The 69,575-nt window shown below is 49.5% G+C and overlaps 4 protein-coding genes and 5 pseudogenes across 4 annotated transcripts; 5 read left to right on the top strand and 4 right to left on the bottom strand.

Annotated features, from left to right (window-relative positions):
- The window catches only part of LOC128978613 (feather keratin Cos1-2-like), a 706-nt pseudogene extending 539 nt beyond the window's left edge, over nt 1–167 (top strand).
- Nucleotides 168–12,680: 12,513 nt separating this feature from the next.
- Nucleotides 12,681–13,418, top strand: LOC128978533 (feather keratin Cos1-2-like; annotated as a pseudogene).
- Nucleotides 13,419–23,525: 10,107 nt separating this feature from the next.
- Nucleotides 23,526–24,264, top strand: LOC128978534 (feather keratin Cos1-2-like; annotated as a pseudogene).
- An 11,233-nt stretch (nt 24,265–35,497) lies between these two features.
- Nucleotides 35,498–35,941, bottom strand: LOC128978505 (feather keratin Cos1-1/Cos1-3/Cos2-1-like). The gene is made up of 2 exons (XM_054396450.1): nt 35,921–35,941; nt 35,498–35,818 (listed from the first exon to the last, which is right to left on the bottom strand). Exons 1-2 carry the CDS (start codon nt 35,939–35,941, stop codon nt 35,498–35,500), a joined length of 342 nt encoding a protein of 113 aa, XP_054252425.1.
- Nucleotides 35,942–38,498: 2,557 nt separating this feature from the next.
- Nucleotides 38,499–40,182, top strand: LOC128978504 (feather keratin Cos1-1/Cos1-3/Cos2-1-like). Its single transcript, XM_054396449.1, has 3 exons — nt 38,499–38,584; nt 39,442–39,586; nt 39,862–40,182. Exons 1-3 carry the CDS (start codon nt 38,499–38,501, stop codon nt 40,180–40,182), a joined length of 552 nt encoding a protein of 183 aa, XP_054252424.1.
- A 6,616-nt stretch (nt 40,183–46,798) lies between these two features.
- Nucleotides 46,799–47,514, bottom strand: LOC128978590 (feather keratin Cos1-1/Cos1-3/Cos2-1-like; annotated as a pseudogene).
- Nucleotides 47,515–51,601: 4,087 nt separating this feature from the next.
- LOC128978591 (feather keratin Cos1-1/Cos1-3/Cos2-1-like) lies at nt 51,602–52,334 on the top strand (annotated as a pseudogene).
- A 5,619-nt stretch (nt 52,335–57,953) lies between these two features.
- LOC128978577 (feather keratin Cos1-1/Cos1-3/Cos2-1-like) lies at nt 57,954–58,667 on the bottom strand. Its single transcript, XM_054396518.1, has 2 exons — nt 58,632–58,667; nt 57,954–58,274 (listed from the first exon to the last, which is right to left on the bottom strand). The coding sequence occupies exon 2, from the start codon at nt 58,251–58,253 to the stop codon at nt 57,954–57,956; it is 300 nt and encodes a 99-aa protein (XP_054252493.1). The 5' UTR covers nt 58,254–58,274; nt 58,632–58,667.
- An 8,306-nt stretch (nt 58,668–66,973) lies between these two features.
- Nucleotides 66,974–67,273, bottom strand: LOC128978503 (feather keratin Cos1-2-like). Its single transcript, XM_054396448.1, has one exon. It carries the CDS (start codon nt 67,271–67,273, stop codon nt 66,974–66,976), a length of 300 nt encoding a protein of 99 aa, XP_054252423.1.
- Between the last annotated feature and the right edge of the window lie 2,302 nt (nt 67,274–69,575).

Here is a 69,575-nt window from a genome sequence, read left to right as displayed (position 1 = left end):
CTGGACCCATCCTCAGCTCCTTCCCACAGAACACTGCTGTGGGCTCCTCCACCTCTGCTGCTGTTGGCAGCATCCTCAGCTGTGATGGAGTGCCCATCAACTCCAGGGGCTTTGACCTCTCCTGCATCACCAACCACTACTCTTGCAGACCCTGCCGCCCCTGCTAGAGCTGCTGGCAAAATCCTTGCACAAGAATGTCCAAGATCCTAAAACATGGCACTGAAGAGAAGATAGAGCTTCAGGCCACTGTTGTCTTCTTCCACTTTCCCTCCCTTTAACTGTCACTGTCACCCAATGCCAGTCTAGTGGGACTCTCCCCATGCCAGCATCTGACTGTTGGTCTTGCTCTCTCTGCAGGGCAGGAAACTCTGCAACAGCTCCACCCCGTATTAGTTGGTGAAGCTCTTGGTGCTCTCTGTAAGACACTTCCTTTTCTTCTCTAGACTCATTAAAGTTGTGCTGCATTGAAGTCTGGGCTTCTGAGTTCTCCTTCTGTCTCTGGCAAGTCCTCCAGTCTGCTCTGGTGAAAAGGTGGAGGAAGGGGAGCCTGGGACTCCCTGAAGGAATTTTGTCACTTGGCAACATGGTCAATTAATTTCCTGCTTTCAGGAATGAACAGTCAGTGAGGCCGAGGGATGCTCAGCTGAGTGGATGTCTCAACCTATCTTAGCTCCCTTGGCAAAGACCTTGAAGTTCTCCCCCAGAGTTCTCTCTGCCTGATCACAAAGGATGAAATCTCCACCTCCATCACCAGGATATTACCCTTCACATTTTCTCTACCAAATACCTCATGCCCAGTAGAGAGGATTTTTTGTGAGAAGGTTTGGGTTGGAAATTAGGAAGCATTTCTTCCCAGAAAGTGTTCTCAGACTTCGGAAGAGGCTGCCTAGGGAGACGGTAGAGTCACTGTCCCTGGAGGTATTTAAATAACACCTGCATGTGGTGCTGATGGGCATGGTTCTGAGGTAGCAATTCAACAATTCTATGATTCTGTTCCCCACCTGTACAGTCCAGGATTTCACCCAACAGGAAAAGACTGTTCAATGTCCTTGAGAGAGAATCTCTCAAGGGAGCTACAAACCTTGGAGCACCCTGGGATTTTACCTATGTGACCACAGAGAGGACAGAAGGAAATAGGATGGAAAACCCACTCCAGTCCTAGCTGCATGGGTACCTGGTCTGTGAGGGAAACAATCACAACCAGGGATTCCTTCCACAAGAAAACCATTCCAGTATCCGGTGGGGACTACCCCAAACAGAGCAGAGAGGTTGATCTTACTTCTGATCCTCTTGAAGGAACCTTGAAGTCCTTTTCTCAAGAAGTGGGTGCTTCTGACCAGAATTAGAAGTGTCCTGCCTCCAGCCAGGTGGAGGAAAGGGACAATCATGTTTACTGCTCTGTTAATCCAATGGTCAGGCACGTCAGACAGCCAGGAGCAGAAGGTTCAAGTAGACCTTGGTGCACAGAGTCACCCTGATGCCATCCAGCTATAGAAGGCTTGAACACATCTCTGTATCTGGGTGACAGGGGGATCCCAGCAGCTGAGCATGTTGGAAGCTGAAGAGAGTTCAACCAGGAATGAGAGTGGCACAAACTCCACATTGTGCATGGCCCAGAGGCCCTGTGCATCCCTGGCACAGACTACCTCAGAAGAGGGTATTTCAAGGTCCCAGAAGGGCACCAGTGCATCTTTGCTGTAGCTGCCTTGAAGATGGAGGGAAATAAACAGTTGTCCCTCTTGCCTGATCCCTTGCAAGAGCCTTCTGAGGCGGGGTTGATGAGGGATAAAGTTCAGCAGGTGCCAGTTGCCGCCACAGTGTTGCCCCGGCAGCAATATTGCACCAGCCAAGCCCCTGATTCCCACCCATACACTGATTGGTCAGTTGGAGAGCCAAGGGCTGATCTGCAAAACTGGTCCAGCTTTCAACAGCCTCTCTGGGAAAAGTAAATGTTTGATGGAGACAGGTTCCTCAATCTGACTGCCAACCCACCACCATCATGCCTACGTAACCATCTTGCAAACTGCCATATCTGCATGATTTTGGAAGACCTCCTGGTGTGGTGACTCCACCACGTTCCTGGAAACCTCTTCCAACGCTTGACCACTATTTCTGTAAAGACCTTTTCTCCTAATCTCCAAATTAAACCTCCCCTTGGCACAACTTGAAGTAATTTCCTCTTGTTCTATCACTTGTCACTCAGGACAAGAGACAAATCACCACCTGGCTCCAGTCTCCTTTCAGGGAGCGGTAGAGCAATGAGGTGTTGACTCAGACTCTTCTTCTCCAGCCTAAACAGCTCCAAGTCCCACAGCTGATCTTCACCACACCATTTTCCCAGATATTTCACCAGCTTCCTTGCCCTTCTCTGAACACACTCCTGTCCCCCAGTGTGCTTCTTGGAGTCAGGGGCCTAAATATGAAATTTGAGATGCAGCCTCATCCTTGCCAAGCTGCAGGGGCATAATCACAACCTACTTCTCCTGGTCACGTTATTAATAGTCCAGGCCATTATGCTGGTGGTTTTTTTCTTGGACAGCTGTCAAGGAGCACCCCCAGGTCACAGAATCACAGAACTGTCAGGGTTGGAAGGGACCTCAAGGCTCAGACAGTTCCAACCCCCCTGCCATGGGCATGGACACCTTCCACTAGATCAGGTTGTCCAGAGCCACATCCAGCCTGGCCTTAAAAACCTCCAGGGATGAGGCTTCCACCACCTCCTTGGGCAACTTGTGCCAGTGTCTCTCCACCCTCATGGGGAAGAACTTCTTCCTAACATCTAAGCTACATTTCTGCTCCTCCAGCTTGGATCCATTCCCCCCAGTCCTATCACAACCTTAAACCTTAAAAAGTCCCTCCCCAGCTTTCCTGTAACCCCCTTCAGATACTGGAAGGCCACAAGAAGGTCTCCTCATAGCCTCTCTCCAGACTGAACAACCCCAACTCTCTCAGTCTGTCCTCGTAGCAGAGGAGCTCCAGCCCTCTGCTCATCCTGTGGCCCTTCTCTGGACACCTTCCAGCACCTCCAGATCCTTCCTGTAATAGAGGCTCCAGAACTGGACACAGAGCTCCAAGTTGGGTCTAATGAGACCAATGTAGAGGGGGAGAATCACCTCTCTCAACCTGCTGGCCACACTTCTCTGGATGCAGCCCAGGTTCTGGTTGGCTTTCTGGGCTGCAAGTGTACACTAGTGGCTCCTGTTGAGCTTCTCATCCCCCAGCACCCCCAAGGCCTTTTCTTCAGGGCTGCTCTCAAGCCAGTCTCTGCCCAGCCTATATCAGTGCTTGGGATTGCCCAGACCCAGCTGCAGGACCTTGAGCTTGGCTCCTCACTGCACCCTCCTTTCAGGAAATTGTGGAGAGCAATGAGTTGTTGACTCAGCCTCCTCTTGTCTAGGCTAGACAACTCCAAGTCCCACAGGTGAACCACACCAGACTTGTTGTCCAGCCATTTCACCAGCCCCCTTACCCTTCTCTGGACATTTTCCAGCCTCTCAATGGCCTTCATTGAGTGAGAGGCCCAAAACTGAAACCAGTTGTGGCTTCACTGCTGCCTAGTACAGGAGCATGATCACTGCCCTACTTCTGATGGCCACAACATTGCTGTTAGCCCTCTTGGACTCTTGGACACATACTGGCTCATGTTCAGCTGTTGTCAACCAGCACCCCGAGACTCCTTTTTGCCAGACATTTTCCAGTCACCTTGCCCCCAGCCTGGAGCATTCAAGGTTTCTTATGACCCAAGTGCAAGATCCAGCACCTGAATCTCATAAATCTGACCACAGCCTGGCCAGATGCCTCAGCAGAGCCTTCCTCCAAGGAAGCTCCAAAACTGAGTCCTGAGGTACAACACTATTTACTGGTCACCCACAGGATTTAACCAAACTCTCTGTGCCCAGCCATCCAGACAGGTTTTTTTGCAGCAAAGAGTTCATCTTTCTAAGCCATGAGCTGCCAGTTTCTCCGAGAGGATGCTGTGGCAGACAGTGGCAAAGGCTTTACTAAAGTCTGGGCAGACACATCTACAGCCACTAGGCAGGTCACCTGGTCAAAGAAGGAGATCAGCTTGGTCAATCAGGAACTCCCTTCATGAATTCATGCTAGCTAGGCTTGATCTCCTGGTTGTCCTGCACATGCCACAATCAGAGTCCACAGGCTACCTTCATTCAGTTTTGAGTGGGTATCACAGGAACAGGATCCAATAGAAAACCTCAGCCTTACATACAGATACAATAGGGGACCCTGACAAATGGTGCAGAGGGTACCTGGCCTACTGCCAATGGCCAGGTTTGAGGCTATCTACTCTCACAAGCAAGCCCCACACACACACTGGGAGTGAAAATGAGAGAAACACACAAAAAGCTCAGTGGCTGAGACAAGGAGAATTTAACGGAATGTTGCAAGTTCCAATCCTTTGTAGTATTTCACAGAAAAGCAGAAGCAGCAGCAGAAGCCAGAGAAAAAATGACACCTGGTGAATAGCCCTCAAAGACATTGAATGAGTCTGAAAAGGGGAATGAGGTCACTCCAAGTGGAGGTGCCCAGCACAGGGAGCAGCAGGAGCAGGCAAAGACGTGTTTCCCTTCTCCTGTGGCAGAGTCCCCACAGGGCATCTGTTCCCTGCCTGGCAAAGGGAGACAGCCTGGAGCATCCTTCCAGCCTGGTTCCTAGGGGCACAGAGCAGCTTTAAAAGGAGCAAATTATGACCAAGGAAGAGAGAAAAAGCGTGAGTGGAAGACAGGAAAGGTGAACGTTGGCCATGTTTTCAGAGAACCCAGAATATCACTATTCAGGCTTCCTTTTCAGGACAAGCCTGAGGTGACCAGCTGCTCCTAAAGCAATGGCCCAAAGTGTGATCCTCAGGACAGCATGATATTCTGAGTGCCTGGGGGTCCTTCTCTGAGGCCATTGCCAGCAGCTCTAGCAGGGGCGGCAGGGTCTGCAGCAGTAGCGGTTGGTGATGCAGGAGAGGTCAAAGCCCCTGGAGCCCCCAACAGCAGCAGAGGTGGAGGAGCCAACAACAGTGGTCTGTGGGAAGGAGCTGAGGATGGGTCCAGGCAGGGTCACAACCACAGCAGATGGCTGGATAGCAAGAGTAGACTCCTGGCACCTTACACAATAGGGCTCATTGCAGCTGTTGGCCAGTGGGGTTGGGCTGCAGGGCTAGTAGGGCATGCAGGGCTTGCAGCAGGACAAGTTTTGAGGCTGGAGGTGTACCTGGGAGAGAAGACAGTAGAATCAGAGCACAAGCATAGTTCAGGTGCAACCTCATTACACTTTCACAAAGGACCCAAGGCCATCAATGTCTGAGAAGATGAAGGGTCTGCCAGAAGCAACACCATCTTCATTGCTTCATCCAGCCAGAGCCTTACAAAGAGCAGCCTGATCCAAGAAACCTCTCTCCTAGAGCATAAACCGGAAGCCACTGCAGCATGCTCCTTCCTCTCCCTAAGCAGAAATCATCCCTGCTTCCCTCTCTCATGAAAAGCTCTCTGAGCCTCAAATGAAAAAACATCAGGTGAGACATCCATTGAGGGGAGATCTCATTATGGAAGAGGAGCAGAAGGGGCTTCCGAGTCACCTGGTTCCCAAGGGCTAGAAGGCAAAAGAAGTGGATGAGAGAGCAGAGAGCTGCCTTTCATAGCTGCCCTACACTACTTCAGGACCAGAGCCATCTTGGCAGAGGTGGTGATTTCTGGTCAAGCTCATCTTGAATGCAAAGCATCATAGCTAAGGACATGGCTGTGCTTTCATTTCCTGCACTGATGCCTTTTCATTTCCAGGTTTGTGTCACAACCACACCCCAGTGAAGGCATCTTCTGAGAACTGGGAGGAAAGGCCCCAGGTTTTCCAGGTCAGGAATGCAGCAGTATGGACAGAATAGTCATGACAGTTTCCTCTGAAGTCAGCTCTCCTCTTTGAAGTTACAGGAAATGGCAAGACAATCTCCTGAAATTAACCCAATTTCGAAAGCACTCCCTCTGCAGAAAAAAGCCACCCAGTTTGTGGTGAGACTCAATGGCCCAGGTGTTAATTGTGATTGTGATCAGCACCTGACAACCTCATGCCCTAACCTCAGAGTCAGCAGCTTGCAGAGAGCCCTGCTTGTTCCAGCAGCAGCCATAGAGCAGGTGTCTCCTGCTTGAGGTTGTGCTGTTGGCGTTGTTTCTAAATCTGAGTCCTTCCCCCAGGGTGCCAATCAATTCACCGAGTGGAGAGATTTGTCTTTATTTCTGTTCTGCAGGGTCAGGTACCAGGTCTCTAACCACAGGCAGCTCAGCTTCCCAGAGACATTTTGGGCTTTTTACCAAAAGCACTAACAAAGAAGCTGCCCCAAAGGAAACAACTGGTCACCTGCGCTTGCACAGAAGTTTCTTTGTACATCTGCCCAGATAGTTACACTAAGGTGGCCATCTACTGACACGTAAATTCTCCTCTCACAGGTGAGTTCTTCAGTACTATAATTAACAGATTTAATATAATTATATACATTATTTTTAACAGATAATTTATGTAATTGTATAACTATGCATACTTGGTTCATCAGAAGCTGTTTTGAAAAATCACCTGTGTGAGCTGAGGGTTCCCAACCCTGGCCCATAATGGCAGAGCAGCTCCTGCAGAGATCTGCTGAGGGGATGAGGGTGCCCTGGGCAGAAGAGGAACCATGCTTGCAGTGCAAGGCAGTGCTTACCCAGTGGGTGCCTGAGGAAGGCAGCCAGGATGAGATAGCTGAGGCGCATGCTGAGACCGATCCTGCTGTGTGTGTGAGAGAGACTCCAAAGCCCACATGTCCCAGGCAGAGCCCCAGGAGAGCAGAGCTGCTGGAAATGACTCTGCCAGGGGGCACAGGACTGCACTGGGGAGGAGACAATGCTGCTTCTCAGCACACCTGCAGTGCCCCTGCTCTGCTCCTGCCTCCTCCAGTATCAAGTCTTGTTTCTGCAGCCACAACTTTACATCCAGATGTCACGGTGGATTTTTCACAGACTCCAATGTGGTAACTGAAGACACTTTATTAATGGATCTGAGGGCCTTACATATCCCCAAAATCGTTGCTGTAACATATGGGCAAAGATACAAGAACCAAAGCTGTGCCAATTAAATCGCTTTAACAAACACACATTCTTTCACTTATCTGCAAGGTCAGGGCAGCCACAGACAGCTGCCTCCTTTAGACAGATACCAGAAAGCATTCATCCCACAGTTTTGAACTTAAAAGCACAACACTTCTTTGTTACATGCCTGATCTCTTAAAGGGCACTTAGATCCTGATAGTTCCAATCCCCACATCCAGAGCCCTGTTGGCTCTGGATTTCCCATGGTGGGATGGGTCTCCTCCTGATAGCCCAGTGGAGTCTTCCATCCCCAGTCAGAAATGCCTGCTCTTCTCCACACCTCTGATGCTCCATTGCAGCCACCCTGAGCATCTGACCATCTGCCTGTGTCCCTTCTTGTAACAGGAAAACCTGCAAGCTGAGAGGAGACCTAGCCTCCAACCATAACTTGAGTCTAAAAGAGCTTTATTCAACTTCTGCAAGTTATTCAAGTTGCCATGATCATCTTGCCATCATCAACAGCAGCAGCTGCATTTCCCCTTTCTCAGAGCACTGCACACCCTCAGAGAGAAAAGGAGATGTGGATAGTTCCAAGATGCACTCAACCTCACCAGACCAGGCTGTCCCCTCCCCAGAATCATTGGGAAGTGCATCAGGGTAGAGCTGGCTGCAGCTTGTCCTCCCATTCCTGCCAAAGTTAGACAGGAAGGGACCAGTACACTCTCCCATCCCAGGCTCCACAACAGAAGAAAAGCAAATGCAGAAAGATGAAGACCTTTGCCTCCCCTGGCTACCACACAGAGTCCAGCCCCAGGCTTATTCCAGTCAATAGTGGGCAAACAGCTCCTGGAGATCTGATACTCTGAGGCCCTGTTCAGAGCAGGTCTCATTAGATCAGGCTGGACAGCTCAGTGCCCAAGTCCTGGGCAGCACCTCAAAAATTAAACTCAAGCTCTCTAAGCCCTGAACAGAATTGTCCAGATTCCAAAGTGCCTCCACCACCTCCTGTCCTTCCACTGTGCCCTTTGAGAACATCCTGCTTCAGCCAGTTGAATCTGCAGGGCACTGTTCAATACCATGCTGACATAATGCCAGCTTTGTAACAAAAGTGCTGGCTGGGGCAAAGCATCATGGGGCTTGGAGCTCAGACTGTAATTTGTGGCACTTCCTGCTTCCAGGGCTTTCTTCCAGTTTCTGGTTTGGGTTGTGGGTCTCTTCCACTTTGCTGGCTGCAGGATTGGATGTTGCCCTTTTTATCTTGCTGGCTCATTTGCTGATTGTCTTTGCTGGCTTGCTCCTTTGCTTGTTCATATGGACTTGTATGTTTTGTTATTTCATTAACCTCTCCTTATCCAGACCCAGAGGGTTTTTGTGTTTCCTTTGCTCCCAATCTGTGTGTGGGAGCCTTGCTTGTGTGAGCAGGCTGCTTTGAGCAGGCTGCTTTAACCAGGACACTGAAGAACCTGCCTCCATCTTTCCCACATCCTCACAGCACGTGGACACCCATGAGGTCTCCCTTCAACTTTCTTGTCCCAAGGCTCTCAGCATGTCCTGCCTTCACTCCTCTGTGAAGTGCTGCTGCTCAGAGCCCAGAGCACTGATGCAGAATCTGTCATAAGACAGGGAAGAAGAAAAGGAAGAATGGCTTGGATAAGGATCATAAATGATTCAATACATATCAGTGCTTGGCATTTCCCAGACCCAGATGCAGGACCTTGCACTTTGCCTTGTTGAACATCATGATGTTGTCATGGGCCTAGGTCTGCATCCTGTCCAGGGACCTCTGGATGGAACCCTTCACTCCAGCTGTCAGCTGCACCACACAGATTGGTGTTGTTAGCAAACTTGCTGAGGGCACCTCAATGCCACTGTCCATGGCATCAACAAGATGTTGAACAAGCCTGGTCCCAGTACTGATCCCTGATGGACTCCATTTGTCACTGGCCTCCACTTGGACATGGAGCCATTGACAGCCCCTTTTTGGGTGTAGCCATCAAGCCGGTTCTTTATCCACCCAATGGTCCATCCATCAAACCCAGACTTGACCAGCTTGGAGGCCAGGAGGCCACTGTCGTCAGGGACAGTGTCAAAGACTTTGCTCAGGTCCAGGTAAATTAATTCAGTTGCTCTCCCCTTGTTTATTGATTTTGTGGCCTTGTCACAGAAGGCCACCAGGTTTGTCAGGCAGGATCTGTCGTTGCTGCAGTCCTGCTGATTGGACCAAATCACCTCTTCTTTATTCTTCTGCCTCCGCAGTGCCTCCAGGAGGATCTGCTCCATGATCTTACCAGGCACAGAGGTGAGACTGTCTGGTCTATAGGTCCCTGGGTCATCCTTCTTGCCCTTTTTGGACATGGAGGATATGTTTCCTCTTTTCTAATTATTGGGGGCTTTCCTGGCCCTCCATAAATTTTGGAATATAATAGAGAGAGTTCCCTCAGTAGCTGTGGGTGTATCCCATTGGGTCCCATGGACATGCACACTCTCAAGTTCTTCAGGAGGTCACAAACCTGATCTTCACTCACACTTCCTTCTTCCATCCCCTGCATTATTTTCTATGACTCTGGGAGTGTCGCTGGAGCCCTTGCCAGTGAAGACTGAGGTAAAGAAGTCATTGAGAACCTCAGCCTTCTCCATGGCACTTGTCACCAGTTCTGTCCTTTCCATTCTGAGGCAGTCCACACCTGCCTTAGTCTTCCTTTTGCCATTGTGTCAGTGTGAGCTGAAATTCCCCCCCCACCGACAATAACCAGGCTAGCTCAGACTGGAAGCAAATGAAAAGCTGTATTTACAAGCAGAGTCTAAAATCTACAATGAAATGCAATGAATGTGTACAAATATACAAAATTCACGACATTCACAAATATATACAATCAACAGAAAAGCACAACCGATCTCCCTTTGCTTCCCCCCAAGGGGACCCTCCCAAAGGGGCCTCTCTCTCTCCCAGGAGCTTCCCCCCAGACCCCCCTGGACAGAGAAGCAGAGTTAGTTAAGCAGAAAGTTGTTAACTTAGCTGCCAAGGTCAGTACGTGTTATCTTCAGCCAGAAGAGAAGAAGAAACAGCAGCCAGACAGCCCAGCAACTGCCCCCACTGCCGAACGCAGAATGTGCAGAATGCCTACTTTGTTTTGGGTAATAGTTCTTAAACATTTCTATCTATCCAATGGAAGTGTTTAGAACAATTGTTATTTTGCTTTCTTACACCCAATAGTGACTTATTTACATTCTTTCACTTTCTCTGTTCTGAACTTTGCAAGGAAAAATTAAAAAGACAGTTTCAAACCATCACAGTCCACCCCTTCTAAACAATTCCATTGGCTGCTACTATCATTTATCTAATCTAAAATAATATCTACAACACTAGGTGAATAAAGATCATAGTCCATTCCGGCTATCTCAGATGTAGATGATTCAAAAGAGTCAAATCACAGGAAAAACAGCAAACAGCTTGTTTCCTCGCAGATGGAGCGAAGGAAGGAACAGGGACTCTCAGGTGACTCAGGGCTCTCAGGGTTCATGCACCGTAGATCTCATGAACTCTCCTCTTGGGCGCGATGCTGTGTCTGCACAACATTCTGAATTTAACCTCTCTCAGCCAAAGTTAGATTTCTTTGTGGAATGCACTGAAATTCACCATTTTCTTGCATCACCCAATAGGTGTGACCAGGACCTTCAGCAGAAACCACCCCTCGGACAGGTTTGGCCTCTCCTGAAGGAGAAAATACCCAAACGGTTTTGCCTAACAGATTCTTTTCTCTGATAATGGGAAATCTATCACCTTCCTCCTTTCGCAACAAATCTGATTGGACAGGTCCAGCTCGATTCACTGAACCTCTACTATTCACTAATCAGGTTGCTTGTGCTAAATGTTTCTCCCAGTTTTTCAAAGATCCACCCCCCATGGCTTTGAGAGTGGTTTTCAGCAAACCGTTGTAGCGTTCGATCTTCCCTGCAGCTGGTGCATTAGGACCTGTTACAATAGTATGTTTCTTCCACTGCTTCCCAGTTAAGCTTATGTCAACCTCTATCTTAAACAACTCTTGAGATCCACCAGTGACTCCCTGAATAGTTATAGATTCTCCCCCTTGATAATTTGATGGTATTATGGTGCACTGAGCTCCTGTGTCAACCAAGGCCCTGTACTTCTGAAATTTTGAAGTGCCAGGCCACTGGATGTACACATCCCAATAGATTCTGTTATCTCCATTATCCCTTACCTCCCCCTGGCGGAAGGCAGGGCACCCCTAATGGTGGGGATTACCTCCACATGTACAGCTGGCACAACGTCCAGCACCAGAATTAGGATCACTGTTGGAGCTATCAGAGTTGTTCTGGGAAACTGAGGAAGCGACAGCTACCCTCCTGGTATTGCTACCTCGGGATCTGCCCCTCTGCAGCTCCCGTAACCTCTTGAAAAGGTCAGAAGTTGGTTGATCATCCCATCTGTTCATGTTCTCACTTAGGGTTGTCAGTTGATGAAAAACTCAACATGAGCCAGCAATGTGCACTGGCAGCCCAAAACGCCAACCATGACCTGGGATGCATCAAAAGATCTGTGGCCAGAGATTCAAGGGAGGTGATTCTGCCCCTCTATTCTGCTTTGGTGAGATCTCACCTGGAATACTGCATCCAGGTCTAGAGACACCAGCACAAGGATATAGATCTGTTGCAGAAGGTCCAGAAAAAGCCATGGAGATGACCAGCAGGGTTGAGAACCTCTCCTATAAGAACAAGCTGAAAGAGTTTGGTCTGTTCAGCCTGGAGAAGAGAAGGGTCTAGGGAAACCTTAGATCAGCCTTCCAGCACCTGAAGAGGGCTACAGGAGAACTGAGGAGGGACTTTCTAGAAGGGCCTGTGATGACAGGATAAGGGAGAATGGCTTGAAACTAGAGCAGGGCATTAGGAAGAAGCTCTTTACTGTGTGAGTGGTGAGACGCTGAAGCAGGTTGCCCAGAGAAGTTATGGACCCCTCATCCACAGTGTTTAGGACCAGGCTGGGTGAAGCTTTGAGAAACACATTCTAGTAGGAGGTGTCCCTGTCCATTGCAGCGGGGATCGGAACTAGATGATCTTTAACCTCCCTTCTAACCCAAGCCATTCTATGGCTGGGCATATTCCATGGTTCTGTGAGGACTCTCAGAGACTGCACAAGGAGGGGAGGAGCTGAGACCAGCAAAATTGTTCTGAGAGCACTGTTTGTGCTGCAGTTGGGTCAAAGCCTCCCAGCAGAAGCCCACCTGTGTGGAACCATGAGTGACCATCAGAGAGAGATGGTGGAACAAGAGTTAAAAGGTGTAGCATCCTCAGACATGCCAGTCCTTAGGCAAGTTGAAGGAAAAGCATGAGAGAAGTGCCCATCTCCTGAAAGATGGTCCACAAACAAGCCATCAGAATGACCCAGGTGCACATCACCTGCATGCATGGAATGCCACAAGCACCTGAGATGAGTCTCCTGACTGCACTGAAATGGGTCTGCCCTGGAAACCTTTGTGCTGCTCATCTCCACACTTCAAGCCTTCCAATGGGAAAGGGCATGTCAGAAGGCAGGAAATGAAGGTGCATCAAAGCAGGAAACCAGGACACAGCCTGTGCCATCAGCTGGGATGGTTTGCATTTATCATGAGCTGCTCAGAGAATTCTTCCTTCCACAAAGCTGCCTCTGGGCCTGAGGCACTGCAGCACTGTTATAAAAGGCAGCTCAGATCTCTGCTCTCTCACCCACTTCTCTTGCATCCTTCTCATTGGGAATAGGTGAGTTTGCAGCCTCTGCTCCTCCTTCAACATCAGGACTCAACGTATATCTTCTGATGATAAGGGCTGTCCTAGCCCAGGACTGGGAATGACTTCACCTCTAAGAAGGAAGAGGAAAGAAGGTCTTCAGCAGAGAGAGGCTGGGACTTAGTTGAGGTGTCTCATAGGTTTGGAGTTGGAAGGAAAAAAGGAGGACACTTGAGTCCACTGTGGTTGGGTTCATGTCTGCTCCTCATGTGTACCTATTTTCTCCTTCCTTATTCTCCTCTCTCCCAGGTACACCTCCAGCCCCAAGCCATGTCCTGTTGCAAGCCCTGCCAGCCCTGCTGCCAGCCCTGTGGCCCAACCCCACTGGCCAACAGCTGCAATGAGCCCTGCTGTGTCAGGTGCCAGGACTCCACCGTTGCCATCCAGCCACCTGCTGTGGTGGTGACCCTGCCTGGACCCATCCTCAGCTCCTTCCCACAGAACACTGCTGTGGGCTCCTCCACCTCTGCTGCTGTTGGCAGCATCCTCAGCTGTGATGGAGTGCCCATCAACTCCGGGGGCTTTGACCTCTCCTGCATCACCAACCGCTACTCTTGCAGACCCTGCCGCCCCTGCTAGAGCTGCTGACAAAATCCTTGCAGAAGAATGTCCAAGATCTCAAAACATGGCACTGAAGAGAAGATAGAGCTTCAGGCCATTGTTGCCTTCATCCAATCTCCTATCTCCTTTTACTGTCGCTGTCACCCAGTGTTAGCCTAATGTGGACCTCTTAATGCCAGCAGCCTGACTGTTGGCCTCTCTTCCTCTGCAGGCCAGGCAAACGGACATTCTGCAACAGCTCCACCCCACTTTAGTGGGTAAAGTCTGTGGTGCTCCCTATGACCCACCTCCTTTTCTTCTCTAAACTCATTAAAGTTGTGCTGCATCTGAGCCTGTGCCTCAGCATCCTTCTTCCTTCCTCTGGCACCCTTTCCACTCTGCTCAGGACAAAAGGTGGAGGAAAGGGAGGCTGGGACTCAGTGAAGGGATATTGTCATCTTGGCATCATGGTCAATTAATTTTCTGGTTTCAGGAATGAACTGATGGTCAATGAGGCCAAGGGATGCTCAGTCAAGTGAAGGTCTCACTCTCACGCAGCTCCCTTGGGCAAACACTTTGGCAGCTTTCTCACAGCATTCTCTCCTCTGCCCAACCACACTTGAAGAAATCCCCACCTGTGGTCTATGTTACAGCTGACAGGCATCTTGAGTATTTGAAGGAGGTGATGAAGAAAGCAATGTATCCACGTGGATTGAGCAAAGAGTTCAATAGAACAGCCCAGAGATCCAAGGAACACCAGAAATTACAACAGCACTAAAGAAGAAACACCAAAAGGGAGTGATTTAAAGCTAAGACCAGCTCTGTCCACAGTGCCAGAGCCAAAATCCCCCTGTCCTGCCTGACCTCCCCTTCTACAGTGGCCATGATGTCACTATGGCATGCCACTGGCTGGTTCAGATGGCTCTTCGGACTCTGGCTCCTTCCTGCTTCCTCTCCTGGCTAACCCCAGGATGTTTCCCACCTCTTGTTCTGTACATTTCAATGTCATGTCATGTGCATCTATTTAGAAGTTAACATCATAGAATTTAATTCTCTGGCTGTTTTTGTTCTCACACAAAATTAAACCTCAGTGCGGTACTTGGTGAACTTCATCATCCTGCACCACCTACCACATGCATCTAGTCCTTGCAGATTCCTTGCCAGAAGCAGGCCTAGCCCAGACCATCTGTATTAGTTTAGGGTTAAATTAACAAGGCGGGAGTTATAAAAATATAGTTATTTTTATTTTCCCAAAAACCCTGCTCCAAAATCATGTGCTAAACTGATAAAAAATATTTACAGTTTCTATTTGGTCACCAATTCTTCCAGGATGCTTATGGCAATTTTTAATACAATTTGGAGAGTTCAGAGACTGGAACAGGCTAAGCCACAAATAGCTTCACCCCACTTACAAATCAAAAGGCTGACCAATAGCCCTTAGGGAGCAGGCCACGTTTACTCACAAAAATCAGAGTAGGAATTTGGAGAGGGTCCCTAGCTCGCTCTATCTGTTGACAGGCTCCAGAAACTGTCCATTTGTGACCCAATTCGAGGCTCAGGCTTTCCAAGATCGGTCCCAGGGAGAAGCGAAATGGCAGACAGGTCCCAGGCAGGCAGACTCACGGCTTTGTTGGCAGGCTCCTGAGCAGGATCGGTCCCAGGCTGGAGGTGGCAGGCAGATCCCAGGCAGGCAGGGTCAGGGCTTTGCTGGCAGGCTCCCGAGTAGGATCTGTCCAAGACTGGCGGTGGCAGGCAGGTCCCAGGCAGGCAGACTCACGGCTTTGCTGGCAGGCTCCCGAGCAGGATGGGTCCAAGGCTGGCGGTGGCAGGCAGGTCCCAGGGAGGCAGGGTCACGGCTTTGCTGGCAGGCTCCCGAGCAGGATGGGTCCAAGGCTGGCGGTGGCAGGCAGGTCCCAGGCAGGCAGGGTCACGGCTTTGCTGGCAGGCTCCCGAGCAGGATGGGTCCCAGGTTGGCGGTGGCAGGCAGGTCCCATGGCTGGTGGGACGGTCCGGGGAGAAGTGAGAGAGAGCGGCGAGAAATGAGCCCAAAATGGCAGAGCCGAAATGAGCGGGCCCCAAAACACGGGTGAGAAATGGAGAGTGGCAGAAAATGAGAGCCCCGACTGCTTTCTGCTCACCCTTTTCTATATTACCAGGCCAAGATGTGAACTATCCCCCTTATCACATTTCCAAATCCCAGAGGCCTTCTCCTCACACCGGTAAATACCTGTGGGGCAGGGGCAGGGGCTGGGACAATAGGTGGTTATTACTGTCATCAGGGCAGGGGAAGACCATTTCACAGCTTTGTCTCCCCTACTCAGACCTCTGCTGATAGATAATGAGGGATTTGGAGCACCCTGCAACACCATCTGCCCTAATAATTCTTCACATCTGCTACAGGACCTTATTTCCTTCTACAGCACATGGGAGTTTTGATACAGCAAGGACAGTTTGATTGGCAGATCCTCTGGTGTTAGCTTGTGCTAAATGTTCCTCCCAGTTTCTAAAGGCCCCAACCCCATTGCTCTAAGTGTAGTTTTTAACAGTCCATTGTAGCACCTGGGTTTCCTGCAGGCTGATGCACTATGGAGGATGTGACACACCCACTCAATGTCATGGCAACGGATTGCTTTGAAAATGAGTTCCATTGTCTGACTTAATTCTTTCAGGGGGGCTGTGTCATCATAAGACTTGCTTTTCCAATCTCAGTGTTATGGGGTGTGTCATGGGGCAGAGGAGATGTTTCCAGCCATCCAGTGGTTTCTTCCACCATTGTGAGCATAGGACGCTTGCCTTGGTGGGTTTCTGGGAGCGTGATGTGGTCAGGCTGCCATGCCTCTCCACACTTGCATCCTTCATATCCTAGAGGCTTAAATTGCTTGGCTAGCTTGATGGTACCACTTTCACATTCATGGATAACCTGTCTAATAGCGCTCATGCTGATGTCTACCCCTTTATCACAAGCCCATCTCTATGTTACATCTCTTCCCTGATGGCCTGAGATGTCTTGGGCCCACTGAGCCATGAAGAATTCACTCTTATGCTGTCAATCAAAATCTACCTGAGCCACTTTGATATCAGTAACCTATCCATCTGATGGTTATTTTGATGCTCTTCAGGGGCCCAGCTCTTGGGTACATGGACATCCACATCACATACTTTCACAACCAGGTTCTCTATCCAAGAAGCAATATCTTGCCATGACACCCCAGTCCAGTTGTGTTTACACCTACTTTGTCAGTTACTCTGCTTCCTTTGCTGTAACAACCCCCACAGGGCATTTGCCACCATCCAGGATGTGGGAACCCAAAGGGAGTAGCTAAGGCAGTGTTTAGATGTTCTTCATATTTATGTGGGAGCCTTGGGTGTGATAAGTGATGTTGTACCTCACAGGGCACGGGAGAAAGGATGGGAGTAAAGATAACAAAATACTGTGAATGATAACGAAATGGAGCAGATGAGAAAAGCAATTGGGGAAAAAACCCCACCTGTTAAAATAAAGATAAAACAGTGAGCTTAAGGGGGATAGGCTGGGGGGAAATGAATTAAACCATCTACAAACTTCTCAATAAATAGTCACTGGTTTTGGAGATCAGGGCCATTTTTGGTCCAGCTGAAGCCATGGCCACCTCCTCACATCCTGCTCTGTCTTTCAGCTCACCATGGTGGCACTGGCTGGATCAGGACCACTATATTTTTTGCAATTCTCACGAACAAATCCTCACCAGGAGTCAGCTTAGATTAGTATTGGACATTTTCCTCCATCAGCAGTGTCTAAAGCCAGATGTATAGCTTTCACCTCCACCAACTGACTCTGCCACCTTCCTCTTCAGCAGTTTTGGCAGCTTCTGGTAGCTGTTCACTCTTCACCTGACATGTATTGATGATTTACTGTTTTAAGCTTCGCTGAACACAAGTTAAGAGCCTCACAAAGTCTCAGAAAGAGGATGAGGTGGCAGGTTGTAATAAATAAAAATGAAATTATTTGTTAATCATATGTGAAGACCCTGACTGTTCTTTGCTTACCCTTTCCTAGACAATCTGTTCAAGCCAAAATGTGAAATAGCCCCCTTATCACCTTTCCAAATACCAGAGGGCTTCTCCCCACACTGGTAAATACCTGTGGGGCCAGGCGATTATTGCTGTCATCAGGGCAGGGGAAGAACGTTTCACACCTTGTGTCCTCTATTCAGACGTCTGCTGATGAGACAATGCCCAGGCCAGGGCAGAGCTGTGGGGGAGCTGTAGACCTGACCCACAGCAGGAGAAACTGAAGGCCCTGGGAGGTTGATATGGGCTGTGAATACAGGTAGGGAGCCTCCAGATTGGGCAGATTGGATTTGTAAAGTCTGTTAGTGCTCTGACAAAGAGTTCCTCATCCTATCTGCTAAATCCGGCAGCCAGTGTTAAAGGAGCAGGAAATCTGGGGCAATGAGTGTTTAACTGTGGGGTTCAGACATCAGGTCTCTGAATTTGGGTTGTTCGGCACTTCAACTAGTTCCTGTATCAGACAGACAAAAAGCTCAAGTTCAAATCACAGCAATAATGAAAGCAGCTGAGCTGGGATGTCTAAAAAGCCACTGAAATATGAAAAACAAGATTTAAGGAGTAGATACTAAATATGTAGCTGTTACATAATGTCTATCATATACATTGCTTCCCTCCTCATGGCAAGGAGAAGAGTTCCACTTCACCATTACCTTTGTCCTGGCCTGAACAAATCTGCTGTGCCGTAGCTAGTGGAGAGTTTGAAATTCCTTGACTTTAAAATGTAATGAACCACCTACTCTATCACAACAATAATTGTTTTCCACATATTTCTTACCCATAAAATACGTACCTAATCTGAACTCTTTGTAATAAATAGAAATGGAATTATCTGTTAATCATATGATGTCAAGTGTAAATGATGTTAGATTAATAATTATCTTTTATAAAAGCTTAATAGTGGAATGTAGGTTGCTTTGCTTATTTGCCAAGACCTTGTAACTAAACTACAACAGACAGCCTCGTGTATCATAGGCAGCTTTGTGTATCTGTCAATGTCCTGTATTCTAACATTCCTAAGCCGGATCCACAACTCCTTGCCAGATATCTACACATATGCAGAATGATAAACTGGCTCTGAGTATGCAGAACAAGAGATAAGGAACTGGAACAATGCAAAGAGACTGAGATGATGCTGAACTCCTACCCTATAAAAGGAGTCTATACGATACTGTCAGTGCGAGCCGCCGTTGAGGAACAGGAGATTCCCCCGGCTGCCCAGCGCTGTTTTTGCTCACTTACCAAATAAAACTTTAAATTTAACTACATAAAATTGGAGTGGTCATTTTTGTCAATTACAAGGTTGTTTGACACTGAGATAGGAGTGTACTAAATTAATTAGTCCTGCAACAACAGGTAGCCCTGGAACACCATGCTGAGGAGATATACCCTTGAAAATTAGTGTTGCTTTGAAAAGTCAGCCCAAACTGGTGCCTTGAGCTTGGAAAGGCTCATTACAATGTCATAATAATGGGGAAATCCACACCTAGTTAGCAAAGCCCCTACCCAAATAGACCACTTACCCTCAGAGCATGTGCAGTGAGTTCAGCAGGAATTGCATCTTTAACGTGAAGGGAGAAAGAATGAAAGACCAATGGCTGGTTTCGGGGTGCTGACAGGAGTATAGCCAATACATTTATCTATAAATATCTGCTGAGAACTTCAACCTCTGTGAGAGCTCTGGGGAGCTACCATCTTGTGGTTTTCAGTGCAGAACTTGCAATAGAACAAACATCTCAACTCTTTTTGTCAATTGGCTTTTACACACTGAGTGAAGAACCCAGAGCTGGGGCAACACTTTTAATAGGGAACTCCACAGAGCAGCCTCCCACCTCAGATGATTTCTGACAATGTGACAGGACCCATCAGCAGATGGGGGACATTGCTTCTCATTTCCTGCACGTTTTTCATACAGTAGAGCCTCTTCAGCATGTCATGTCATGTCTCTGTGAAGCTGCAGTTATCTGCTATCACACAGCACCCTTAGGGACCAGAGCTGGATTGTGCCTATAGAGTTCCTGGGCCTGAGGAAAGCTGCTGTGTGCATGAGGAAGACAAGGTAGCAGAGAGCTGTGTCGTATGTTTGGGTACTGGGCAGCATTCTGGGGCTGCCTCCACCCAAGGGTTGTTGGTTTCACAGTGACAGAGGACTCTGGTGAGTGGCCTGCTGGGGCTGACAATGACATGAACTTGGAAACACCATGGCCCTACGCATGCAGTTAACAGGAGCCTTGCCAGATGCTGTTCTGAAAGGGTGATAGGGCTGCAGAACGAACCCGCCAAGGCCATGACTGATGGCCATTGGCGGCAGAGTGACTAGGGATGTCTTTCCCAGCTTCACAAGGCAGGGTCTGAAAAAGGACCTGCTGCAGTGTCCCACCCTTCACTCTGGCAGTGAGGAAGGGTTCCCCTGTGCCCCCACCAGTTTCCTTGCCTAAGCGATGGCTTGTCCCTCATCAGTCAGCATGACGACTGAAAGACCACCTCAAGGACACAGGCAGTGTTGCAGAAAATTTTAATGAGTCTGAAGACAGAAAAGAGATCACTCCAATTGGAGGTGCCCAGCAAAGAGAGGTGCAGAGGCTGTTAAGAATCTGTTTCCTTTTCCTGTGGTAGAGTTCCCACAGCACATCTATTGACCTCCCTAGCAAAGGGAGACAGGTTGGAGGGTCCCAACAAGCTGATCCTGGGGGTTCTTACAGCCACTTTCAATGGAGCAAACACAAAAAAAAAAGGAAAGAGGGAACAAGGCTGAGTGGAAGACAGGAAAGGTAAACATAAGCCTTGTCTTAAAAGAGCTCAAAATATCACCTCTCAGGCTGCCCTTGCAGAACAAGACACAGGTGATGAGCTGCTATTAAAACAATGTCCCAAAATATTATCTTCTGCCATTCATCACGTGCTGAGGGCACAGAGGTCCTTGTCTGGTGGAGCTGTTAGCACCAGCAGCTCTAGCAGGGGTGGCAGGGTCTGCAGCAGTAGCGGTTAGTGATGCAGAAGAGGTCAAAGCCCCCGGAGTTGATGGGCACTCCATCACAGCTGAGGATGCTGCCAACAGCAGCAGAGGTGGAGGAGCCCACCACAGTGTTCTGTGGGAAGGAGCTGAGGATGGGTCCAGGCAGGGTCACTATCACAGCAGGTGGCTGGATGGCAACAGTGGAGTCTTGGCACCTGACACAGCAAGGCTCATTGCAACTGTTGGCCAGTGGGGTTGGGCCACAGGGCTGGAAGCAGGGCTCACAGGGTTTGCAGCAGGACATGGCTTGGGATGGAAGATGGACCTGGTAGAGAGGACAGGGAGGAAGCAGAGAAGGTGGATGTGTGAAGAGAAGCCTGATGATACTATCATAAAAAAGTCAAGATCAAGTCTGAGTGGGGAGCAGGAAGCTGTGCAACAGCCACAAGGTCTTCATCACTCTGTAAAGAGCAGCCTGGTCCAGGGAGGCTTTCTCTGATTTCGGAAACCAAAGCTTCCTCAGACACTTCCCTGCCTCCCCCTTAGCAGACCTTCTCCCTACTTCCTGCTCTCCAGAAAAGAAGTTCCACAACCCAGGACTGAAAAGAGCTAATATCATCTGAGAGCTCCATCGAGGGGAGATCTCATTTTGGAAGAGGAACAGAAAGGGGCTTCAGACTCACCTGGTTCCCAGGGAGAAGGAGGCAGGACAAGTGGATGAGAGAGCAGGACCTGGGCTGCATTTCATACCTGTCCTTCATTGCTACAGGACCAGAGCCACCTTGGCAGAGGTAACAATTTTTGGGCAAGTTCATCTTGAATGCAAAGCATCACAGATAAGGACATGGCTGTGCTTTCATTTCCTGCAATGCTGCCTTTTCATTTCCAGGTTTGTGCCAGGCCCATGCCCCAGTTAATGCATCTTCTGAGCATTGGGAGGAAAAGACCCAGGATTTCCAGGTCAGGAATGCCTCAGTGTGGGCAGAAGAGTCATGACAGATTCCTCTGAAGTGAGCTGCCCTCTCTGAAAGTACAGGAAATGGGAAGACAAGATACTGATATTAACCCAATTTTGAAAGCACTTCCTCTGCTGAAATAAAGCCTGGTGAGACTCAAAGGACTAGCAGTTATTAATCCTGATTGTGATGAACCCCTGAGAGCCTCATGCCCCAATCTCAGCACCAGCAGCTTGTGGGGAGCCCTGCTTGTACCAGTTCCTGCCATAGCTACAGGCCACTGAAGCATTGCTGCTTGTATGGGAGGTGGAACTAATCTCAGAACACCATTTGGCTCCTTAGAAGATGATCAGGCCATGATAGAGTGTTCAGGTCTCCTATGGTTATTACTTGCCTTACTGAGAGCACCAGAGTAGACATGTACAGATCTCCAGATCTAGTGGCTTCTGGTTGAGAACGCACTGTGATACATCCCACTGTGACTGCAAGCCTTGTGCTATCTCTAGGTTTGGTGTACTTCCTCTCCCTTTCCTCATCACTGAGGTGTAAAGGCAGGAAAAGTATCCCCAGATGCAGCAAAGAATACCTCTCACATGGTAATCTTTCACAGATTCATAGAATGGTTTGGGTTGAAAGGGATCTTGAAGATCACCTAATTACAACGCCCATGTGATGGGCAGGGACACCCTCCACTAGACTACGTTGCTCAAGGCTTCATCCAGCCTGGCCTAGAACACCTCCAGGGAAGTGGTATCCATGACCTCCCTGAGCAATCTGTTCCACGACCCTCACTCTAAAGAATCTCTTCCCACTCTCCAGTCTTAACCTCCCCTCTTCCAACTCAAAGCCATTTCCCCTCATTCTGGCACTCCAGCTGTGATGGTTTGAAACTGTCTTTTTAATTTTTTTCCTTGCAAAGTTCAAAACAGAGAAAGTGAAAGAGTATAAATAAGTCACTATTGGGTGTAAGAAAGCAAAATAACAATTGTTCTAAACACTTCCATTGGATAGATAGAAATGTTTAAGAACTATTACCCAAAACAAAGTAGGCACTCTGCACATTCTGCGTTGGGCAGTGGGGGCAGTTGCTGGGCTGTCTGGCTGCTGTTTTCTTCTTCTTCTCTTCTGGCCAAAGATAACACGTACTGACCTTGGCAGCTAAGTTAACAACTTTCTGCTCTAACTAACTCTGCTTTCTGTCCAAGGGGGGTCTGAGGGGGAAGCTCCTGGGAGAGGGAGGCCCCTTTGGGAGGGTCCCCTTGGGGGGAAGCAAAGGGAGATCGGTTGTGCTTTTTCTGTTGATTGTATATATTTGTAAATGTTGTGAATTTTGTATATTTGTACATATTCATTGCATTTCATTGTAGATTTTAGACTCTGCTTGTAAATACAGCCTTCATTTGCTTCCAGACTGGGCTAGCCTGGTTATTGTTCGTGGTGGGGGGGGGAATTTCAGCTCACACCTACACACCAGCCCTTGTCAAAAGTCCCTCCCCAGCTCTCTTGTAGCCCCCTCAGGTACTGGAAGGCTGCTCTGAGGTCTCCCTGGAGCCTTCTCTTCTCCAGGCTGAACAGCCCCAACTCTCCCAGCCTTTCCCCAGAGAGGAGATTCTCCAATCCTCTAATCATCTTTTTGGCCTTCTCTGGACCCACTCCAGCAGTCCCATGTTGTTCTTGTGCTTCGGAGCCCAGAATTGGATGCATCTTGTTCATTTCCTGTATGCCTTAGGAAAGCCTTTGGGAGGATCTACTCAATGATCTTGCCAGGCACAGAAGTCAGACTGACTGGCCTAAAGTTTCCAAGGCCTTCCTTTTTTCTCTCTTTGAAGATGGAGGTTATGTTTCTATCTTTTCCAGTCATCAGGGACTTGACCAGGTTGACATGAATTTTTCTTTGGAAATCTAGGTGAGTAGCACAATTTTTGTGCAAAACTTGGTCTCAAGCATGCCTACAGGAATGAGCCAGGTGCACATCACCTGCATGCACGGGATGCCACCAGCACTTTGTCAGAGTCTCCTGCCTGTATTGACCTGTTTGTGCCCCAGAAGCCCTTGGGGCTCTCACCATGGCACTGACAGGAGACTTCCAATGGGAAAGGATGTGGCAGAAGTCAGGAAATAAAAAGGCACCAGAGCAGGAAACCAGGACACAGCCTGTGCCATCAACTGGGATGGTTTGTATTTGTCATGAGCTGCTCAGAGAATTCTTCCTTCCACAAAGCTGCCTCTGGGCCTGAGGCACTGCAGCACTGCTATAAAAGGCAGCTCAGCTCTCTGCTCTCTCATCCACTTCTCTTGCCTCCTTCTCCTTGACAACCAGGTGAGTCTGAAATTTCTTCTCCTTCAACATCAGGTCTCTCCTTGATGTATGTCTCCACTTATAGAGGCTGTCCTACTGCAGGGCTGGGAGATGCTTTTCCAGTGAGAAGGAAGGGGAGAGAAGGTCTTCAGCAGAGAGAGGCTGGGACTTAGCTGAAGTTGAAGTGATCAGCCTCTGTTAGGCCAGCAGGGGTTTTGGCTGCACTGTGTTTTACATCTATTCTGTTTCTCATGTTTTCTCTCCCCATTTTCTGCTTCACCCTGTCCTCTGTCCCAGGTACACCTCCAGCCCCAAGCCATGTCCTGCTGCAAGCCCTGCCAGCCCTGCTGCCAGCCCTGTGGCCCAACCCCGCTGGCCAACAGCTGTAATGAGCCCTGCTGTGTCAGGTGCCAGGACTCCATCGTTGCCATCCAGCCACCTGCTGTGGTGGTGACCCTGCCTGGACCCATCCTCAGCTCCTTCCCACAGAACACTGCCGTGGGCTCCTCCACCTCTGCTGCTGTTGGCAGCATCCTCAGCTGTGATGGAGTGCCCATCAGCTCCGGGGGTTTTGACCTCTCCTGCATCACCAACCGCTACTGCTGCAGACCCTGCCGCCCCTGCTAGAGCTGCTGAAAATGTCCTCAAACAAAGTCCAACAAGATCTCAGAAACTGGTGATGGGCAGAGTATACAGCTTCAGCACATCGTGTTTAGAGCTTTGAGGAATTGTTTCCTTCTTCCATTTTCGTCTGTCTCCTTCCCAATGCAGCTGGTGTCTCCCAGTGCCAGACTAATGGGGACCTGTTGGCCTCCCTCCTTATGCAGGCCAGGCACCCTGCAGGAGCTCCACCACATCTAAGTTGGTGAAGACCCTGGTTCTTCCTGTCAGCTACCTCCTTTTCTATTGTGGACTCATTAAAGTTGTGTTGCATCCAAGCCTCGACCTCCGAATCCTTCTTCCTTCTCTGGCAACACTCCCAGTGTGCTCCATTCCTCCTTGTAGGGGATTTTGTTTTCTGCTCTTGGAACTGAGAAGACATCTCTGCCTAATACACAGCCAGTGACCATCAGGGAGTGTATTTGTCCAAAGGGTGGAAGGGGTGGAGACAGGAAACAGCAGTATCTAAGAATGGTGTAAATCCCCACCTCCCCCTTTCCTTCCCTGAGCTCATTCACCAGTTAGGGTTGCTAAGAGTCACACTCAGCCTATGCAACAAAATCTCCACTGCCTGTGAACCCAACAAATCCATGGGCTGCTGCAGCTCCAGGGGAGCATCCCATGGCCAAAGACAAACTTGCTGGCCACCACCAACCATCTACAGGCAGACAGAGGTAAGTGGGCGGATGGCCACAGTGCACAGAGCATCCCCACAGCAACTTGGGGTCCCCACAGTGCAGGGACCCTCTGCCTTCTCATGGCTTGTTTCAGGGGACTTTTTCCTCACCAAAAGGACTTCAGGTTTCACTCTTGCTGCCAACAACTCAGTGTGATTTTCAGTGACACTGGAAAAATCTTTTTGAGGTCTTGGCACAGGTATGCAGTGCCCTATGGACAAAATGAGGTTTCCCTCATGCTCTTCCTGACCTCATTTAGGAACAGACAGCATCTTTATCCATTTGGGAAATCTGTGGGCACTCAGCACCTTCAGAGGTACAGGAGAAGCACCAAGAGAAGCAACTCTCCAGGTGCTCTGAGGTAGGCCCTGCCCCAGCTCTGCTCACATCACCTGTGCTCCTCACATGCAGGCCAAGGTCTTCCCAGGACTGCAGTCCCTGATGCTTGGAGATCTGGGTACATCCATCTGCCACCATAGACACAAGTCTAATACAGACCTGCTGACACCCTTTGGGGCTTCTCCTTTCTCTTGAGCCTTTTGGAGAGGAAGTTCGAATGTTTATGTTCCTCTCTGCAATTCCCTGGCGGAAGTGGATGTCTCCATAGCTGAACAAGTCTAGGAAAGAAAAGGACATTAGCCATGCAGCAGCCCATTTGCTATGAAAACCCAAAAAGAGAGTCTTGACTGTGAACTCTTTTGGAATGTGGATTTTCCCTATCTTGATGTTTGTCCAGGGGAGTCATTTGTGTACAGGGACACAATGGCCGAAGGACATCCCTGAGAGAACGTTTTAGTGGGTTCAGAGATTCAGGAATCAGAATGTGTATAACAGGTGCCCTGAAAGCACAGTGTTCTTTTATTAAAGGGCAGATGAAGTTACGCAAGATTCTAGCAAAACACAAACCAGAAAGCAAGGCACAAACAGAAAACTAGACCTGGGTTACCCATGGCTCTGGAGGGGCACAAACAGGAAATTGGGCACAAAACAGGGAGCTGGACTCATTGGCTGCTACTACCATTTATCTAATCTAAAATAATATCTACAACAATAGGTAAATAAAGACCATAGCCCATTCCGACTATCTCAGATGTAGATGATTCAAAAGAGTCAAATCACAGGAAAAACAGCAAACAGCTTCTTTCCTCACAGATGGAGTGAAAGAAGGAACAGGGACTCTCAGGTGACTCAGGGCTCTCAGGGTTTGTGCACCGTAGATCTCATGAACTATCCTCTTGGGCGTAATGCTGTATCTGCGCAACACTCTGAATTTAACCTCTCTCAGCCAAAGTTAGATTTCTTTGTGGAATGCACTGAATTTCACCATTTTCTTGCATCACCCAATAGGTATGACCAGGACCTTCAGCAGAAACCACCCCCCGGACAGGTTTGGCCTCTCCTGAAGGAGAAAATACCCAAACAGTTTTGCCTAACAGATTCTTTTCTCTGATAACAGGAACTCTATCACCTTCTTCCTTTCGCAACAAATCTGACTGGGCAGGTCCAGCTCTATTCCCTGAACCTCTACTATTCACTAATCAGGTTGCTTGTGCTAAATGTTTCTCCCAGTTCTTCAAAGATCCACCCCCCATGGCTTTGAGAGTGGTTTTCAGCAAACCGTTGTAGCGTTCGATCTTCCCTGGAGCTGGTGCATAGTAGGGAATGTGGAATATCCACTCAATGCCGTGCTCTTTGGCCCAGTTTTTTACAAGATTCTTCTTGAAATGAGTTCCATTGTCTGACTCAATCCTCTCTGGAGTTCCGTGTCTCCACAGGATTTGTCTCTCCAGACCAAGAATGGTGTTACGTGCAGTTGCATGAGGAACTGGATAAGTTTCCAGCCATCCAGTGCTTGCCTCTACCATAGTCAGCACATACTGCTTACCAGATGGAGAACGAGGTAGAGTGATGGAGTCAATCTGCCAGGCTTCACCATACTTGTACTTGGACCATCGGTCACCGTACCACAAGGGCTTGATCCGCTTTGCCTGCTTAATAGCAGCACAAATGTCAGAGTCATGGATGACTTGAGTGATAGCATCCATGGAAATGTCAATGGATCTGTCACGAGCCCATCAGTAGGTTGCATCTCTGCCTTGATGTCCTGATGAGTCATGGGCCCACTGAGCTAAGAACAGCTCACCTCGGTGTTTCCAGTCAAGATCAGGATCAGGATCAGAGTTTGTGTCCACTTGGGAAACTCTTGCCGCTAGATCTGCCTGATGATTGTGTTGTTGTTCCTCAGTAGCTTTGCTCTTAGGAATGTGAGCATCGATGTGTCTCACTTTCACTGGGATTCTCTCAATGCGAGCAGCAATGTCTTGCCACAGATCTGCAGCCCAGATAGGCTTTCCTTTCCTCTGCCAGCCATTCTTTTTGCAGTCGTTCAACCAACCCCACAAGGCATTGGCTACCATCCATGAGTCAGTGCAGAGATAAAGCTTTGGCCATCTCTCACATTCAGCTACATTAAGAGCTAGCTGGACAGCTTTTACCTCTGCAAATTGACTGGATTCTCCTTCTCCATCTCTTGCCTCTGCAACTCTGTGCGTTGGACTCCACACTGCAGATTTCCATCTCCGCTTGCTCCCAACCAGACGACAGGAACCGTCTGTGAACAAAGCATATCTCTTTTCATCATCAGACAGATCACTGTAAGGAGGAGCTTCCTCAGCACGAGTTACTCTCTCCTCTGGAGGTTTTGCACAGCTTGTGCCTTCTGGCCAATTTGTGATCACCTCCACCAAACCAGGCCTTTTGAGATTTCCCATTCGAGCTCTCTGTGTTATCAGAGCCATCCACTTAGACCAGGTAGCATCAGTTGCATGATGTGGTGAAGAACCTTTGCCTTTGAACATCCAATTCAGAACTGGCAATCTAGGAGCTAGAAGAAGTTGTGACTCAGTTCCGATCACTTCAGAAGCAGCTTTCACTCCTTCATAAGCAGCTAAAATCTCTTTCTCTGTTGGAGTGTAGTTTGCCTCTGAGCCTCTGTAGCCACGACCCCAGAAGCCAAGAGGATGTCCCCGTGTCTCACCTGGAGCTCTTTGCCATAAGCACCAGGTTGGGCCATTATCACTCACGGACGTGTACAGAATGTTCTTAATGTCTGGACCAGTTTGGACAGGTCCCAGACCCATCGCTTGGACTACCTCTCGCTTGATCTGGTCAAAGGCTGCTTGTTGCTCAGGACCCCATTGGAAACTGTTTATCTTTCGAGTCACATCATAGAGAGGTTTCACAATCTGACTGTATCCAGCAATGTGCAGTCTCCAAAATCCCACTATGCCTAAGAAACGCAGAGTTTCTTTCTTGTTGATGGGATTTGCCATGGTGGAGACTCTGTTTATCACATCCATTGGGATGTGACGGCGACCATCTTGCCACCGCAATCCCAGAAACTGGATTTCTCTGGCAGGTCCTTTCACCTTGTCTCGCTTGATACCGAAACCAGCTTGCAAGAGAATGTCAAGGATTTTGTTACCTTTCTCGAAGACTTCTTCAGCAGTCTCACCCCAGACGATGATGTCATCGATGAACTGAATGTGTTCTGGAGCTCCACCTTTCTCCAAAGCATCATGGATCACTGCATGGCAGATGGTTGAACTGTGAATCCACCCCTGGGGCAAACGATTGAATGTGTTCTGAATGCCTCTCCAGGTGAAAGCAAACTGAGGCCTGCATTCCTCTGCTATGGGAATAGAGAAGAAAGCATTAGCAATGTCTATGGTAGCATACCATTTGGCCTGCTTGGATTCCAGCTCATATTGGAGTTCCATCATGTCTGGCACAGCTGCGCTCATGGGTGGAGTTACTGCATTCAAGGCACGGAAATCAACTGTCAGACGCCACTCTCCATTCTGCTTTCTCACAGGCCAGATTGGACTGTTGAAAGGTGAATGAGTTTTGCTGATGACCTTCTGACTCTCCAACTGACGAATCAAGTTTTGAATGGGCACCAAAGAGTCCCGGTTGGTTCTGTATTGTCTGTGATGCACAGTTTGAGAAGCAACCGGCAGCTTTACATCCTCTATCTCATGTTGTCCCACAACTGCAGATTATTCTGAAAGCTCAGGTCTAATGGACAACTTCTATTTTCCTCCATCAATTTCTACAGTTGCTATTCCAAAAGCCCATTTGTAACCCTTAGGGTCTTTAAAAAGCCCTTCTCTCAGAAAATCAATTCCCAAAATACAAGGTGCATTAGATCCTGTTACAATAGTATGTTTCTTCCACTGCTTCCCAGTTAAGCTTATGTCAACCTCTATCTTAAACAACTCTTGAGATCCACCAGTGACTCCCTGAATAGTTATAGATTCTCCCCCTTGATAATTTGATGGTATTATGGTGCACTGAGCTCCTGTGTCAACCAAGGCCCTGTACTTCTGAAATTTTGAAATGCCAGGCCACTGGATGTACACATCCCAATAGATTCTGTTATCTCCATTATCCCTTACCTCCCCCTGGCGGAAGGCAGGGCACCCCTAATGGTGGGGACTACCTCCACATGTACAGTTGGCACAACGTCCAGCATCAGAATTAGGATCACTGTTGGAGATATCAGAGTTGTTCTGGGAAACTGAGGAAGCGACAGCTACCCTCCTGGTATTGCTACCTCGGGATCTGCCCCTCTGCAGCTCCCGTAACCTCTTGAAAAGATCAGAAGTTGGTTGACCATCCCATCTGTTCATGTTCTCACCAAACTGATCACGCAGAGTTATCCAGATACTGCCACGTGATTGTTTCTGCTGTCTGTTTTGGTTTGACCTATTCTGGAATGGCCTCCTTGGAGCACGTCTGTTCCTAACAGCTGAAACTTGTATCCATCTGGAGGAAGAGGAATCAGAATCATCCCCCTTCATCAAGTTGGATATGGAGGTTTTAAGTTCCTCCTTCAGCTCTTTCATGCAATTCTTTATTTCTCCAGACAAAGTTTCAATGGCTGAAACCAAAGAAGTACATGCAAGACTATCCTCCAATTGCCTCATTTGGTCAGTGAAATGGCCAACAGTAAGAGGCACTCCACCATAATTTGTTGCCACAATCCTGCTTGCCAGAATAGTAGCATAATTAGGAGGAGCAAGCTTAATGAGCTTTTTGGCAAGGCCTGTTCCAACAGGAATTTCATCAGGATTCAGAGTTTTATGATATCCATACATTATTTCTCTCACAGCAAATTCTCTCAGATGCTTGATTCCCTCAGCTATTGTGGTCCAAGGCTTAGGGTTCCATGGTAAATCATCTCTGCTGGGGTACCTCAGTGAGACTGCCAGTAGGAGGCGTGCCCACAGAGAAACTTTACCAATGCACTTGCCTAGGTGCCTGTCTATGCCTGTATCCTTTGAGAGCATCCCCAACTGAGAGGCCGACTTGTCGCCTACCACCAATGCTGGGGCTCCCATATCAAAACACCTGGCTAGCCAAGACAGGACTGGCTCATTATCTCCTCTGATGTAATCCTTCCTCACATGTCTAATTTCCTGTCTGGGTGCATTAGCTGACTGTATGTCATCCTCATCATCATCATCATCCTGAGGTTGCTGTCCCCATAATGCTGTTGTAATCCTCCGTTGTATTTCCTTGAGTTCAGAGGCTCTGCCAGCAGTTGCTAATCTACCAGGGTCTACATCCTGACCTACATCTCCATCATCCATGTTTGGTCTCAAGAGGTCTGCCAGAATTTTAAGGCTAACCCTCTCTTCCTCATCAGAAGGATCTTTCTTAACAGAGGGACCCTGAGTAGAAGGACCCTCATCTCCATCTGCACCATCTCCTGCAGCATCTGCATCTCCTCCTGAAGCTCCTTTACGCTTTCTGGTTACAGTGGCCACCAAATTTACTGGCTTGGTTTTCACATTCACAGAAGAGTTGGAAGAGCAAGTAGCCTTATGTCTTTCTTGACACAGTGCTATCAGTAGCCATATGATTATTCCAAGAAGCAACAAAATTAAGATTAAGGCTAGCACATGATATCTAGGGTACCACTGGTTCCAAAGACTCTCTGTAGTTGTAAGAGGAGTAACAAACTCAAACGTGTCTGCTAGCAGATCCATAGTTGAGTTACCATAGCTTCTTAGCCCAATAAGACCACAACAGAATTCACCAACATTCAGTAACTTGTTCTTAACCCAAAGAAATGACTTATATGCCACATATCTCACAATCTTGTCTATCATGCAAGAAATGGCCCATCTGTAGACAATTGCACCGATAATAGATGAAATAAAATGACTCAGAATCCAAAACAGCTTCATTTTGCTTCCTAATCTGAGCAGAAATAAATCACAAGCAATCGAGCCCCACGTTGGGCGCCAAAAAATAAAAAGTATGTAGGTGTGAGCTGAAATTCCCCCCCCACCAACAATAACCAGGCTAGCCCAGTCTAGAAGCAAATGAAGGCTGTATTTACAAGCAGAGTCTAAAATCTACAATGAAATTCAATGAATATGTACAAATATACAAAATTCACAACATTTACAAATATGTACAATCAACAGAAAAGCACAACTGATCTCCCTTTGCTTCCCCCCAAGGGGACCCTCCCAAAGGGACCTCTCTCTCTCCCAGGAGCTTCCCCCCAGACCTCCCTGGACAGAGAAGCAGAGTTTGTTAATCAGAAAGTTGTTAACTTAGCTGCCAAGGTCAGTGTATGTTATCTTCAGCCAGAAGAGAAGAAGAAACAGCAGCCAGACAGCCCAGCAACTGCCCCCACTGCCGAACGCAGAATGTGCAGAGTGCCTACCTTGTTTTGCGTAATAGTTCTTAAGCATTTCTATCTATCCAATGGAAGTGTTTAGAACAATTGTTATTTTGCTTTCTTACACCCAATAGTGACTTATTTACATTCTTTCACTTTCTCTGTTCTGAACTTTGCAAGGAAAAATTAAAAAGACAATTTCAAACCATCACAGTTACCCATGGCTCTGGATACTTCAAGCGTGTTGGGGGGCAGCCAGTGCCCCAATCCCAGCAGGCATCCCTGCTGCTCAGCAGAGGATGCGTGCAGCTGCTCTGGCTGCCTGGGGTGCAGTGATCATGAGATAACAGTTTTCAGTATAGAGTGAAACTAGGAGGGGCAGCACCAAGACCTCTACCCTGGACTTCTGAATGGCAGACTTTGGCTTATTCAGGGAACTAACTCGGAAAGGTCCTTGAGAAACAGCCCTTAAAAACAAAGGGGTCCAGGAGGGCTGCACCTACTTGAAGAAAGAACTCTTGAAGGCACAGGCACAGGCTGTACCCTTGTACCCGAAGAGGAGCCGACAAAGGAGGCAGCAAGGAACTTCAAAGGAATTAAGGGAAAAAAAGAGGGATATCACCTTTGGAAAAAGGGGACTTATCCCAGGAAGTGTTTAAGGAGGTTGCTAGGTCTTGTAGGAAAGATATTAGAGAGGCAAAAGCCCATTTAGAACTTAGACTGGCCACTGCTGGGAAGGACAATAAAAAATGTTTCTATAAATACATTAATGGCAAAAGAAGAGGCAAGGACAACCTCCACTCCTTACTGGATGTGGAGGGGAATATAGTAACAAAAGATGAGGAGAAGGCAGAGGTACTTAACACCTTCTTTGCCTCAATCTTTAATAGCAGGTCAGGTTGTCTGCAGGACAACTGGCCTCTTGAACTGGCAGATGGAGCCAGGGAGCAGTATAGTCCCCCTGTAATCCAGGAGGAAGCAGCAAGGGACCTGCTGAGACACTTGGATGCTCACAAGTCCATGGGACCAGATGGGATCCATCCTAGGGTACTGAGAGAGCTGGCAGATGAGCTGGCTGATGAGCTGGCCAAGCCCCTGGCCACCATTTATCAGCAGTCCTGGCTCACAGGTGAGATCCCTGATGATTGGAAGATGGCCGAGGTGATGCCCATCCACAGGAAGGGCCAGAAAGAGGAGCCAGGGAATTCCAGACCTGTCAGCCTGACTTCAGTGCCAGGCAAGGTTGTGGAACAGGTCATCTGGAGTGAAATCACACAGCACCTGCAGGATGGCCAAGGGATCAGGCCCAGCCAGCATGGATTCAGGAGGGGCAGGTCCTGCCTGACCAACCTGATCTGCTTTTATAATCAGGTTACCAGACTGCTGAATGTGGGGCAGGTTATGGATGTAGTCTACTTGGACTTCAGCAAAGCCTTTGACACTGTCTGCCACAAGAACCTCCTGGCAAAGCTGACAGCTCGTGGTTTGGACAGATTTACTCTGAAATGGGTCAAGAACTGGCTGGAGGGCCAGGCCCAGAGAGTGGTGGAGAACGGTGCCACATCCAGTGGCAGTCACTAGTGGTGGCCAGTCACTAGTGGTGTCCCCCAGGGATCAATGCTGGGCCCCATCCTGTTCAATATCTTTATTGATGACCTGGATGAGGGAATTGAGTCCATCATCAGTAAGTTTGCAGATGACACCAAGTTAGGAGCAGGTGTGGATCTGTTGGAGGGTAGGAGAGCCCTGCAGAGGGACCTGGACAGGCTGGATGGGTGGGCAGAGGCCAGTGAGATGAGATTTAACAAGGCTAAGTGCAGGGTTCTGCACTTTGGCCACAACAACCCCAAGCAGTGCTGCAGGCTGGGGACAGAGTGGCTGGAGAGCAGCCAGGCAGAGAGGGACCTGGGAGTGCTGGGTGATAGTAGGCTGAACATGAGCCAGCAGTGTGCCCAGGTGGCCAAGAGAGCCAATGGCATCCTGGCCTGGATCAGCAATAGTGTAGCCAGCAGGACAAGGGAGGTTATTCTTTCCCCTGTACTCAGCTCTGGTCAGGCCACACCTTGAGTCCTGTGTCCAGTTCTGGGCTCCTCAATTCAAGAGAGATGTTGAGGTACTGGAAGGTGTCCAGAGAAGGGCAACGAAGCTGGAGAGGGGTCTGGAGCACAGCCCTGTGAGGAGAGGCTGAGGGAGCTGGGGGTGTTCAGCCTGGAGAAGAGGAGGCTCAGGGGTGACCTCATTGCTGTCTACAACTACCTGAGGAGAGGCTGTAGGCAGGTGGGGGTTGGGCTCTTCTCCCAGGCAACCAGCAGCAGAACAAGGGGACACAGTTTCAAGCTGTGTCAGGGGAGGTCTAGGCTGGGGATTAGGAGGAAGTTCTTCACAGAGAGAGAGATTTGCCATTGGAATGGGCTGCCCAGGGAGGTGGTGGAGTTGCCGACCCTGGAGATGTTCAAGAGCACCCTGGATGAGGCACTTAGTGCCATAGTCTGGTTGATTGGACAGGGCTGGGGTTGGACTGGAAGATCTTGGAGGTCTCTTCCAGCCTGGTTGATTCTATGATTCTAAGTGCAGGACACAGCTCTTGGCTTTGTTAAACCTCATGCTATTGGCTGCAGTTCATTGATCCAGCCTGGTCAGATCCCTTTGCAGCACTTTCTTTCCCTCCAGTAGATCAACACTTCCACCCAACCTGATCCCACTTTATTATTAATGAAGATATTAAACAGCACTGAGAAACTTGGAAGCCATCTTCATCTGGACATTGAGCCGTTGACCACCCTTTTCCTTATCCACTAAACAGTCCACCCATCAAATACATATCTCTTGAGTTTAGAGAGAAGGTCTTTGTGGGAGACTGTATCAAATGCTTTACAGAGGTCTGGACAGATGACATTCAGAGCCCTTCCCTTGTCCACCGATGTAGCCATTCCAGTGTAGAAAGCCATCAAGCTGGTCAGGTAAAACTTGCTTTTAATAAAGCCATGAATCACCTGCTTGTCTTCCGTGTGCCTGAACACAACTTCTAGGAGGATCTGTTCCATGATCTTCCCAGTTACAGAGGTGAGGCTAACAGGTCAGTGGTTTCCAGGGTCTTATTTCTACCCTTTTAAACAATGGGTGCATTGTTTCCTTTCTTCCAGTGGACTGACTCCTGTTGCGTCCTATTGTATGTCTGACAAGTTCCTGGGTGCATTGCCTCCTTCAAATGCCCAAGGTGCCTGTCAGCTGTAACATGGAGATTTCATCAAGTCAGAGGACAAAACACTGTAGGAGAGCTACCAAGGCCTTTGCCCAAGGGAGATAAGATAGGGTAAAACATCCAGTCAGCTGAACATCCCTCAGCACCAGTGACCATCAGTTCATTCCTGAAAGCAGGAAATTACTTGACCACATTGCCAAGTGACAAAAATCCCCTGCAGGGAGTTGCAGCCTCCTTTTCTTTCACCTTTTCCCCTAAGTAGCCTGGAAGATTTGCCAGAGAAGAAAGGAGGACTAGGAGGCCCAGGATTGGATGCAGCACAAGTTTAATGAGTCTAGAGGAGAAAAGGAGATGGCTTATAGTAAGCATGAAGAACTTCACCCACCAAAGTAGGGTGGAGCTGTTGCAGAGTGTCCATCTGCCTGGCCTGCAGAGGGAGGGAGGACAACATTCAGGCTGCTGACATTGAGAGGTCCACTCTAGGCTGGCAATGGGTTACAATGACAGCGAAAGGAAGAGAGAGAGGAGAGTGTAAGGAGGCAACAATGGTCTGGATCTCTATCCTCTGTCCAGCACCATGTTCTGAGCTGTTGTTGCTTCTTGCTGAGGCCATTGCCAGCAGCTCTAGCAGGGTCTGCAGCAATAGCGGTTGGTGATGCAGGAGAGGTCAAAGCCCCCGGAGTTGATGGGCACTCCATCACAGCTGAGGATGCTGCCAACAGCAGCAGAGGTGGAGGAGCCCACAACAGTGTTCTGAGGGAAGGAGCTGAGGATGGGGCCAGGCAGGGTCACCACAACAGGGGAGGGCTCAATGACCACAGTGGAGCTCTGGCACTGCCTGCAGCAGGGCTCATTGCAGCTGCTGGCCAGTGGGGTTGGGCCACAGGGCTGGCAGCAGGGCTCACAGGGCTTGCAGCAGGACATGGCTTGGGGATGGAGGTGAACCTGGGAGAGAGGGCAAGTACAAAGAAGAAGAAAATGGGTCACATGAGACTTATCACTTGACCCAAGCACAGCTGAGCCAAGGCCCTTCAGAACCCAACATACCCTGTCTGCCTCAAAGCCCATGAAACGCTTCAACTAAGTCCCAGCCCCTCTCTGCATAAGACCTCTCCCCTTCCTTTTCACAGGGCAAGATATTCTCAGGCCTGAGCTAGGGCAGCCCTTATCAGATGAGATACATTGAGTAGAGACCTGTTGTTGAAGGAGGAGGAGAAGAGGCTTCAGACTCACCTGGTTCCCAAGAAGGATGTGAGAGAAGTGAATGAGAGTAGAGAGCTGAGCTGCCTTTTATAGCAGAACTTCAGTGCCAGAGGCAGCTTTGTGGAAGGAAGAATTCTCTGAGCAGCTCATGGCAAATGCATCCCAGCAGATGGGACAGGCTGTGTCCTGGATTCCTGCTCTGCTGCAATTTACATTTCCTCCCCTCTGTCACATCCTTTCCCATTGGAAGGCTTCTGTCAGTGCCATGGTGACAGCTGCAAGGGTTTCCAGGGCAGACCTGGGTCAATGCAGGCAGGAAACTCATCTCAATTGCTGGTGGCATCCCATGCATGCAGGTGATGTGCATCTGGGTCATTCCTCAGGGTTTGTTTGTGACCAGATTCTCAGGAAATGGGCACTGCTCTTGTACCAGTGTGGTCCCCAACTTCCCCTTAGCAGAGTCTCCATTTTTTAATGTTTTCCAGTTGCTGCAATGTGAGAGGTAGGATAGTTGGACACCTAGTGCAGCTGAGCACTTCCCCTTCCCTTTGTTGGGCTTGCTCATATCATTTCCAAATTATGCTTTTGAGGGGCTTCTGTGAGGGTCAACTCTGCTTCCCCCAGGAACAGCTTGAAGGCTAAGTTTCAGTGCTCAGCCTCAACTTGGGTTACATCTCCATCTGTAGCACACTTGTGTCCTGCACCAGAGCTGATGACAGAGAAGAACCACCTGTTCCTATGGTTCTCTCTCTCAGACCTCTGTCACCTGCATTTCTTCCCCCCACCTCTTTTTCCACCTTTTGGTCTATCCACTCTCAGTGTTTCCCAGATGGACTCATAGTCCCGAGTTCTGAGATTCAAGCATGAAAATCAGCTGGTGAGAGCTGTTTTTCATGAACAGAGAAGGAGTTGTGTGTGATGTGAAGGTGGGATTCCATCATGGGCACAGCAATCCTGAAATGGCACAGTTTTCAATTTTTTAGGTAGTAAGGAGGGGGCTCAACAGTTCCACAGCCTTGGATTCTGGAAGGCATACCTTGGCCTGTTTAGGAGACTGGTTGACAGAGTCCCTTGGGAGACAGTTCTGAAAGGCCAAGGAGTCCAGGATGGTTGGACATTCCTCAAGCAGGAAGACTTGGAGGTGCAACAGCAGGGTGTCCTGTTGTCCTGAAGGACCAAAAGGAGGATTCAGAGAACTGCAGACTTGTCAGTCTGACCTCAGTGCCAGTGGAGATCATGGAACAGATCATCTTGAGTGCCATTATGCAGCATGTGAAGGGCAATCAGATGATCAGTCCCAGCCAGCATGGCTTTATCAAGTGCAGGTCCAGCTTGACTGACCCAATCTCCTTCTTTGGTAAGGTGACTCACTTAGTGGATGAGGGAAGACTCTGCATCTACCAGGACATCAATAAAGCACTTGAAACCATTTCCCACATTTTCCTGGGTGTGCAGGCTGCTCATGACTTGGACAGGAGTACTCTTCACTGGATAAAAAATGGCTGCATATCCAGAGCCAAAGAGTGCTGAAGAATGTAGGTCAATGCAGTTGGTGGCTGGTCATAAGTGACACTCCCCAGGGTTCAGTACTGGGGCTTGCTCTCTATAGCATCTTCATCAACAGTCTGGGTGAGGGAATCAAGGGCACCCTCGGTTAGTTTGCAGATGACAGCTGAGCAGGACAATTGACCTGCTGGAGAGTAGGGAAGATCTACAGAGGGATCTAGACAGGTCGGAGAGATAGGCAGAAGCCAATGGGATGACATGCAACAAGGCCAAGTACCAAGTCCTGCACTTAGGCCACAACAATGCCATGAATGCTCCATCTTTGGGAGTAAATGGAAATTAACTGGAAGAAAAGGACCTGGGGTGATGGTCAACAACCTGTGGAATATGACCTAACATGTTCTGGTCTAGTTGGAGATGCCCTTTCTGACTGCAGGGAGGTTGGACTAGATGATCTTTGAGGGTCCCTTCCAACCTGATTCATTCTATGAAACTATGATTCAATGTGTCCAGGTGTCCAAGAAAGCCAACAGCATCCTGGCCTGGATCAGCAATGGTGTGTCCAGAAGGAGCAGGGCAGGGATCATCCCCCTGTGCTGGACACTCTTGTGGTTGCAGCTCAAAATCGGAGTTCACGTTTGTGCTCCTCACACCAAGAAGGACATTGAGATGCTGGAGCCTGTCCAAAGAAGGGGTTGCTCAGCCTGGAGAAAAGAAGGCTCAGGGGAGACCTTATAACTGTCTACAACTCCCCAAAAGGAGGTTGGAGCAAGGTGATGATCTGCCTGTTCTCTGGGGAAGGAAAAAAAAAAACAAAGAACAGAAGGTATAATTCAAGACTGAAGAGCTTCAAGTTGCCTCAGGGAGCTTTAGTTTGGAGATGAGGAACAGTTTCTTCAGCAAAAGGGTTATCAAGATGTGGACCAGGTTGTTCAGGGCACTGGTGAAGTCAGCATTCACAAAAGGGTTCACAATAGGCATCTATGTGGTGCTGGGGGCCAGGTTTCATGGTGACTTGGCAGGATTAGGTTAAGGGATGGATTTGGTGATCTTAATGCTCTCATCCAACCCAAACAGTTCTATGAATGGATCCACACAGGGACAAGACCTGCACAGGCAGGCAGGTTTCTTGGCCTTTCTCCCTGTACATAAAGCAAGAAATGAAGGAAGCAGAGCTGCACTGCAGTTCTCTAAGTACATCTCCGCAAGGTCAAAGGCACCACCATTGGGCAGTAGAAAACAAACTGCTGTGTGGTTCTGAGAGAGACATCAGGGGAGAGCCCTCCTGCACATGGCATCATGATGAGAGGCACTCAGGTACAGGATGACACCTGTGTGTTCCTGTCTTCATGTATGGAACCATGCAACAATCTGTAGGCTCACAGAAATCCAGGAAAACATCAGCAATGGTGAACTCTGCTGAGGAGGTGTTGGCGATCATACTGGCAGAATAGGACTCAAGGACCCCTAGGAAAACACAGGCCCCAGAACTGCTCCTGGTGTTCCCTGAGGACCCACAGAGACTTCACAGAGGAGGATGCAAATGAGCCCAGCAAAACTGTCCTGAGAGCACTGTTAGTGCTGAAGATGGCTCAAAGCCTCTCAGCAGAAGCCCACCTGTGTGGAACCATGAATGACCATCAGAGAGAGATGAGAGGAGCAAGACTCAAGGCTGTGACAATTCCTCTCACATGTCAGTCTTTGGGCATCTGTAGGAGAAGTAAGGGAATAGTGCCCATTTCTGACAACTTGACCACAAACAAGTCCCCAGTAATGACAGGGTTGCACATCACCTGCCTGCCAGGGATGCCACCAGCTTTTGAGCTGAGTCTCCTTCCGTCAATTTGCATCTGCCCCAGAAACCCTCAGGGTTCTCATCCCAAGGATAAGAGGCACCATGCAAAGCTGCCTCTGGGCCTGAGGCACTGCAGCACTGCTATAAAAGGCAGCTCAGCTCTCTGCACTTTCATCCACTTCTCTCACCTCCTTCTCCTTGGGAACCAGGTGAGTCTGAAGCCTCTTGTATTCATCCTTCAAGATCAGGTCTTTCTTCAATTTATGACCTCTGATGGTTATAAACTGCTGTAGCACAGGGCTGAGAGCTGCTTTTCCTGGGAGAGGAAAGGGCAGAAGTCTTCTGCAGAGAGAGGCTGGGACTTAACTGGGGTGGCTGCTGAGCTTTGAGATGGGCTGTGTGTGCTGGGCCAGAAGGGGCCTTGACAACATGGCTGCTTCTCATGTGTCTCCTTTTTCTATTTCCTCCCTGATCTCTCTCCCAGGTTCATCTCCATCCCCAAGCCATGTCCTGCTGCAAGCCCTGTGAGCCCTGCTGCGAGCCTTGTGGCCCAACCCCACTGGCCAACAGTTGCAATGAGCCCTGCTGCAGGCAGTGCCAGAGCTCCACTGTGGTCATTGAGCCCTCCCCTGTTGTGGTGACCCTGCCTGGCCCCATCCTCAGCTCCTTCCCTCAGAACACTGTTGTGGGCTCCTCCACCTCTGCTGCTGTTGGCAGCATCCTCAGCTGTGATGGAGTGCCCATCAACTCCGGGGGCTTTGACCTCTCCTGCATCACTAACCGCTACTGCTGCAGACCCTGCTAGAGCAATGGCCTCAGCAAGAAGCAACAAGAGCTCAGAACATGGTGCTGGACAGACAACAGACCTGCAGGACAATGCCTTTAGTGTTTCAGATCATTCTTTCAATTTTCTCCTCTCCTCTTTCTCTCTTCCCTTTACTGTTGCTGTTTCCCTATTGCAACCTTCCTAATACTTAACACCTGTTGGTCTCCCTCCCTCTGCAGGCCAGGCAGATGGGCACTCTGCAACAGCTTCAGCCCATCTTAGTGCCTGCTCCTGGTGTTTCCTCTCAGCCACCTCCTTTTCTTCTCTAGACTCATTAAAGTTGTGCTGCATTCAATGCTGGGCCTCTGAGTCCTCCTTCAGCAACTCTTCTATTCTGTTCAGGGGAAAAGATGGAGGAAGGGGAGGCTGGGACTCCCTGCAGGGGATTTTGTCACTTGGCAACATGGCTGATTAATTTCCTGTTTTCAGGAATGAAATGAAGGCCACTGCTGCTGAGGGATGCTCAGCTGAGTGGGTGCCTGTTGTGGATTTGACTCAGCTGGCAGCCACTCATACAAAACTCCCCTACACTACCCTCCCAGCATGGCAGGAAGAAGAATCATGAGCAAAAGAATAAACAAAAGCCTGTGGGTTGGGATCAGGAGAGTTTAATGTAATTATACAAAAAATAACAGATCACTGTGGAGAAAGAGAGAGAGAGCAGCAAGTGGGAAAGGAAGCACAAAAACCTGGAAGAGGAAGAAGAGTGACAAACTTCCGGGAACAAGAAGAGTCACCGGTCACAGTCTGAACCCCAAACCCCATCATCGCTTGCCACAGGCAGCCCTTTCCTTATAAAACAGCATGGCATCTGCATGGCATTGAATACCCATTGGCTGATTCAGCTGGCTGGCTTGGTTGGTGCTCCCTCTCAGCTAAAACCCAGACAAGGTCTCACCCTAGCTTAGCTTCCTTAGGCAAATCTCCCCCAGTGTTCTCTCCTCTGCCCAACAACTCTTAAGGAAATCTTCACCCATGCTCTATGATACAGCTGACAGGCACCTGAGTAAAGGTGTCCTGCTGCGAGGCCATGGCCCTGCCCTTCAGTGTGCCCATGTGTGTGTCAGTGTGAGCTGAAATTCCCCCCCCCCACCGACAATAACCAGGCTAGCCCAGTCTGGAAGCGAATGAAAGCTGTATTTACAAAGCAGAATCTACAATCTATGATGAAATGCAATGAATATGTACAAATATACAAAATTCACAACATTTACAAATATATGCAATCAACAGAAAAGCACAACCAATCTCCCTTTGCTTCCCCCCAAAGGGGACCCTTCCCAAAGGGGCCTCCCTCTCCCAGGAGCTTCCCCCCCAGATCCCCCTTGGACAGAAAGCAGAGTTAGAACAGAAAGTTGTTAACTTAGCTGCCAAGGTCAGTACGTGTTATCTTCAACCAGAAGAGAAGAAGAAGAAAACAGCAGCCAGACAGCCCAGCAACTGCCCCCACTGCCGAACGCAGAATGTGCAGAGTGCCCACTTTATTTTGGGTAATAGTTTTTAAACATTTCTATCTATTCAATGGAAGTGTTTAGAACAATCAGTATTTTGCTTTCTTACACCCAATAGTGACTTATTTACATTCTTTCACTTTCTCTGTTTTGAACTTTGCAAGGTAAAATTAAAAAGACAGTTTCAAACCATCACAATGTGGTTCCAGTGATGCACAGATCTGTTACCAGACAGATCTCCAAGCAGCAGGGCCTGCAGTGCTGGGAAGACCCTGGCCTGCATGTGAAGAGCAGACGTGGTGTGAGCAGAGCTGGGACTGGCCCTACCTCAGAGCACCTGGAGAGTTCAGGCAGCATCACCCTCAGTGTTTGTGTTTGGCTTCTTTTGGTCCTCAGTGCCCAGGAATTTCCCAGATGGAGAAAGATGGTGTCTGTTTCCAAATGTGGGCAGGAAGACCATGAGGGGAACCTCATCTTGTCCATGGGGCACTGTGAGTCCAAGACATATTTTTGATCCCAGTGGTGTCTTCAGGAATTCCTTTTGGGTACTCATGAGACCTCAGATACCTGAGTGCTGTCAAGATTTAGAGCACTAAGCGAGGCTGAAGGCTAAGAGCTCAAAGAGGATTTTTCTAGTGTCATTGAAAATCACATTGAGTATTGTGGGCAGCAAGAGTGATTTTTTTGGGGAAAAAGTCCCCTGAAACAAGCCATGAGAAGGCAGAGGGTCCCTGCACTGTGGGGACCCCAAGTTGCTGTGGGGATGCTCTGTGTACTGTGGCCATCTGCCCACTTACCTCTGTCTGCCTGTAGATGGTTGGTGGTGGCCAGCAAGTTTGTCTTTGGCCATGGGATGCTCCCCTGGAGCTGCAGCAGCCCATGGATTTGTTGAGTTCACAGGCAATGGAGATTTTGTTGCATAGGCTGAGTGTGACTCTTAGCAACCCTAACTGGTGAATGAGCTCAGACCTGAATGTCTGGGACTGTAGAAGGTACTTTTTCTGTCTTCCACTTGCCCTTGTTCTTGTCCTTCCTTCATTGTCTTGTGCTTCTCTCAAATCTGCTGTGAGGACCCCAGGAACCAGCCTTGAGGGCCGCTCCAGGCTGTCTCCTTTTACTGGGCAGTGCAATGGATGTCCTGTGGGGATTCTGCTGCAGGAAAAGGAAACAGATCCTCGTCTGCTTCTGTACCACTTTTTGCTCTTTACACCTTCACTTGTAGTGACCTCATTTCTGCCTTCAGTCTTATTTAAAAATTGCAGCAACCCTATATGTGTCCCTGAGTGCTCTTTCCATCTGCCTGATGGCTGTTGAGGGACAAAGCCATTGCTTAGGACTGGAAATCAGTGGGGACACAGGGGAACCCTTCATCAGTACCAGAGGTATCGGAGGGTGGGACATTCTGCAGTGGGCTCTCTTTCAGCCACTTCATCTTGAAGGTGTGAAAGACATCCCCAGTCACTCCACAGATAATGGCCATCAGTCCTTGCTGTGATGACTCAGAAATTCCCTCTTGCCCTGCAGCTTTTCATATAAAGAGGAATCTGAAGGGCTGAGGAGCATGGCACTAATTGGACATCCTTCTATAACTATATTAGCAACCAGAGGAGGACTGAGGAGACTCTCTGTCCTTTGTTGGATGCAGTGGGGAACAGAGTGGTCAAGGATGAGAGACTCAACACCTTCTTTGACTCAGACCTTAGCAGTCAGACCAGTTGTTCACTGGGTACCCACCCTCCTGAGCTGGAAGGTAGGGATGGGGAACAGAATGAAGCCCCCACAGTCCAAGAATAGATGGTTGGTGACCTGCTGCACAACTTAGACACACACAGGTCTATGGGAATGGATGGCAAACACCTGAGGGCACTGAGGGAGCTGCTGGCAGTGCTCACCAAGCCACTTTCCATCATTTACAGCAGTCCTGGCTCAATGGGGAGGTCCCAGCTGACCAGAGCTTGGCAAATGTGATGCCCATCTACACAAAGGGCCAGAAGGAAGGTCTGGGGAACCACAGACCTGTCAGGCTGACCCTGGTGCCAGGGAAGGTCCTGGAGCAGGTCATCCTGAGAGCCATTCTGCACCATGTGCAGGGCACCCAGGTGACCAGGCCCAGGCAGCAAGAGGTCATGAAGGGCAGGTCCTGCTTGACCAACCGGATCTCCTTCTATGACATCTCCCTGCCAGGGGATGAGGGCAGGCTGTGGGTTTGGTTACCTGCACTTCAGCAAAGCTTTTGGCAGCATTTCCCACAGCATCCTGCAGAACCTGGCTGCTGCTGCTGGCTTGGCTGGGTGGAGGCTTCCCTGGGTCAAGAACTGACTGATGGCTGAGCCCAGAGAGTGCTGAGTGATGGAGCTGGATGCAGCTGGGGGATGGAGCTGAATGCAGCTGGGGGATGGAGCTGAATGCAGCTGGGGGATGGAGCTGGATGCAGCTGGTGGCTGCTCACAGGTGGTGATCCCCAGGGCTCAGTGCTGGGCCAGGTCTATTTAACATCTTTATCGTTGATCTAAACAAGGTAATTGAGTGCACACTGAGTGAGTTTGCAGATGACACCAAATTGGGTGGAAGTGTTGCTGGAGGGTAGGAAGGATCTGGCCAGTCTGAATTGACGGTCTGAGGTCAGTTGTATGAGGTTTAACAAAGCCAAGTGACAGGACCCGCACTTGGGTCACAACAACCCCATGAACACTCCAGACTTGGGACAAAGTGGCTGGAAACTGCCCAGCAGGAAAGGACCTGGGGGTATTTGGTTGACAGCAGCTGAAGATGAGGCAGCAGTGCCCAGGTGGCCAAGGAGGCCACCAGCAACCTGGCCTGGATCAGCAATGGCGTGGGCAGCAGGAGCAGGGCAGGGATTGTGCCCCTGGACTGGGCACTGGGGTGACCACACCTTGAGTTCTGGCTCCTCATTCCAAGAAGGACATTGAGAGTCTGGAGCAGGTCCAGAGAAGGGTAACAAAGCTGGGAAAGGGTCTGGTGAACAGGGGTGGAGAGGGGCAGCTGAGGGAACTGGGGTTGTTTAATGTGAAGAAGAGGAGGATGGGGGGAGGCCTCATTGCTCTCTGCAGCTCCCAGGATGGAGGTTGGAGTGAGGTGGGGCTTGGTCTATTCTCTCTAGTGTCAGGTGATAGGATGAGAGGAAATGGCCTGCAATTGTGCCAGGGAAGGCTTAGGTTGGATATTCAGACATAAATGATCCTCTTGGGCGGATAACTAACATAAAGTTAGTTGTGTGAACTAATTTTGCTCTCTCCCAGCTCTAGCTCTAGTAGATACCAGCTGGTGGCTTTTGCTTGAGTGTTGCTGACCTTGGCTGTGTTCTTGTTGTGGCTAAGTAACTAACAAGCTGCTCTCTCCTCTTCTCTTTCTCCTCGTACAGGGGGAAGAGGGCAGAGAGGGGGAAGGTATTGGTAGCCTCCTGGTTTTGTCCAGGGGGGTCCTTGTGTTGTTTCTAAATTGTAAATATATGTAAATCTTGCATATTTTGTACATATTCGTTGCATTTCATGTTTCTAGATTACAATTTGCTTGTAAATAGAGCTTCACTTGCTTCCATCCCAAACTGAATTGGTCTGGAAGTTTTATTTTGGGGGGTAGTTCTCCAAATTGTTGGACGGTAATTTCAGCCCACCACACTCTGTTACCCTGCCCTGTCTGTCACCACTCCCACTGTCTAGGTGCTCTGTCAGTGTTGTCAGTGTGGGAATCACTTGGGTTAACAAAGAATGAACTTTGATAAAACCAAGGGTGTTGAGGAATGGTTGGCGAAGAAAGGACATGAACACCTGATGGACTTTACTGAGGAAGAAATACAGCGCCATAGGACGCAACGGGTTTAGCTGAGTCGTTGTGACTTGCAGGATTGCAGTGTCCTTGAGCAAGAGAAGGAAGCACAGAACCGGAGAAAACAGGACGTTGTGGTTAAGTTGGGCAGAACGTATGACCGCAAGGGGGTGGGGTTGACATCTAGTTGTAAGCCAATCAGTAGTTGACGAGTGGACATAACTATCTGTAACTGTATATAAGAGTTAGTTTGGAGATCAATAAACGGATTCTGCTAATCATATTGATTTGTGTGCAGCCCCTTCTTGCGGCACAAGGGAAATGTTGTGGTGATGGAACCAGAATTGATTTCAGCTGCAACAGCCCTGTGCTGCCAACCATCCTTCATCTGTGAGTTTTACAACCCACTCATGACAACAATGCCCAACCCTGTTCTGCCAACTGAATGAACTTGACAGCATTCCTCAGGCCCAGAGTACCAGGACACATGAAGCCTATCTTCAGAGGTGTGGGAAGCCCAAGGTATGAGATAATTACATCTCTTTTCCTTTATTGTGGCCCAGCACATGATCAGAAGGAAACACTTGCCCAGGAAACATCTGACCATGCCTGGACTGAGGTGCAGGTAGAAAAAGAGAGCAGAGAGGACCTGACAAACCTCCCATCAACATTTCTGGCTTTCTGGAACTGACCACTGCCATGAAATTGCTGACTCCTGTTGCAGCCCATTGTATGTCTGCTCATTTTCTATTGTATTGGCTTCATAACACTGTCATTCTTCAGTGTCTCCTTCACACTGAGGGAGAGCTCCAAGGTCTTTGTCCAAGGGAGATAAAGCTAGGGTGAGACATTCCCTCAGCTGAGCATCCCTTGGCAGCAGTGACCAACACTGTATTCCTGAAAACAGGAAACAAATCGACCATGTTGCCAAGTGACAAAATCTCTGGAGGGAGTCTCAGGCTCCCTATCCCCCACCTTTTGCCCTGAGAGGACTGGAAGAGCTGCCAAAGAAGGAAGGAGGACTCAGAGGCCCAGGCTTAGATGCAACAGAAATTTAATGAGTTGAGAAGGCATAGAGTAATGGGTAGAGAAGAGAAGGAGGTGGTTCACAGGGAGCATGGAGAGCTTCACCCACTAAGATGGGGTGGATCTGGTGCACGGTGTCCATCTGCCAGGCCTGAAGAGGGAGGGAGGCCTATAGGTCCCCAGAAGCTGGCACTTGAACAGAAAAGGGAAAAGAATGGAAGAAGGCAAGAATGATCTGAAGATTTAAATACAATGTCTTAAAGATCTATCTTCTGTCCAGCACCATGTTCTGAGGTTTTGGACATTTTTGACCAAGGCCATTGCCAGCAGCTCTAGCAGGGGCGGCAGGGTCTGCAGCAGTAGCGGTTGGTGATGCAGGAGAGGTCAAATCCCCCAGAGTTGATGGGCACTCCATCACAGCTGAGGATGCTGCCAACAGCAGCAGAGGTGGAGGAGCCCACAACAGTGTTCTGAGGGAAGGAGCTGAGGATGGGTCCAGGCAGGGTCACTATCACAGGGGAGGGCTCAATGACAACAGTGGAGTCCTGGCACCTGACACAGCAGGGCTCATTGCAGCTGTTGGCCAGTGGGGTTGGGCCACAGGGCTGGCAGCAGGGCTCACAGGGCTTGCAGCAGGACATGGCTTGGGGCTGGAGGTGAACCTGGGAGAGAGGACAAGCAAGAAAGAAAATAGAGAAACATGAGGAGCAAGTATGAACCCAACCACAGTGAAGGCCTTCTGACCCAGCACACACTGCCCACCTCAAAGCCCAGCAGCCACCTCAGCTAAGTCCCAGCCTCTCTCTGGATAAGATCCCCTTCCTTTTCTCTCACAAAAGAGCAACCCCTATCAGCACAACTCATACATCATGAAGAGACCTGATCTTGAAAGAGGAGCAGAAGGTGCAGACTCACCTGGTTCCCAAGGAGAAGGAGGTGAGAGAAGTGGATGAGAGAGCAGAGAGCTGAGCTGCCTTTTATAGCACTGCTGCAGTGCCTTAGGCCCAGAGGCAGCTTTGTGGAAGGAAGAATTCTCTGAGCAGCTCATGACAAATGCAAACCATCCCAGCTGATGGCACAGGCTGTGTCCTGGTTTCCTGCTCTGCTGCCATTCACATTTCCTGCACTCTGTCATGTCCTTTCCTATTGGAAGGCTTCTCTAACTGCTAAGGATTTCTGGGACACGTGAGCTCAGTCAGGATACTCATCTCAAGTGCTAGTGGTATTCCATGCATGCAGGTGATGTGCACCTGGGTCATTCCTGAGGGCTTGTTTGTGGTCAAGTTGTCAGAAATGGGCACTGTTCCCATACTTCTCCTACAGATGCCCAAGAACTGCCATGTGAGAGGAATTGTCACAGCCTTGTGTCTTGCTCCCCTCATCTCTCTCTGATGGTCATTCATGGTTCCACATAGGTTGGCTTCTGCTGTGAGGCTTTGACCCATCTTCAGCACTAACAGTGCTCTCAGGGCAGTTTTGTTGGCTTCACTTGCATCCTGCCCACTCTGTGCACTCTCTGTGGGTCCTCAGGGAACACCAGGAGCAGGTCTGGGGCCTGTTTTTGCCTGTGGGTTCTTGAGTCCCATTCTGCTAGTGTAGTTCCCAAAGCCTCCTAAGCAGAGTCTTCCATTGCTGATGTTTTCCTGGCTTCCTGTGAGCTCACAGATTGTTGCACAGTTCCATGCAGGCAGGCATGAGCACGTGGGTTTCATCCTGCACTTGTGTGACTTGAATCATGAGGACTTGTACAAGGTCACACATGACTCTCCACTGACCTGGCCTTTGAACAGAATAGAGCAGCAGGTTGCTGCTGCCAGAAGTCCATCTCCAACTGAATGTTGGCGCCTTTGACCTGGAAGAGAAGTGCTCATAGAACAGAAATGTAGCCTCTGCCTCCTGAGAACTCCATTTTTTGCTTCATGTCCTGGGATACTTTTTTTTCTAATGTTCAACCTAAACCTGCTTCGGTGCAACTTGATGCCATTGCCTTTTCTCCCATAGTGTTTTTATCTGGTGAACAGACAGACCGTCACCTCACCCCAACCTCCTTTCAAGGAGTTGCAGGTCTTCCATGAGCCTCATTTTCTCCAGACTGAGCAACCCCAGTTTCCTCAGCTGCTTCACAGAACTCTTCTTCTCTAGAAACCTCACCAGCTTTGGTGCTCTTCTTTGAGGTTCCAGCACCTCAGTGTCCTTCTAGGAGTGAGGAGCACAAACATGAACTCCGCTTTTGAGCTGCAACTGCAAGAGTGTCCAGTACAGGGGGAAGATCCTTGCCCTACTCCTCCTGGCCACACCACTGCTGATCCAGGCCAGGATGCTGTTGACCTTCTTGGCCACCTGGGCACATGCTAGGTTATACTCCACAGGTTGTTGACCATCACCCCAGGTACTTTCCCTCCAGGCAATTCCATTCACTTTTTCTCAAACATGGAGCATTCATGGCATTGTTGTGAGCAAAGTGCAGGACCCAGCACTTGGCCTTGTTGAATCTCGTCCCATTGGCCTCTGCCCATCTCTCCAACCTGTCTAGATCCCCTTGTACATCTTCCCTACTCTCCAGCAGATCAACTGTCCTGCTCAACTGTAATCTGCAAACTAACTGAGGGTGCCCTTGACCCTCTCTGCCAGATGAAGATATTATAGAGAGCAAGCCCCAATACTGAGCCCTGGGGGAGCACCACTTATGACCAGACAGCAATTCTCCACCACTCTTTGGCTCTGGTTATCCAGCTGGTTTTTATCCATGGCTTGGACAGGCGAAGAGTACTGCTGACAGCCCACAGAAGGAGCCCCAAGAACCCAGAAGATGATGCCAGACTGAATGACAGTGATGGTGGCCATTGCTGTGAGAAAGGCTGAGCATGCCTCACTCCTCCTGCAAAGGGAGTCAGCTCCCTGCAAGGCACCACTTCCATCCCATCCTGGGGTGCAGGGGAAGAGTTCCATGGCAGAAGCTCTATCATCACCTTCTTGTTTTCCTGAGGCTCTAAGCCCAGCCCCTCACAGAAGGAGGATCCCTGGGTCCGGAACAGAATCAGGGGTGCCAGGGGGAGAACCAAAGGCCCTTTTCCCACAGATCAGCTTTGCACAGAAGAGTCTCCTGCCAGGATTGCCAAAAGAGGGCAAATGTACTGGCCCTTTTGTTCTAGCTGCCATTTCTCCTGATGCCTAGAGCTCAGAGAGAACAGATTTTGGTGCTCAGACCTCAGAAATTTGGGACTACAAAGATGGCCAATATCTTCTGCACTGGTGTGTGTGGGAAACATTGAGAGTTGATGGTCTGGAAAAGAGGGAAAATAAGGGCTGGGTGGCTGGGGAAAGAAATACAGGTGAAGGGGGTCTGAGAGAACCACAGGAGCAGGTGGTTCTTCTCTGTCACCAGTCTTGATGCAGGACCTATGTTGGCAGAGCCAGAGCGAGCTGAACAAAGCAGGTTATCAGCACAGCAGCTCCCATGCACAGCTTTCCACCCACGTGGCCTTCGTGGTCTCCTTGTTCGTTTGAAGCTATGGCAGAAGAGTTCGTGGGCTGAACTCTGCCCATGGCTGTTCCAAGGGACACAAGCACAAAGGCCAATTGACATATTGTCCATGGTCCTCTGAGGGAACAGCAGTGGCAGAAAGAGGCTGCTCCTGATGGCACAGAGAGAACACAGAAAAGAAGCTGCTGAGCAACAGAGACCTTGGCTGGCTTCCAGACACCCACCCAGCTGCTTTCTCTCTCCTCAACAGGGCAGGAGGAGAAAGTAAGGTGGAAATGTCTGCTGGTCAAGATAAAGACAGAGGGATTACTTCCCAGTTCCCATCACAGGCAAAACAGCCTTGACTTGGGAAGATTCATTTCAGTATTGCCAACAAATAGTCGAAGGTGAGAAGCAGCTAAAGTGATGTAAATATCTTCATCTGCAGTGCTGATATCTGCCCCACCATGGTCTGTCCTTGGCCCACATGGGCATCTCTGCACTGTCACCTGAACATCTTCACTACATCATTCTTCTCTGTCCTTGGAGCTTGCAGGATTGTTTCTCACACCTGTTTTTAGTTCATCCCTCACTTCCTGTGCAATGCTTTATCCTTTCTCAAATATGTTTTTCATGGAGGCTCTACCAGCATAGCTAATGGACTCAGCCTTGGGCAGCAATGAGACCATTTTGGAGCTGGCTGGAACTGGCTGTGTCAGACATGGGGACAAATCTTGGACGATTCTTACAGAAACCATCCCTGCAACATTTCTCCTCCTTCTGCCAGGCCTTGCCATGTAAGCCCAATCCCAAGAGCCCAGAGAATGAAGCAGAAGCAGATGAATAGAGATGGCAACAGAGTAGAACCAGTCTAGGATTCCATAAGGGATGGCTGTAACTTTGATAATCTTTAGTATCACTGCTCATGCTTAAAGATTCGGAAAGAAATGCTTCAAAAACACAGCACTGGCAGGGTCTTGGTAGATCCTTTAGGAAGTGAAACAGCTGGAGCAATTATGGTGATTTCCATAAGATACCATCAGAATGCACCTACTGTTCACAGAACAGAGGCAGGTCTCAGCTCTAGCTGCAAGTCATCTGCATGTCAGGGTCCAAACAGATATCAGTGGGACCCATGGCCAGATAGAGGCACAGGTGTTTCACAGCAGGACAGGCTAGTGAGGTTGGGGTCTAACAGTAGAACCTAAGCTTCAAAGCCACTCCACTTGGAAAGAAAGTTGAAGCTGACTGAGGCCTCTGAGCAGTACCGTAAGCAAGCTCAACAAAGGGAAGAGTTACTGAGCTATACTACTTCCAAGCTGGGTTGGTCAAACTATCCTACATCTAACATCTAGAAACAGGAAAACATTAAAAAAGAAGGATGCTGCAGAGGAGAGGCTGAGGACCAACACTGGCATTAGTGGTCATTCCTCATAATCTGACCACAAATAAGACCACATGAATGACCGAGGAGCACATTACATGCATTTATGAGATGCCACCAGCACTTGAGGTGCATTGACATGTGTCTACCCAGGAAACCCTTGGGGCTCTCATCCTGGCACTTACAGAAAGTGGAAAGGAATGTGGCAGAAGGCAGGAAATGAAAGGGCAGCAGAGCAGAAAACCAGGAAACAGCCTGTGCCATCAGCTGGGATGGTTTGCATTTGTCATGAGCTGCTCAGAGAATTCTTCCTTCCACAAAGCTGCCTCTGGGCCTGAGGCACTGCAGCAGTGCTATAAAAGGCAGCTCAGCTCTCTGCTCTCTCATCCACTTCTCTCACCTCCTTCTCCTTGGGAACCAGGTGAGTCTGAAGCCTCTTCTCCTCCTGCAAGTTCAGGTCTCTCCTTCATGTAGGTCTTCTCATGACATGGGCTGTCCTAGCACAGGGCTGGGAGATGGTTCTCCTGTGAGAGAAAAGGAAGAGAAGGCCTTCTCCAGAGAGAAGCTGGGACTTAGTTGAGGTGGCTGCTGGGCTTTGTGTGCTGGGTCAGAAGGGCCTCCATTGTGGTGGAGTTCATGGCTGCTCCTCATGTTTTTCTGTTTTCTATTTCCTCCATGTCCACTCTCCTAGGTAAACCTCCAGCCCCAAGCCATGTCCTGCTGCAAGCCCTGCCAGCCCTGCTGCCAGCCTTGTGGCCCAACCCCATTAGCCAACAGCTGCAATGAGCCCTGCTGTGTCAGATGCCAGGACTCCACTGTTGTCATTGAGCCCTCCCCTGTGATAGTGACCCTGCCTGGACCCATCCTCAGCTCCTTCCCACAGAACACTGCTGTGGGCTCCTCCACCTCTGCTGCTGTTGGCAGCATCCTCAGCTGTGATGGAGTGCCCATCAACTCCGGGGGCTTTGACCTCTCCTGCATCACCAACCGCTACTGCTGCAGACCCTGCCGCCCCTGCTAGAGCTGCTGGCAATGGCCTCAGCAAAAATATCCAGAACCTCAGAACATGGTGCTGGACAGAAGATAGATCTTTAGGACATTGTATTTAAATCTTTGGACCATTCTTGCCTTCTTCCACTCTTTTCCCTTTGTTGTCTCAATGCCATCTTACTGGGGACCCTTTGGCCATCCTCCCTCTTCAGGACAGGCAAGTGGACACCCTGTTGCAGCTCCACCCCATCTTAGTGGCTCCTGTGAGACACCTCCTTTTCTTTTCTACACTCATTAAAGTTGTGCTGCGTTGAAGCCTGAGACTCTGAGTCCTCCTTCCTTCTCTGGCAACTCTTCCTGTCCTCTCAGGACAAAATGTGGAGGATAGCAGCCATGGATTTGTTGGGTTCACAGGAAGTGGAGATTTCATTGAATAGGCTGAGTGTGATTCTTAGCAATCTTAAATGGTGAATGAGCTCAGTCCTGTATGTCTGGAGAGCTGCTGGACCCTGCCAGAACCTGAAGGGCTGCAGAAGGTACCACTCTCATTTGCCTATGCCCATGCGCAGCTGCTTCAGAAACAGTCACACCAGCAGCAGTGATGGGTCTCCATCTACAGGGGGTTTCCTTTGATTGTCCCTTAGTACAGGAATGGCAGGGGAGTGGAAACACCCATCAGGAGCTGGCAGCTCCTGTGGGACAGCTGATGAGGTGTTGTTGACATTGCCAGGCAATGGTGATGACACCCACAACTTTAAAGGAGCCCGCAGGGATTGAGCACAGAGAGTGTGGAACCTCAGCCACGGTGTTTCTGGGCCTGGTGCCACAGTTCACACTGAAGGGTAGGCAGGAAATTTGCTGAAGCTTGGCCAACTCACCCAGGTAATTGTGCCCAGGTGGCAGAAAGCACCCCTGAGCTGTGAACCCATCAGGTCTGAGGCCACTTCCCAGGCAGAGCTCTGGTGGGACCTGAGCGTGAGGCTGCAGAGTGTGGCCACTCTTACACCAATGTCAGAGGGCAGCAGTGAGCACACCTGAGAAGAAGCCACTGTAAATCACCTCATCCCCTGAGCTCCCCACACCTAGCCAGGTGAGCACATTTGGTCCATGACTTCAGGCTCCATCTATCATAACAGTCTCTAAGGAGGAAGGATGGTGCAATACCCATTCAGCTGGAAGAACAGGGTCAGACAGCAGTGACAGGGACAGGAGATGTGAGACGCTGGATGGTATCTAGCTGCATGCTATTGGTTCTGCTTCTATCCCCACTGTGTTTCACTCAAATTTACTAAATTTCTTCTTAATTAACCCAAGTGATTCTCACAGTGACACCACTGAGAGGGCACATAGAGATGATGAGAGTGGTGACAGACAGTGGCAGGATTATACAGAAGTTAACATGATATGAGATACTTTATTAGTTGTCTTCACCTCAACCCAAATCCTTGTGAGGAGCACATTTTACTTCCCCATCCTTCAGTATCACTCACCAGGTGCACTAAGAACAATCCCAGAAACGTTTGCCTTTGACCCAGGCAAGACTAACCCAGACTGATTTCCACAGGGCAATTTTATGTTCAATATGGAGACCTTATGCCCTTCTACAGCTCTTGAAAGTTGTGATGGGGCAGGACTAGCTCAACTGACAGATCCTCTAGTGCTGACTAACCAGCTAAATGTGTATCCTTATGTTTGGAGGTCCTACCACCCATCACTTTCAGTGTAGTCTTTGACAGTTACAGAATCACAGAATTACAGAATGTTAGGGGTTGGAAGGGACCTTGAAAGCTCATCCAGTCCAAGCCCACTGCCAGAGCAGGATGACCTAGAGCAGATCACACAGGAACACATCCAGGCAGGTTTTTAATATCTCTGGAGAGGGAGACTCCACAGCCCCCTGGGGCAGCCTGTTCCAGTGTTCTGTCACCTCAAAGTGAATTTTTTTTCCTCCTGTTTCCATGAAAATTCCTATGCCTCAGCTTCCACCATTATCCCTCGTCCTGTCATTGGGCATCACCGAGCAGAGCCTGGCTCCATCCTCTTGGCACTCACCATGAATGAGGTCACCCCCCAGGCTCCTCCTCTCCAAACTAAACAGCCCCAGCTCCCTCAGTCTCTCCTTGTAAGGAAGATATTCCACTCCATCATTTTTGTGGCTCTGCACTGGACTCTTTCAAGCAGTGCCCTGAGGTCTTTTTTGAACTGAAGGGCCCAGAACTGGACACAATATTCCAGATACAGCCTCACCACAGCAGAGTAGAGGGGGAGGAGAACATCTCTTGATCTACTAACCACAGCCCTTCTAATACACCTGTCATGGTTATTAATATATATATATGTATATATGCAGTTTCTAGTGAACAGTTGTAGATATATTCTCCATAAACTGGTACAGTTTAGCAATTTTGAACCAAATTAGAAAAATACAAAACAGCTATTCAACAAGAGAACTAGGGTGCAGTCTGCCGCTTGTGCACTAGGGGCTGTCTCGGCAGGCACCTGGCAGCAGAATACAGCGGTGAGGCTGGGTGTTGGGCACATACCTTTCAAAGAGACTTAAACCAATTTTTACTCACAAATTATAACTCCAGGCATACTGGGAGCTACTGCTTTATAATCCACAGATTACAGTACCATGCAGGTTAAAGCACGAGGATTTTATACAGAATCAAAACTAGTGGTAAACGTGAACTGGAACGATGCAGTTTCACTGGTGAAGGCTCGTTGCTAAGCTGGTTGCTGCTGTGGATGGCTCCGGGGACGGTCCCTTCTGGACGTGGTAGAGGCAGCTTTCTCCTGCTGCTGCAGGGATGCGGCATGGGGCTGGTTCACCTGGAAAAGGCTCTCGGGCACTTCCCTTGGTGCTGGTCACTCTGTGGAGTCAGCAGGACACAGTGGGGAAGCAGTTCCCTGCTGAAGCGCTGGAGAGCATGGAGCAGGGGCGGCACGGGGCGTCTTTCCCCCGTCTCAGCTCAGAAATGAGGGAGTGTTGCCGATTCCTCTCAGCAGCTGCTTTTCCCATTTCTTCTCAGGGCTCTGGCATCTGTGTTGCCCTGGCACTTGGGCTTTTGGACATGTGGAGCAACAGGCTGCTCCTTCTCCTGTGACTTAGCAGCCGGCATAGGAGAGTGGTTCTGGCTTTGCAAACAGCACATGAAGCGCAGCTTTGGTTTGCAGGTCTGCAGCTTTGTGGTGGCAGCAGACATGCTTAGAACTGACCAAAGAGATTCAGGCACATTCTCCCTGGCTGGCCAGGGGGTAGATTCTCTCACAACTCAGGTGAGATCCTGATTCTCCCTGGGCTTGGCCAATGGGGCTCTGTCCTTTCAGGGCATGTTTAGGCAGCTTCTTCCTAATAGTGGGACTGCAGATATGATGCTAAACTGGCTGTAGTTTCAGTGCAGCTTGTGAAAAGGATTCTTTGCTGGTACCAGGTAAACAGAGGCACGAGGGCACTTCCCAGGTTGCAAGGCTTATCTCCAGACTGCAGACAAAGGCAGAACATGTGCACAGATCAAGAGAGAGCAAAAAGCAAAATAGCAAAAGAATAAAAGTTCTTTACAATTTGGGTAATGATTATAATTTGCTTGAGGCTTGGATTTAGCCAATAGTCAAACTTGGTCAACACCATTAGCCTATGACAAAGCATGCAGCCAGAACATCCCCATACTTGGAAGAAGCACAAGCACAGCACAAGCATCCCACAAGGTGGGTGTGTGATCTTGCTTACCCCAGCAAGGCAGGTTGGGTTGTTTACCCAGGCTTGTTGATGCCTGGCCCTTTGTTTATTCAGCTCTGGGCTGAGTACCCACTCCAGAAAGGAGGGGAAAGGGGGTGTTGAGCAAACCATGTAGGGATGTGTTTTGGCAATATTTGGGGCATAATTCTGGGCATAATGCAGCCTTTATCACAACACCCCAGAATAGCATTGGCCTTCTTGGCCACAAGAGCACATTGCTGGCTCATGGTCCATCTCCCATCCACTAGGACCCCCAGGTTCTTTTCCCCTTCACTGCTCTCCAACACGTCAGTCCCCAGCCTATACTGACCCATGGTACTGGTCCCAGTACAGAGCCCTAAGGGACTCCACTAGACTCAGGTCTCCAACTAGACTCTGTCCCATTGACCACAACTCTCTGACTTCTTTCCTTCAACCAGTTGGCATCCACCTCACTCCCAATCATCCAGACCACACTGCCTCAGTTTAGCTGCAAGGATGCTGTGGGAAACAGTGGCGAATGCTTTCCTGAAATCAAGACAAACCACATCCACTGCTCTACCATCATCTATCCACCTGGTTGTGTCATCATCAAAGGCTACCAGGCTGGTCAAATGTGACTTTCCCCCGGTAAAACTATGTTAACTGCTCCTAATGACCCTCTTGCCCTTGATATGCTTAAGGACAGCACTGAGGATAAGTTTTTTGCATTGTTTGATGCTGGTGCATGATGTGTGTGTAAAAATCTCTACTCGTTGTCTATTCACTCTTTGATCCAAGTGGCCTTGGGGCTGTTTCAGAAGTGTATCAGTTTTCTGATTCAGTACTTTCTGAGGTGCCCATGTCACCTTAAGACTTCCTTTTAAGGACCTAGAATAATGTGCCAGCTGGTGGCTTGGTGCTGAGGAATTGTTTCCATCCATCCAGTAGTTGTTTCCACCGTTGTAAGCACATGGCACTTGCCTTGGCAGGCTTGTGGAAGTGTGGTGTGGTCAATCTTCCAGGCCTCTCCATATTGGCATTTCACTATTGTCCTCCGTACCACAGAGGCTTTAACCACTTTCCTTGCTTGAAGGCAGTGCATGTTTCACATACTTGGATAACCTGCATGGCCATGGGTACATGCATGGCTCTTGATCATGAGTCCATATGAGTTGCATCTCTTCCCTGATGACCTGAAGAGTGATGAGCCCACTGAGTCTGACACAGCCAAGGTCACTCACATGCTCACAGGTCCTCTGTCAAAGACAGCAGTTGTCAGAATTCCTGTTTGTATGATGTGCTTCAGGGTCCAAGGGGGATTTCTGAGTAGAGATACACCCAGACTATGACTGATGCCTACTGGCCATGCAGTGACTAGGGATGTCTTTCCCAGCTTCAAGAAGCAGTGCCTGCAGCAGAGTGTCCCACCTTCCAATGCCTCTGGCAGTATGAAGTGTTCCCCTGTGCCCCCACTGATTTCCCCTTTTCCCTCAGCTGTCAGCATGCAGATGGAAAGACCACCTCAGGGACACAGGTAAGGTTGCATCAATCTTTTAATGAGTCTGAAGACAGAAGTTAGGTCACTTCAAGTGGAGGTGCCCAGCAAGAAGAAGAACAGAAGCAGCCAAGAATCTAATTCCCTTTTCCTGTGTCAGAGTTTGTACAGGGAATCTGTAGACCTTCCTGGGAAAGGGAGACAAGCTGGAAGGTCCTTACAGCAGCTTATGAGGAGCACAAGAGAAAGAAGGAAAGAGAAGAGCAAGGGTGCATGGAATACAGGAAAGGTGACATTGGCCATGTTGTCAGAGTGCCAGACCTTCCAGGCTGCCCTTGCAGGACAAGCCAGAGATGACCAGCTGCTCTTAAGGCAATGGCTCAAAGTTTGATCCTTTGTCAAGCATTGTGTTCCGAGTTCTTTGACCTTCTTTTCTCATGCAGTTGCCAGCAGCTCTAGCAGGGTCTGCAGCAGTAGCGGTTGGTGATGCAGGAGAGGTCAAAGCCCCCGGAGTTGATGGGCACTCCATCACAGCTGAGGATGCTGCCAACAGCAGCAGAGGTGGAGGAGCCCACAGCAGTGTTCTGTGGGAAGGAGCTGAGGATGGGGCCTGGCAGGGTCACCACAACAGTAGGAGGCTCAATGACAACAGTGGAATCCTGGCACCTTATGCAACAGGGCTCATTGCAACTGTTGGCCAGAGGGGTTGGGCCACAAGGCTGGCAGCAGGGCTCACAGGGCTTGCAGCAGGACATGGCTTGGGGCTGGAGGTTCACCTAGGAGAGAGGATATTCAACAGAGCAGAAGTGTGGGTGAGGAGTAATCCAGTTAGTCTGTCACAAATGAGAAAAGGTCATGAATCTCTCTGAAGCTGGAGACTGCCAGAAGCTGCATGATTTTCAATGCCTCATCCAGGCAAAGCACTTCAAGGAGCAGCCTGACCCAAGGAACCTCTCTCCTAGTTCATCAACCAAAAGCCAACACAGTAACAACCCAACCTGTCTTTAAGATGAACTTCTCCCTGTTTCCCTTTGTCATGACAAGCATTCCAAACCCCAAAATATAAGAAAAATAACATCAGCTGAGAGATCCATTAAGTGGATGGATAAGAAGAGAAGGGGCTTCAGACTCACCTGGTTCCCAAGAAGGAGGCAGGAGAAGTGGATGAGAGAGCAAGACTTGGGCTGCCTTTTATACCTGCCCTTCATTGCCATACGACCAGAGGCACCTTGACAGAGGTAACAATTTTTGCATAGCCTCATCCTGAATGCAAAGCATCACAGCTAAGGACATGGCTGTGCTTTCATTTCCTGCACTGCTGCCTTTTCATTTCCACGTTTGTGCCAGGCCCACACCCCAGCGAAGACAACTTCTGAGCACTGGGTGGAAAGGCTGCAGCATTTCCAGGTCAGGAATGCCTCAGTGTATGCTGCATAGTCATAAGAGGTTTCTCCAAGGTCAGCTGCCCTCTCTGAAAGTACAGGAAATGGGAAAACAAGACCCTGATATTAACCCAATTTTGAAAGCACTTCATCTGCTGAAATAAAGCCACCGAGTTTGTGCTGGTGAGACTCAAAGGACCAACAGTTATTAATCCTGATTGTGATGAATGCCTGAGAGCCTCATGCCCCAATCTCAGCATCAGCAGCTTGCATGGAGCCCTGCTTGTTCCAGCTCCAGCCACTCCAGCCACAGGAGTATGTCACTGCATCATTGGTGTCTGCATAGGAGCTGCAACTGGTCCCACAACACCATTTCAGTCCAAGATGATCAGACCAACACGGAGTGGTAAGGTCTCCTGTATTATTGCTCGCTTTCTTGTCAACATCAGAGGAGACATCAAAACTTCTCCAAGGGAGGATGAGTGTTCCCTTTTTGAGGTTGGGGTGTTGTTTTTAATCCCTAAATTGGGGTTCTTCACCCAGGGTGCCAGACACTGAGTGAAAATATTTGTCTTTGTTTCTTTTCTGCAGGATCAGGTGCCAGATCTCTAACCACAGCCAGTCCAGCTTCCCAGAGACATGTTGGGTTTTTTACAGAAAATATTAACAAAGAAGAAGCTGCCCCATAGGAAACTATTGGTCACCTGAGCTTGCCCAAGAGAAGTTTCTTTGTGCATGTCTTAAAGATCCCCCAGCTCATTATGCTAAGGTGGTCCTCTGCTGACATGTAAGATCTCCTTTATTAAGGAGCTCAAGTCCAAGTAACACCAGGAGAAGGAAAAAGAGAGTGCATGCAAAGTGTGTGGGGACGTGCAAAGCATGAAGTACAAAAGCAACCCCAGTGAAGATGGGAGAAGGGTCTTGCCCCAGCACAGGCGGAGCAAGGGAGGCAATTCCCACCAGGTGACAGTCAAAGTTCCTGACCCTGCCACACTCCTCCACTTCTCTCCTCAGCTATCAGTAAAATGCTCCTGACAGGACATGCCCTTCTTGGATTAAGCCTGTCCTCAAGCACAGAGTAGCTCCCTAAGCAGACTAGTGAAGGTTAATGTGAGCACCCATGTGCTCCTGAATCTGCCAGACTGAGAACACCGATGTCTGATGAACAGTTTCACTTTGCAGACCTACAAGAGTCAGCCAGAGCTTCCCACACTGTTGGATTCAGGCTCCACAATCACAGGATCACAGGATGTCAGGGGCTGGAAGGGACCCAAATAGATCATTGAGTCCAGAGCACCACCATACAATCTATCTCAGGTCACAGAGGAACACATCCAGATGGGCCTTGAAAGTCTCCAGAGAAATCTGTGACCCTTCCAGTAAAGAAGTTCCCCCTTTTGTTGAGGTGGAACCTCCTGTACTGCAGCTTACATCCATTGCCCCTTGTCCTATCACAGGGAGCAAGTGAGCAGAGCCTGTCCCCTCCCTCCTGACCCCCAGCCCTCAGATATTTATAAACATTTATTAAATCCCCTCTAAATCTTCTCTTTTTCAGACTAAACAGCCCCAGAACCTTCAGCCTCTCCTCCCCAGGCAGTGCTCCAGTCCCCTAATCATCCTTGTAGCCCTCTGCTGGACCCTCTCTAGCAGATCCCTGTCCCTCCTAAACTGGGGAGCCCAAAACTGAATGCAGTACTCAAGATGAAGTCTCACCAGGGCAGAGTAGAGGGGGAGGAGAACCTCCCTCCATCTGATGGACACAATCTTCTTAATACACCCCAGGATCCCATTGACCGCCTTGGCCACCAGGGCACATTGCTGTCCCATTGATAAGCTGTTACCCACCAACACTCCCAGGTCCCTCTCCACAGGGCTGCTCTCCAGCAGATCTCCTCCCAACCTGTCCTGCTGCAGTTTATTCTTCCTTCCCAGCTGCAGGACTCTGCAATCATCCTTGTTGAACCTCATTTGGTTCCTCTCTGCCCAGCTCTCAGTCTGTCCAAGTCGCGCTGGATGGCCACACAGCCTTCAGCTGTCTCAGCCAAGCCTCCCAGTTTGGTGTCATCAGCAAACTTGCTGAGCAGACTCTGTCTGTCTGTCTGTCCCCTCATCAATGTCATTGATCAAGATGTTGAACAGCACCAGACCCAGCACTGATCCCTGGGGGACTTCACTAATTACAGCTCTCCAGCTGTACCTGGCACCATTGATCACCACTCTTTGAACTCTGTCTTGTAACCAGTTCCTAATCCACCTCACTGTCTGCTCTTCTATCCCACACTTCCTGAGCTTGCTCACTAGGATGCCACAGGAAACAGTGTAAAAGGCTTTGCTAAGGTCAAGGTAGACTACACCCCCTGGTCTCCCTGAATCTACCCATTCAGTTATGGCATCACAGAATGCTATCAGATTAGTCAAACATGATTTCTCCTTGGTAAATCCATGTTGATTACTCCTGATAACCTTCTTCTCTTCCAAGTGCCTTGAGATGCTCTCCAGAAGGAGCTGCTCCATCATTTTTCCAGGGATGGAGGTGAGGCTGACTGGTCAATAGTTCCCTGGAACCTCTTTCTTGCCCTTTTTGAAGACTGGAGTGAGATTGGCTCTCCCCCAGTCCTCAGCACCTCTCCTGTCTGCCACGATTTGGCAAAATGATGGAGATTGGCAGAGTGATAACATCAGGCAGCTCTCTCAGCACTCTTGGGTGCATCTCATCAGAGCCCAACTAAGTGCAAATCTTAGTGCTGCAAGAGGATTTTCACCAGCCTTTCTTCCTGTACTCAGGCTGAACTGGGAAGAGTTAGGAAAGCATAACAGGGGTTGTCCAATACACTAGGAAATATTTGTTCATCTATTGGACTCTTCCCCACATGGAGATTTCCCCTTTATTTGAGTCTGAAGGAGTCGGTTCTTGCTGACTTCATTGTCTGAAGAAATGCCTGGTCTGGAAAGTCCCAAGAGTCTGCAGCACTTCCACCATGCCTGTCAGAGACTGTGGTGGAAACAGTAATGGGGTCTGGCAACATGTAAACAACATTCCCCTGACGAGGTCAGAGAGAGCAGTAACAACAGGCACAGGTGGTGACAGACCAGTCAGAACTAGCAAGTCCCTCGCAGTGGCATGGCCCTGCACAGACAGGGACACTGAATGTCCTTGCCATCTAACAGCAACTGAACATAGGCAAGCACCCCAGCAACCCTTGTCTCCACAACGGTAGTGTGGCATGAGAGACTCACACCTTACATGGGCAAACTGGGTGACAAGGTCCAATGTCCCAACACCAGGCAAAGTTAGGAAGTCGTAAGGCAAAATGTCAGAAAAATAGGCAAGAGCAGACTACATCTTCAGGTGCCTTCACAATGCAGGTTACACAAGTACAGGATGACACCTGTGTGCTCATGCCTGCCTGCATGGCATCTGGATGAGAAGCTCAAGAACAGTATCCTGACAACTTGGCCACAAACAAGCCCTCAGGAATGACCCGGGTACACATCACCTGCATGCATGGGATGCCACCAGTACTTGAGATGAGTCTTCTGCCTACAGTGACCCAAGTCTGCCCTGGAAATCCTTGGGCCTCTCACCCCTCCAATGAAAGCAGACTTCCAACAGGAAAGGAAATGTGACAGAAGTCAGGAAATGAAAAGGCAGTAGAGCAGGAAACCAGGACACAGCCTCTGCCATCAGCTGGGATGGTTTGCATTTATCATGAGCTTCTCAGAGAATTCTTCCTTCCACAAAACTGCCTCTGGGCCTGAGGCACTGCAGCACTGCTATAAAAGGCAGCTCAGCTCTCTGCTCTCCCATCCACTTCTCTCACCTCCTCCTTGACAACCAGGTGAGTCTGAAGCCTCTTCTTCCACATCAGATCTCTCCTCAATGTAGTCTTCTGATGATAGGGGCTGTCCTAGTACAGGTCTGACAGCTGCTTGCCCTGGGAGAGGAAAAGTGAGAGAAGGTCTTCTGCAGAGAGAGGCTGGGACTTAGCTGAGGTGATCGCTGGGCTTGAGTTGGGCAGTGCATGTAGGTCCAGGAGTAAACATGACTTCACCCTCGTTGGGTGCAGTGCTGTTTCTCATTCTTCGCTTCCCCCCCTATCCTATCTGTCAGGTGAACCTGCAGCCCCAAGACTATGTCCTGCTGCAAGCCCTGTGGCCCAACCCCACTGGCCAGCAGCTGCAATGAGCCCTGCTGCAGGCAGTGCCAGAGCTCCACCATCGTCATCCAGCCCTCCCCTGTGGTGGTGACCCTGCCTGGACCCATCCTCAGCTCCTTCCCTCAGAACACTGCTGTGGGCTCCTCCACCTCTGCTGCTGTTGGCAGCATCCTCAGCTGTGATGGAGTGTCCATCAACTCCGGGGGCTTTGACCTCTCCTGCATCACCAACCGCTACTGCTGCAGACCCTGCCGCCCCTGCTAGAGCTGCTGGCAATGGCCTCAGCAAGAGCTTCCAAGACATCAGAGCATGGCCCTCAACAGAGATAGTCTTCAGGACACTGTATTTATAACTTTGGACGATTGTTGCTTTGTTTCACTAGTTTCTCTCTCTCCTCTTTGCTGTCCTGCTCTCCCAGTGTTAGCCTGGAGGGGATCTCTTGGCCACCCTCCCCCTGCAGAGCAGGCACATGGATACTCTGCAGTAGCTTCACTCTGGCATAGTGGCTCCTTGTGCTCCCTGTGAGCCACCTCCTTCTCTTCTGTAGATTCATTAAATTTGTGCTGCATCCAAGCCTGGGCCTCCCAGTCCTCCTTCCTTCTCTGGCCACACACCAGTCTTCCACTCTGCTCAGGGGAAAAGGTGGAGGAAAAGGGGGGTGGGACTCACAGAATCGCAGAATTATTGTGGCTGGAATAGACCTCTGAGATCGTCAAGCCCAGTTTATGATGCTCTGTAGAGGGTTTTGTTTTATGCCCTTTGCCTTGATGGTGATGAAGACATCTCTGCCTACTGCACAGCCTATGACTATCAGAGTAATTAAGTAACAGAGACATTGTGTTTCCTAATGCTCCTGGGCACTGAGCACTTTCAGAAGTACAGGACAGGTACCAAATGAGGCCCAGCAAACAATGCTGAGGGTGACCCTGTCTAAACTCTCCAGGTGCTCTGAGGTAGGCCCTGCCCAAGCTCTTCTAACACCACCACTGCTCCTTACGTGCAGGCCAAGGTCTTCCCAGCACTGCAGTCCCTGCTGCTTGGAGATCTGTCCAGCAACAGACCTGTGCAAACTGGAACCACATGGACACTCTGGAGGGCAGGGCCATGCCCTCACAGCAGGACACCTCCCCTTACAATGGGCTCTGCAGGGCACAGGACCAGTCTGGGCAGTTACACTGAGAGAAGGAGTACTGGTACTAAGCCAAGGAAGACAGCACCCCAGCATGGGTCCAATGCCCCTCTCTACCCTGGAATCAGCCAATGTACCCCAGGGAGGAGCCTTTCAACACACAACAGAGGTGACATGGAGAAAACCCTGAGAATCAATACACAGCTCTGGGTACATCCATCTGCCACCACAGACACAAATCTAATATAACCTCTTGATACCCTTTGGGGCTTCTCCTGTCTCTTGAGCCTGACAAAAAGCCTGGAGAGGAAGTTCAAATGTTCGTGTTCCTTAGTGTAATTCCCTGGGTGCAGTGAATGTTTCCATAGATGAACATTTTCCACCAGTTCTGGTTCACTGGAGAGGTCCCAGGTGACTGGAAGCTGGCCAAGGTGATGCGCATCCACAAGAAGGGCCAGATGAAGGAACCTAGAAACTCCAGGCCCTTCAGCCTGACCTCAGTGCCAGGGAAAATTATGGAGCAGATTGTCTTGGGGGCAATCACAGCGCACCTGCAGGACGGCCAAGGGATCAGGTCCAGCCAGCATGGATTAAGGAAGGGCAGGTCCTGCCTCACCAACCTGATCTCCTTCTATGACCAGGTGAGTGCCTGGTGGATGTGGGGCAGGCTGTGGATGTAGTCTGCCTGGACTTCAGCAAGGCCTTTGACACCATCCCCCATGGCAATCTCCTGGTCAAGCTGGCAGCCTGTGGCTTGGACAGGAGCACTCTGGGCTGGGTTAGGAACTGGCTGGAGGGTCAGGCCCAGAGAGTGGTGGTGAATGGTGTCCAGAGAGTGGTGGTGAATGGTGCCCAGAGAGGGGTGGTGAATGGTGCCCAGAGCGTGATGGTGAATGGTGCCCAGAGAGTGATGGTGAATGGTGCCCAGAGAGGGGTGGTGAATGGTGCCCAGAGAGTGATGGTGAATGGTGCCCAGAGAGTGATGGTGAATGGTGCCACTGCCAGCTGGAGGCCAGTCACTGGTGGTGTCCCCCAGGGATCAGTGCTGGGCCCCATCCTGTTCAATATCTTTATTGATGATCTGGATGAGGGGATTGCGTCCATCATCAGTAAATTTGCAGATGACACCAAGCTGGGGGCAGGTTTTCATCAGTTATAGGGTCAAAGGGCTCTGCAGAGGGACCTTGACCGTCTAGACAGATGGGCAGAGTCCAACAGGATGGCATTCAACAAGTTCAAGTGCCAGGAGCTGCACTTTGGCCACAACAACCCCAAGCAGTGCTACAGTCTGGGGACAGAGTGGCTGGAGAGCAGCCAGGCAGAGAGGGACCTGGGGGTGCTGGGTGACAGCAGCTGAACATGAGCCAGCAGTGTGCCCAGGTGGCCAAGAAGGCCAATGGCATCCTGGCCTGCATCAAGAATAGCAGGAACAGGGAAGTCATTGTGCCTCTGTGCTCAGCACTGGTTGGGCTGCACCTCGAGTCCTGTGTCCACTTCTGGGCCCCTCAATTTAAGAAGGACATTGAGAGACTGAAGGAGCTGGGAGTGTTTAGCCTGGAGAAGAGGAGGCTCAGGGGTGACATCATTGCTGTCTACAACTACCTGCAGGGAGGTTGTAGCCAGGAGGCGGTTGGTCTCTTCTCTCAGGCAACCAGCACCAGAACAAGAGGACACAGTCTCAAGCTGTGCCAGAGGAGGTTTAGGCTTGAGGTGAGGAGAAAGTTCTTCATGGAGAGAGTTGTTAGATGTTGGAATGTGCTGCCCAGGGAGATGATGGAGTCACCATCCCTGGAGGTGTTCAAGAGGGGATTGGATGTGGCACTTGGTGACATGGTTTAGTAGTCATGAGATCTTGGGTGACAGGTTGGACTTGATGATCCTTGAGGTTTTTTCCAATCTTATTGATTCTGTGATTCTGTGATTCTGTCCAAGTGACAAAACCAGCCCTGTTGCTGACTCACAGAAGCCATTTATCCCAGATGAAGCTCTGACTGAACTTGGACTGAATTATGGGCAGTAGACCAGAGCACAGAGGACCTCACAATCTTCTGACTACCAATGATGCTTTGCTGGAAGTGACCATTGCCACAAAATAGCTGACTCCTGTTGCACCCCATTGTATGTCTGCAAGTTCCTAGGTGCATTTGTTTCTTCACTGCCTCATTCTTCATTGCCCAAGGTGCCTGTCACCTGTAACATAGACCATGGGTGAAGATTTCATCAAGTGTGGTTGCTCAGAGAAGAGAATGCTGGGAGAGAGCTGCCAAGGTCTTTGTCCAAGACAGCAAAGCTAGGGTAAGACATGCACTTGGCTGAGCATCCCTCAGCAGCAGTAACAATCAGTTCATGCCTGAAAAGAGGAAATTAATTGACCATGTTGTCAAGTAACAAAATGCCCTGCAGGGAGTCCCAGCCTCCCTTTTCTTCACCTTTTGCCATGAGCAGAATTGAAGAGCTGCCAGAAGAGGAAAGAGAACTCAGACACCCAGGCTTGGATGCAGCAGAACTTTAATGAGTCTAGAGGAGAAAAGGAGGTATATCACAGGGAGCACCAGGGAAAGCCACTGAGGTGGGGTGGAGCTGTTGCAGGACATCCATTCTGCCTAGCCTGCAGAGTTAGGGAGGCCAACGGATCCCCACTACCCTGGCATGGGACTGAAGTACAGCAAAGTGAAAAGAGTTCTACAAGAGCAAAAGAAGGCAAGAATGGTCCAAAGATTTAAATAAAATGTGTTGAAGATACATCTTGTGTCCACCACCATGTTCTGATCTCTTGAAAGTTCTTGCTGAGTCCATTGCCAGCAGCTCTAGCAGGGTCTGCAGCAGTAGCGGTTGGTGATGCAGGAGAGGTCAAAGCCCCCGGAGTTGATGGACACTCCATCACAGCTGAGGATGCTGCCAACAGCAGCAGAGGTGGAGGAGCCCACAACAGTGTTCTGTGGGAAGGAGCTGAGGATGGGGCCAGGCAGGGTCACCACCACAGGGGAGGGCTGGATGACGATGGTGGAGCTCTGGCACTGCCTGCAGCAGGGCTCATTGCAGCTGCTGGCCAGTGGGGTTGGGCCACAAGGCTGGCAGCAGGGCTCACAGGGCTTGCAGCAGGACATAATCTTGGGGCTGGAGGTTCACCTGGCAGATAGGATAGGGGGGGAAGCAAAGAGACACATGAGAAGCAACACTGCACCCAACGAGGGTGGAGTCATGTTTACCCCTGGACCTGCATGCACTGCCCAACTCAAGCCCAGCAATCACCTCAGCTAAGTCCCAGCCTCTCTCTGCAGAAGACCTTCTGTCCCCTTCCCTCTCCTAAGAGAAGGAATTCAGAGCCCAGAGCTAAAGCAGCCTGTATCATCAGAGGACACATATCACAAAGAGACCTGATGTTGAAGGAGGAGCAGAGGCTTCAGACTCACCTGGTTGTCAAGAAGGACGTGAGAGAAATGGATGGGAGAGCAGAGAGCTGAGCTGCCTTTTATAACAGTGCTGCAGTGCCTCAGGCCCAGAGGCAGCTTTGTGGAAGGAAGAATTCTCTGAGCAGCTCATTACAAATGCAAAACATCCCAGTTGATGGCACAGGCTGTGTCCTGGTTTCCTGTTCTCCTACCTTTTCATTTCCTGCCTTCTGCCACATCCTTTCCCATCAGAAAACTGGACATGCTAGAGTGAGAGCCCCATGTGTTTCCAGGGCAAACAGATGTCACTGTAGGCAGAAGAGTCAGCTGCAGTGCTGGTGGCATCCCATGCAGGCAGGTGATGTGTGTCTGGCTCATTCCTGAGGGCTTGTTTGTGGCCAGGTTGTCAGGAAATGGGCACTGCTCTCGTGTTTCTCATCCAGCTGCCCAGGGCTTGTTGCATGATTACATGCAGCCTGCATGATTAGATGTGTGTCTGTTTGTGCTTGTGTGACCCTGGTTTGACCTCTCAGAAAAGCACTCAGGTAACTGCAATGTAGCCTCTGCCTTCTGTGCCTTCAATTTCTTGCTTTATGTCCAGGGAGAAAGGCCAAGAAATCCTGCCTGTCTGTGCAGGCCTGTGTGGATCTCCTTATGGAGCAGTGCTGCTGGTGAATGAGATGGGACCCAGGATCCTTATGTCCTTGTCAATATCACTCAGTATTGAGTGGTGGGTGAGACAGAAGACACAACCTCACACCAGGTTGCCTAAAGGGACCAAGGTTCAGAAGTTCCTTTTCTGTGAGATGTGGGATATATGGTCTGACACATCTTAGAGGTAACATAGCTGAGGGCTGCCTTTTTCAGCTTCTTTGGCTTCCTGAGATCATTGCCAGATCTATGCTTCAACCAGGACCTACACTTCTTTCATGGGGGAGAAACTGTGAAGCTTAATTTGTGGTGCTTGCCCTCAACTTCATTTGCATCTCCAGCTATAGCACATCTGTGCCTCTATCAGGCCATGGAGCCACCAGATTCACCTAAGGGCTGACATCTCTATGAATGTCATAGGTTGACTTCAATCTGCTGCTGGTATTCAACACCATGCTGACATCGTGCTAGCTTCAAAATGGAAGTGGTAGCTGGAGCAAAGAATCACAGGGCATGAAGTTCAGCTTGTAACATGAGAGGCTTCCTGTTCAGTTGCTGTTTCCAGGTTATTATGTTGATCTTTTCCACTGGGCTGGATTCTGCATGCTTGGGTGTGGAGAATCATTTTATTGATGGCTTCTGCTGCTGCCTCTGCTTTTTGCTGCACTTTTCTGCAGATTGTGCTTTGTATCATTTCCAGCAAAACTCTTTATCTCAACTCTTCATCTCAACCCCGGTTGTGTATGTTACTTACCCTTCCACCTGTGTGTCGGGAGAGGGGAGCTTGTTAGAGAGGGCTGTGTTAACCCAGCACAGTCCATACTTAGCACCCAACGTGAGGCTTGAGAGCAGCTGTCTTAAGACAGATGATTTTGGCAGGAGACAAAAGGGTTGAGATAACAAGAAGTGAGCTAACAAGAGGATTCATTTAAGGCTTGAGGCTTCTTAAGAGAGTTTTATATACATTTTTAACCCATCATATATTTGCTATGATGATGCACTTGCTTTCCAAGGGTGGCTGCAGTCAATGTGCTGGGGTCCTGTATGTGATCTGGGGCTGTTTGGCTGTTTGTCATGTCAGGGGAATGGCTTAAAGCTGTGCTGTTGCTGTGCTAGTTACTGGTGGGCCAAGTTTTGTCCAGAACAACGCAGGACTCTCCCAAGAATACCACTGAGAGAGCTGCCTGAGCTTGGATAACTATGAGTGGCAGGGTGTGTGGACAAATGCCTACAACGGTAATGACCTCTGGTGTTTTAGAATTTCTCCCATGACCAAAATCCTGACAAGCTGGTGAAATGTTTGGAAGAAGTCTATTGCCAGCCCAGAAGTTCCCAAGAAACAGAAATCACTGTGATGTCTTGAGGC

The sequence above is a fragment of the Indicator indicator genome, chromosome 37 (genome assembly GCF_027791375.1).
Source record: "Indicator indicator isolate 239-I01 chromosome 37, UM_Iind_1.1, whole genome shotgun sequence".
Lineage (NCBI taxonomy): Eukaryota > Metazoa > Chordata > Aves > Piciformes > Indicatoridae > Indicator > Indicator indicator.
This window is presented reverse-complemented; position numbering and strand designations above follow the sequence as displayed.

Excerpts from the sequence above, each read along its gene's own strand:
- LOC128978505 (XM_054396450.1), bottom strand. The coding sequence starts at position 35,941 with ATGGGCTTTGAGGCAGACAGG. Across the intron at positions 35,819-35,920 it reads TGGGCTTTGAGGCAGACAGG|GTTCACCTCCATCCCCAAGC; the intron begins GTATGTTGGGTT and ends CCTCTCTCCCAG.
- LOC128978504 (XM_054396449.1), top strand. The coding sequence starts at position 38,499 with ATGTGGACCAGGTTGTTCAGGGCACTGGTGAAGTCAGCATTCACAAAA. Across the intron at positions 38,585-39,441 it reads TATGTGGTGCTGGGGGCCAG|AAACCCTCAGGGTTCTCATC; the intron begins GTTTCATGGTGA and ends CATCTGCCCCAG. Across the intron at positions 39,587-39,861 it reads TCCTTCTCCTTGGGAACCAG|GTTCATCTCCATCCCCAAGC; the intron begins GTGAGTCTGAAG and ends TCTCTCTCCCAG.
- LOC128978503 (XM_054396448.1), bottom strand. The coding sequence starts at position 67,273 with ATGTCCTGCTGCAAGCCCTGTGAGCCCTGCTGCCAGCCTTGTGGCCCA.
- LOC128978577 (XM_054396518.1), bottom strand. The coding sequence starts at position 58,253 with ATGTCCTGCTGCAAGCCCTGTGAGCCCTGCTGCCAGCCTTGTGGCCCA.